The 72,089-nt window shown below is 35.1% G+C and overlaps 1 protein-coding gene, 2 non-coding genes and 2 pseudogenes across 3 annotated transcripts; 4 read left to right on the top strand and 1 right to left on the bottom strand.

Annotated features, from left to right (window-relative positions):
• Positions 1 to 18,395: 18,395 nt before the first annotated feature.
• On the top strand, positions 18,396 to 18,503 carry LOC130949705 (small nucleolar RNA R71). Its single transcript, XR_009073445.1, has one exon. It is a non-coding gene; the product is annotated as a small nucleolar RNA R71 (small nucleolar RNA).
• Positions 18,504 to 45,316: 26,813 nt separating this feature from the next.
• Positions 45,317 to 48,265, top strand: LOC130942691 (glucan endo-1,3-beta-glucosidase 12-like). Its single transcript, XM_057871023.1, has 3 exons — positions 45,317 to 45,519; positions 45,862 to 46,929; positions 47,978 to 48,265. The coding sequence occupies exons 1-3, from the start codon at positions 45,465 to 45,467 to the stop codon at positions 48,007 to 48,009; spliced, it is 1,155 nt and encodes a 384-aa protein (XP_057727006.1). The 5' UTR covers positions 45,317 to 45,464; the 3' UTR covers positions 48,010 to 48,265.
• Positions 48,266 to 49,004: 739 nt separating this feature from the next.
• On the bottom strand, positions 49,005 to 49,076 carry TRNAM-CAU (transfer RNA methionine (anticodon CAU)). Its single transcript has one exon. It is a non-coding gene; the product is annotated as a tRNA-Met (tRNA).
• A 9,427-nt stretch (positions 49,077 to 58,503) lies between these two features.
• LOC130982734 (chloride conductance regulatory protein ICln-like) lies at positions 58,504 to 61,450 on the top strand (annotated as a pseudogene).
• Positions 61,451 to 65,971: 4,521 nt separating this feature from the next.
• LOC130976426 (chloride conductance regulatory protein ICln-like) lies at positions 65,972 to 68,932 on the top strand (annotated as a pseudogene).
• Positions 68,933 to 72,089: the final 3,157 nt, after the last annotated feature.

The following is a 72,089-nucleotide window of genomic DNA, read 5'->3' as shown; positions in this document are numbered from 1 at the left end:
GACCAGGTTCTATTATCATATTCTATAAAGAAATACAATTTCGTCCACCAAGTTTTTGGCGCCGTTGCCGGGGATTATTGAGTTTGGACAATTGAAGGCTTATTTTATTTCTTAGATTAGGAATAATTTATTTTTATTTTTATTTTTTTTATTGTTATAGAGTCATTAAATCTTGATAGGATAGTTTATTTTCAGAAAAAAAAAATTTCTTTTCAAAATTTATTATTTTTCTTTTAATTAATTGCTAATTTTCGTGAGTTTAGTGTCTTGTTCTAAGTTTGGTGTTTTCTTGTTAAGTTTTCTTTAATTTTCGAAAATTTATTAAATTTTTCTAAAAATTTTAAGTTTGGTGTTCTTTCTTTTGTTCTTGGTGTTCTTGTGAATCTTCTAGGTGTTCTTGAGTTTTTCTTGTGTCTTGATCTTAAAATTTTTAAATTTGGTGTTCCTTGGTGTTTTCCCTCCAAAAATTTTCGAAAATAAGGAGCATTAGATCTAAAAATTTTAAATCTTATGTCTTTTGTGTGTTTTTCTCTTTCATCATAAAATTCAAAATTCAAAAAAAAAATTTATTTTCTAACCAATTTTAAAAACTACTTTTTCGAAATTTTTAATATAAAATCCAAATTTTAATTTCAAATTTTTCGGAAAATTTTCACAAAGTATTTTCAAAATATTTTTTTTATATATATATATTCCATTTTATTTATTCCACAATCCTTTATAAACAAATAACTCTATTGTTCAATCCAACATGGAAGCACCTATGAATGAACAATCCAAGAGGACTCTGGGGTCATATGCTAACCCAACTACTGCTTCATATGGGAGTAGTATCTGTATACCCTCCATTGGAGTTAGTAGCTTTGAGCTGAATCCTCAGCTCATTATCATGGTGCAGCAAAACTGTCAGTATTCTGGTCTTCCACATGAAGAACCTACAGAGTTTCTGGCACAATTTCTGCAAATTGCTGATACAGTACATGATAAGGAAGTAGATCAGGATGTCTACAGATTATTACTGTTTCCATTTGCTGTAAAAGATCAAGCTAAGAGGTGGTTAAATAACCAGCCTAAGAACAGCATAAAAACATGGAAACAGCTGTCAGAAAAATTCCTGAATCACTATTTCCCTCCCAAACGGATGACACAGCTAAGGCTAAACATCCAAGGCTTCAAACAAGGAGATAATGAATCCCTTTATGATGCTTGGGAGAGATACAGAGAGATGCTAAGAAAATGCCCCTCTGAAATGTTTTCAGAATGGGTGCAATTAGACATCTTCTACTATGGGCTTACAGAAAAAGCTCAGATTTCTCTAGACCACTCAGCTGGTGGATCTATACACATGAGAAAAACAATTGAAGAAGCTCAAGAGCTTATTGATACAGTTGCCAGAAATCAGCATCTGTACCTAAGCAATGAATCCTCTATGAAAGAAGAAGCTAAAACAGTAACTGCAGAACTCAGTCCAGTGGATCAGGCTAATGAATTCAATCAGCAATTAGATTTTCTAACTCAGCAACTAGCCGAATTCAAGGAAATATTACAGGAAACAAGAATGGCTAACAGGAACATGGAAGTGCAATTAAAGCAGACAGAAAAGCAACTGTCAAAACAAATAACAGAAGAATGCCAAGCAGTTCAATTAAGAAGTGGGAAAACATTAAATACCTCACTTCAAAGCAGCAGGAAACCAAGAAATGAACAAGAGGATACTCAAAATCCCTCTGAGGACAATCAGAGCCCAGAGAGGAACAAAGCTGGCGCTGAACGCCCAGACCATGCTAATTCCCGGCGTTCAATGCCAGAAACAAGCATGAATCCGGCGTTGAACGCCCAAAGGGAGCATGGTTCTGGCGTTCAAACGCTAGCAACAAGGGGGGAGATAGCGTCTAACGCCACCCCAGCTCCCACCTCTGGCATTCAAATGCCAGTGGGGGATCAGTCACCTACGAGTGCTGATGATAACCCTTCTAAAAAGGCTTCCCAACTCACTTCTGTAGGTAATAAACCTGCAGCAACTAAGGTTGAGGAATACAAAGCCAAAATGCCTTATCCTCAAAAACTCCGCCAAGCGGAACAGGATAAGCAATTTGCTCGCTTTGTAGACTATCTCAGGACTCTTGAAATAAAGATTCCGTTTGCAGAAGCACTTAAGCAAATACCCTCTTATGCTAAGTTCATGAAAGAAATCTTAAGTCATAAGAAGGATTGGAGGGAAACTGAAAAGGTCTACCTCACTGAAGAATGCAGTGCAGTCATTCTGAAAAGCTTACCTGAGAAGCTTAAAGACCCTGGGAGCTTTATGATACCATGCACATTAGAGGGTAATTGTACCAAGCAAGCTTTATGTGATCTTGGGGCAAGTATCAACTTAATACCTGCATCTACTATCAGAAAGCTTGGTTTAACTGAAGAAATTAAACCAACCAGGATATGTCTTCAACTTGCTGATGGCTCCATTAAGTACCCATCAGGCGTGATTGAAGACATGATTGTCAAGGTTGGGCCATTTGCCTTTCCTACTGACTTTGTGGTGCTGGAAATGGAGGAGCACAAGAGTGCAACTCTCATTCTAGGAAGACCTTTCCTAGCAACTGGCCGAACCCTCATTGATGTCCAAAAAGGGGAAGTAACCTTGAGAGTCAATGAGGAGGAGTTCAAGTTAAATGTTGTCAAAGCAATGCAACATCCAGACACCCCAAATGACTGCATGAGTGTTGATATTATTGACTCTCTGGTAAGAGAGGTCAATATGGCTGAGAATTTGGAATCAGAGCTAGAGGACATTTTTAAAGATGTTCCGCCTGATTTGGAGGAGTCAGAGAAGATAATAGAACCTCTGAAAATCCCTCAAGAAGAGGAGAAACCTCCAAAACCCGAACTCAAACCATTACCACCATCCCTGAAATATGCATTTCTGGGAGAAGGTGATACCTCTCCTATAATTATAAGCTCTACCTTAGAGCCACAGGAAGAGGAAGCACTAATTCAAGTGCTAAGGACGCACAAGACAGCTCTTGGGTGGTCCATTAGTGATCTTAAGGGCATTAGCCCAGCCAGATGCATGCACAAAATCTTGCTGGAAGATGACGCCAAGCCAGTGGTTCAACCACAAAGGCGGCTGAATCCAGCTATGAAAGAAGTGGTGCAGAAAGAGGTCACTAAATTACTAGAGGCTGGGATTATTTATCCTATTTCTGACAGCCCCTGGGTGAGCCCTGTCCAAGTTGTCCCCAAGAAAGGAGGCATGACAGTGGTTCATAATGAAAAAAATGAACTGGTTCCTACAAGAACAGTTACAGGGTGGCGTATGTGCATTGATTATAAAAGGCTCAATACAGCCACCAGAAAGGATCATTTTCCTTTACCATTCATAGACTAGATGCTAGAAAGACTAGCAGGTCATGAATACTACTGCTTCCTGGATGGATATTCAGGTTATAATCAAATTGCAGTAGATCCCCAGGATCAGGAGAAAACAGCGTTCACATGCCCATCTGGAGTATTTGCATACAGAAGGATGCCATTTGGCCTGTGCAATGCACCTGCAACTTTTCAGAGGTGCATGCTCTCAATTTTCTCTGATATGGTGGAAAAATTTCTGGAAGTCTTCATGGATGACTTTTCAGTGTTTGGAGACTCATTCAGCTCCTGCCTTAACCATTTAGCACTTGTTCTAAAGAGATGCCAAGAAACCAACCTGGTTTTAAACTGGGAAAAGTGTCACTTTATGGTGACTGAAGGAATTGTCCTTGGGCACAAAATCTCGAACAAGGGAATAGAGGTGGATCAAGCTAAAGTTGAAGTAATTGAAAAATTACCACCACCCACCAATGTTAAGGCAATCAGAAGCTTTCTGGGGCATGCAGGATTCTATAGGAGGTTTATAAAGGATTTCTCAAAAATCGCCAAACCTCTGAGCAACCTGCTAGCTGCTGACACGCCATTTATCTTTGATAAAGAGTGTCTGCAGGCATTTGAGACTCTGAAAGCTAAATTGGTTACAGCACCAATCATCTCTGCACCAGACTGGACTTTACCATTTGAGTTGATGTGTGATGCCAGTGACCATGCCATTGGTGCAGTGTTGGGACAAAGGCATGACAAGCTTCTGCACGTCATTTATTATGCTAGCCGTGTTCTAAATGACGCACAGAAGAACTACACAACCACAGAAAAAGAGCTACTTGCAGTGGTTTACGCCATTGACAAATTCAGATCCTATTTAGTAGGATCAAAAGTGATTGTGTACACTGATCATGCTGCTCTTAAATATCTACTCACAAAGCAGGATTCAAAACCCAGACTCATCAGATGGGTGTTGCTTCTGCAAGAGTTTGATATAGAGATAAGAGACAGAAAAGGGACAGAGAATCAAGTGGCAGATCACCTGTCCCGAATAGAACCAGTGGAAGGGGCGTCCCTCCCTCTCACTGAGATCTCTGAAACCTTTCCGGATGAGCAACTGTTTGCCATCCAGGAAGTGCCATGGTTTGCAGACATTGCAAACTACAAGGCAGTGAGATTCATACCCAAAGAGTACAGTAGGGTGCAATCAAAGAAATTAATCACAGATGCAAAGTACTATCTTTGGGATGAACCATATCTCTTCAAGAGATGTGCAGACGGAGTAATCCGTAGATGTGTGCCTAAAGAAGAAGCACAGAAGATCCTTTGGCACTGCCATGGATCACAGTATGGAGGACATTTTGGAAGTGAGCGAACAGCCACAAGGGTCCTCCAAAGTGGCTTCTACTGGCCCACTCTCTATAAAGATTCCCGAGCATTTGTGCTTAATTGTGACAGTTGCCAAAGATCAGGCAACTTACCTCACAGTTATGCCATGCCTCAACAAGGAATCTTGGAGATTGAGTTGTTTGATGTATGGGGCATTGACTTCATGGGACCTTTCCCACCATCATACTCAAACACTTATATTCTGGTGGCAGTGGATTATGTATCCAAATGGGTGGAGGCTATTGCAACACCCACAAATGACACTAAAACAGTGTTAAAATTCCTCCAGAAACACATCTTCAGCAGATTTGGTATCCCTAGAGTGTTAATCAGTGATGGGGGCACTCATTTCTGCAATAAACAGCTTTATGCTGCTCTGGTTCGTTATGGAGTTAGTCACCGGGTAGCTACTCCATATCACCCACAGACTAATGGGCAAGCTGAAGTCTCAAATAGAGAACTCAAAAGAATCCTGGAACGAACTGTACTTAACCGTAGAAAGGATTGGGCAAGAAGCTTTGATGATGCTCTGTGGGCATACAGAACAGCATTTAAGACCCCTATAGGGACCTCTCCATACCAGCTTGTGTATGGAAAGGCGTGTCACTTGCCAGTGGAACTGGAACACAAGGCCTACTGGGCAACCAGATTCCTGAACCTTGATGCCAAGTTAGCTGGAGAAAGACGATTGCTTCAGTTAAATGAGCTAGAGGAATTTAGACTCAATGCTTTCGAGAATGCAAAAATTTACAAAGAGAAAGCAAAAAGATGGCATGATAAGAAATTGTCATCCAGAGTCTTTGAGCCAGGGCAGAAAGTTCTGCTATTTAATTCCAGGCTCAAAATATTCCCCGGGAAATTAAAATCCCGGTGGAGAGGTCCATATGTGATTACAAGCGTATCACCATATGGATACGTAGAGCTTCAGGATAATGAATCCAACAAAAAGTTCATTGTTAATGGACAGAGAATTAAACATTATCTTGAAAGTAACTTCGAGCAAGAATGCTCGAAACTGAGACTTGATTAGAACTCAGTGATAGTCCAGCTAATGACATTAAAGAAGCGCTTGCTGGGAGGCAACCCAGCCATTTACAAAGTATATTTACTAATTATATAAATTGTCCTTTTTTTTACAGGTACAGGTCCAAATCTCTTCAAGGTAAAATAGCAATTGGTTGAAGTCACAGAGTTACAGGGAAATTTGGAAGCTCACTGGCGTAAAAGAGCCAGTAAGAAATACTTTGGGCGTTAAACGCCCAAAAGAAGCTCCCACTGGGCGTTTAACGCCAGTAAGGGTAGCCATCTGGGCGTTAAACGCCAGAAAGGAGCATCTTCTGGGCGTTAAACGCCAGAAAGATGCACCTTCTGGGCGTTTAACGCCAGTCTGCTAGCATCCTGGGCGTTCAGAAAAACGCCCAGTGACGAAGGACTTTCTGGCGTTCAACGCCAGAAAGAAGCACCAAATGGGCGTTGAACGCCCAGGAGAAGCAACATGTGGGCGTTGAACGCCCAAAACATGCACCATGTGGGCGTTCAACGCCAGGATGATGGGAGGAGGTAAAATTCGTTTTTCTTTACAAATTTTCTTAATTTTTAAGTTTCAATTCATGATTTCTTGCATAAACATGTTTCAAAATGTCATCCTTCAAAATCAAATTGGTTTTCTAAGAATCCTAATTTCTAAAATCCCTTTTTCAAAAATATCAAATGTATCTTAATTCCTAAACACAAATCTTTTTCCAATCCAATTCTTTTTCAAATATTTTTAATTTCTTCTCATATCTTTTTCAACTCATCTTATCTTTATTTGAAAATGCCTTTCCTTCTACTCCTCTCCTTTCCTTTCTTTTGCTTGAGGACAAGCAAACCTCTAAGTTTGGTGTGATTTGCCATGATCACTGAGCTAAAACTCATTAAGATCATGGCACCTAAGAGAACAGGAAGAGCAAGGATGTGAACTTAAGGGAGCTGAAGCGTCAGATTCTTGAAGGCACCCCACAGACTAGAGGAACATCCACTTCCCAAAATACAGGTTGTTAAGTTCTAATTCCAGCTTTAACTCTGTGATAGTATTATTATAGGATTTTACCTTAGATGTTATATAGTAGTAGTAGTAATTAGTATGTCTATTTTGATTTTATTTCCAATTAAGCTATAATTTATTTTTCTCATCATCATCAGGCATGAATAAAGTAGTAGAATTTTTTAGAATAAAGAAGTAATCTATATTTATGAGTTCTTAGTAATAAAGACTATAATTAATTATATGTGGTGGCAATACTTTTTGTTCTCTGAATGAATGCTTGAACAGTGCATAAATTGTACTTTGAATTTGATGAATATTGGCTCCTGAAAGAATGAGGAACACGAAAAATATTATTGATGATCTGAAAAATCATGAAATTGATTCTTGAAGCAAGAAAAAGCAGTTCAAAAAAAAAAAAAAAAAAAAAAAAAAAAAACAAGCCATGAGCACTAGCCAAGAGTAAAAAAGGGATCCAAGGCTTTGAGCATCAATGGATAGGAGGGCCCAAGGAAATAAAATCCAGGCCTAAGCGGCTAAACCAAGCTGTCCCTAACCATATGCTTGTGGCATGCAGGTCCAAGTCACAAGCTTGAGACTGAGTGGTTAAAGTCGTGATCCAAAGCAAAAGAGTGTGCTTAAGAGCTCTGGACACCACTAACTGGGGACTTTAGCAAAGCTAAGTCACAATCTGAAAAGGTTCACCCAGTTATGTGTCTGTGGCATTTATGTATCTGGTGGTAATACGGGAAAACAAAGTGCTTAGGGCCACAGCCAAGACTCATAAAATAACTGTGTTCAAGAATCAACATACTACACTAGGAGAGTCAATAATACTATCTGAATTCTGAGTTCTTAAGGATGCCAATCAGTCTGAAAATTTAAAGATACAGGGGGATGCCAAAACTGTTCAGAAATAAAAAAGCTACAAGCCCCGCTCATCTAATAAGAATATGAGCTTCATTTAAAACTCTAAAATATTATTACTTCTTAATTTCTGCTAAAGCCTATTTTATTCATCTAGTTGCTTGAGGACAAGCAACAGTTTAAGTTTGGTGTTGTGATGAGCGGATATTTTATACGCTTTTTGGGGGTAATTTCATGTAGATTTTAGCATGTTTTAATTAGTTTTTAGTTAAATATTATTAGTTTTTAGGCAAAAATCATATTTCTGGACTTTACTATGAGTGTGTGTATTTTTCTGTAATTTCAGATATTTTCTGGCTGAAATTGAGGGAGCTGAGAAAAAATCTGACTTAGGCTGAAAAAGGACTGCTGATGCTGTTGGATCCTGACCTCCCTGCACTCGAAATGGATTTTCTGGAGCTACAGAAGTTCAATTGGCGCGCTCTCAGCGGCGTTGGAAAGTAGACATCCAGGGCTTTCCAGCAATATATAATAGTCCATACTTTGCGCAAGGATAGACGACGTAACTTGGCGTTGAACGCCAAGTTCATGCTGCTGTCTGGAGTTAAACGCCAGAAAAACGTCATGATCCGGAGTTGAACGCCCAAAACACGTCATAACCTGGAGTTTAACGCCAAGAAAGGCCTCTACTCGTGGATAGCTTTAGTCTCAGCCCCAGCACACACCAAGTGGGCCCCAGAAGTGGATTTCTGCACCAATTATCTTAGTTTATTCATTTTCTGTAAACCTAGGTTACTAGTTTACTATTTAAACAACTTTTACAGACATTTCTTGTACCTCATGACATTTTCAGATCTGAATTACATACTTTGTGACGGTATGAGTCTCTAAACTCCATTGTTGGGGGTGAGGAGCTCTGCAGCGTCTCGATGATTTAATAATATTCCTTTGTTTTCCATTCAAACACGCTTGTTCTTATCTAAGATGTTTATTCGCGCTTAATTGTGAAGAAGGTGATGATCCGTGACACTCATCATCTTCCTCAATCCATGAACGTGTGCCTGACAACCACCTCCGTTCTACATTAGACTGAATGAATATCTCTTAGATTCCTTAATCAGAATCTTCGTGGTATAAGCTAGATTGATGGCGACTTCATGAGAATCCGGAAAGTCTAAACCTTGTCTGTGGTATTCCGAGTAGGATTCTGGGATTGAATGATTGTGACGTGCTTCAAACTCCTGAGGGCTGGGCGTTAGTGACAAACGCAAAAGAATCAATGGATTCTATTCCAACCTGATTGAGAACCGACAGATGATTAGCCGTGCTGTGACAGAGCATAGGAACGTTTTCACTGAGAGGATGGGAAGTAGCCACTGACAACGGTGACACCCTACATAGAGCTTGCCATGGAAGGAATCTGCGTGTGAGAAGAGGATTTCAAGGAAGAGTTGAAGTCAAAGGACAAAGCATCTCCAAAACTCCAACATGTTCTCCATTACTGCACAACAAGTAACGCTAGTATTCTTTATTATTCCAACTTACAATTTTAAGTAGTTTGGCTTTTTACAAGTAAAATCCAATTAACCTTATTGGCATCCTGACTAAGACAAATAAAATAAGTATTGATTGCTTCAAGCCAATAATCTCCGTGGGATCGACCCTTACTCACGTAAGGTATTACTTGGACGACCCAGTGCACTTGCTGGTTAGTTGAACGAAGTTGATCTTGGACCAGGTTCTATTATCATATTCTATAAAGAAATACAATTTCGTCCACCAATGTTGCAAAGAATATGCAAAAATGAACAAGGAACATAAGTGAACAAATGAACCACGAATGCAATCCTCATTAAAGGCAACAATTCTTATTCAAAAGGCAATAATATCATCGTAGTGTAAAAGAATTGTTAAAGAAGGTTAAAGATGAGTGGAAGGTAAATGGTTAAAGAAATTAGTACGTTAGAAAAGTAGGTTAGTGATATGATGATATTTATGCGCAATTAAAAGAGAAGTTGTGGTTCATGTTCACAGTGAATGCTGCAAATCCGGGAAGTCAGAAGAAAACAGAAATTTGCCCAAACTTGAAATAAAGACCAAAGTTGACTAATATTCTTGAAAATTGGGGAGCATTCTGGCTTAGATTTGAACGTTCCCGGATAGCAAAATAACACAATTAGCATAGAAAACAACACCAATTAGGCACAGCAGCCGTGGTATAGCATTCAGGCAACAAGAGGTGCATAAAAATAGTCCAAAATCAGCATACAACATCCAAATAAGCAGACAGCAAATTATGCATGAACGGAGTACTTATCAGGCCTAGAATCCTCTATCCAGCCCCTAGCTACCTAACAGCAAGTACATCTATCTAACCTAACATACAAAATTTAAATTCAAACTAAGTAACATGCAATTACAGTAACTAACATAAATGAACAGTAAAAAAAAGAAAAACAGAAATGGAGCAGGAACCTGAGAGCAAAGAAGAAAGAGAGGTGGGGCTAAAAGTAGGCAGGGAGGATCGCCGCCGCGGAAGGTGGCGAGCACGGCGGAGTAGCGGCGGAAGGCGACGGGAAAGATGAGGGGCTGAGTGAGAGAAGCTAGCAGTGGTGATAGAAGGAAAGTGATGGGGGGTGTGAAATGGAGGAAGAGAGTGTCGCCGGTGGTGCAGATGGAACGGCGGCGGCGCAGAGGCGGCTGCGACGCTGCTGTCGCGACTCTTATGTGGGAAGAAGGGCGGAGAGCAGGGTGAGTGGGCGAAAGAGGGAGAGCGAGAAGGGTTGATGGGGAGAGCAGGGGCGGCCGCGGTGATGGTGGCTGCCGGCGGTTATGGCAGAAGAGACGAAGAAGATGAAAGTGGGGGTTTGAGGGTGCGCGACTGCGTAGTGTGCGTCGCGTGCTAGGGTTATCCCACTTTTGAATCGATGCGCGCGCGCACCTTGCGCGTCTGCGTGTATTGGGGAAATTGGAGATCCACGCGTGCGCGTACAGCGCGCTTAAGCGTGGATGAGTCGAACTGGGCAAGGACGCGTGCGCGTACCATGCGCGCACGCGTACGTGGAGTTGGGCTAAGGACTTAGAGTTGGCCCAAGTCAGGCCTAACTCTCTGGAAAATGGCCTGGAGGTTGTGCTACCAGACCTACGCGCACGCGGCATGTACGCATCCGCGTGTATTGATGAAAACGGAGAGTTATGCGTGAGCGTGCGGTACGCTCTAGCGTGGGTTGGCAGATTAGGCAAAGGCGCGTGCGCGTACAAGGCGCGTACGCGTACACGAGATTGGGCCTGAGGCTTAGAGTGGGCTTGAGGCACGCCCAACTCTCGGGTCAGAAGCCTAGAGTGGTGGCAGCACGCAAGGACGCGCGCGCGGCAAGTGCGCGTCCGCGTGAATTGATGAGTTGCTAGTGGGCGCGCTAGCGCGACGTGTGCGCTCGCGTCTTGTCCACTATTGACATATAGGCGCGCACGCGGCAGGTGCGCGTCCGCGCGAGTTGAGTTGGGCCAGGGGCTTAAGGATGGCCCAGAGCTGGCTCAACTCTCTGGGGCTTGGCTCAAAACTTGCAGCAGTAGATCGACGCGGACGCGGCAGGTGCGCGTCGGCGCGAACTTCCATGTTCGCATAATTGGCGCACACGCACGCAGTGCGCGTCAGCGTGGGTTAAGTTGGGCTCAAGGCACAATTTTCGCCCAAGAGAGGCCCCACTCTCGGGTATGTGGGCGATGTTGCATTCGCACAGGGATGCGTGCGCGTACTTTGTGCGCGCGCGTCCACCCCTCTTCTTTTTTTTTTTTTTAGCAAAATTTTGCTCCCCATACTGTTCACAACTCCTTATTCAATCAACTATCATACCATTCACAAAAATGTAATTTGATATTATTCATCTACTACTAAACACAACATACATGTGACTAAGCTAACAATTAAGTTGTACAAGCAAAATTGTATGAAACATCTACCTACAATGGCAACTCAAGTCACTTATTAAGCAAATTCAAAAGAGAGTGGAAAGAGTTTACCATGGTGGGGTGTCTCCCACCTAGCACTTTTAGTTTAAGTCCTTAAGTTGAACATTTTGAGATGCTTGTTGTCATGGTGGCTTATGTTTGTACTCATCCTTGAATCTCCAAGGATCTTTGCTCCTCAATTGGTTGACAGAATTTCCAACCGTCTTCATCGAGCTTGGGCAAAGTTCTACCCAAGATATGCGTCCCCATATTTGGTCTTCACATAGCGAACCGGGATCCCATATCTTATCTTCACACCCGTCTTCAATTTGATCTTCATACTTTTTCTTTCCGGGTGGTTGATATATGGAATTCTCTTTAGCATGCCAAGCCTTCCTTCGATACCCTCGTAAAGTGGCCTTCTTCCAATCATCGCTCCTATACCTTAAAGCTTTTACCTTGATGAGCCTAATTCCTAACTTGCAACCACTACACAACTCATTCTTGTTTTTAGTTCCACAAAGAGCTCTAAGTTGACCATCATTTTCAATCAAACCATATTCGAGTGAGAAATTAAAGCTTAGAGATAGAGATTTTACCCATTTAAATGTTGTATTGGATGGTAACTTGAGAAGAGAGGTTTCCCCACACTTAGACAATGCAAGGTCCACCTCCTTGTGCTCTTCTTTAGTTGTTTCCACCTCTTCACAAGCTTCTTCAATTTCAACCTCATCCCCTTTGTTACGTGGCTTGGTGTTGTCTTCAAGAACCTCATCTTGTCTAATGGGAGGTGATTCAATTTTTGATAGAAATTCATTGATGAATGAGTTCATCTCTTGATCAACCTCTTCATATTCTTCAATTTCAATATACACCATGCCATTTTCATTTTCCTTGGGAGGTTGTGCACACTCTTTTATAATTTCAACTTCGTGTCCAATGGGCGAGGATTCCATCATAGAGAGAAATTCATCCATGATTGAATCCATCTCTTGATAAGCTTCTTCCAAATCTCTAACGATGTGCCTTGGAGGTTGCGCACCCTCCTCAACATCAATATCAAGCTTCTTGGAAGAGTTCTCCATGATGTTACATTCCCATGGACTTTCAACATCTCCTAAATCTTCAACCACTTCTTCCTTTTCTTCAATGATCATAGGCTCCTCCAATTGTTCCAACACAAAATTTGATTCCTCCTTCCCCACCGGATTTTCCACTTTCTCCTTCATGCTTTGTTCTTCTTTTGACTTTTCACATGGGGCTACGGAAGCACCTTGAGTGTTCAAGCATTGGTAGGCTAAGGTAGACACTACCTTGGTCAAGTTGGTCACAAACTCAAGTGTATCCCGCTTCATGGCTTCTTGTCCTTGAAGTAACAAAGTGAGAGAGTCATCTAATGGGGCTTGTGGTGAGTAGGAGGGTTCATTATTTTGGAGAGAGGGTTCATAATAGGAAGGTGGTTCTTCTTGGTAAGGTTGTGGAGATTGTGTGTATTGAGGTGGTTCTTGGTGGTAATCTTGATAGGGTTGTGGTGGTTCTAAGGGTTCTTGCTCATAATGGTCATAAAAATATGGTATGGATGATTGGTCATATGATGAATATGGATCATAGGAAGGTGCTTGGTATGGGAAGGCTTGTGACAGTAGTTGAGAGTTATGTTGTAGGTATGGTTCATAGGCATATGGTGGTGGTGCTTGGAAGTCACAAGGTGATTCAACATAGCCATTGGATTGATATGCATCATAGAATGGCTCTTCTTCATAATGCATTGGTGGAGGTTGTTGCCATGAAGATTGATCATATGCATATGGCTCCTTCCACCTTTGATTGTCCCATCCTTGATACACTTCCTCATTGAAGTTCTCATCACCTACAACATAATTAAAACCAAGCTCATAGCCAAGGTGAGAATTCATGATAGCAAGAGGGGGCAAAAACAAAAAATAGTAACAAATAAAGAGAACAAACTAAAAACTAACAAAGAAGCAAAAAGCAAACATATTCACGATATTCACATATATACAATAACCAATAACACAACACCATTGCAATTCCCCGGCAACGGCGCCATTTTGATGATTGGATTTTTGACGGTTTAGAATTCACAAATGAATTCTCGTTGTAAAGTATAGTTTCTAAACCAAACAATAATCCTTTCATACAAAAAGTTGTTTGTCACAAGTACAAACCCCTAAAATTTATAAACCGAAGTATTTAGACCTCAGGTCGTTCTCCCTAGGAATTGTAATGAAGTGTCTTGTTATTGGTTATGAGTTATTTTGGGGTTTTGGATAAGAGGCATAAAAGTAAATGGTAATGGAAATAAACTAACAACTAACAAAGCTCTTGGCAAGATGTGAGAACTAGAAATCCTATCCTAGTTATCTTTCTCAATTGTGATGAGAATTGTTCATTGCTACCACTTAGTTAACCTCTACCTATGGAGGGAAGTCAAGTGGATGAATCAATTTGATTCCTCAAGCCCTAATCACCTCCTAAAGGAATGACTAGCTTTAGAGATATTCAAATCAATTAGCAACTTCTAATTATCAATCAACAAAGAAATTAGATAACTCAAGAGTCACTACTTACTCTACCTAGGCCAAGAGGAACAAAACCTACACTAAAATCCAACCAAGCATTTCATCAAACACTTGGTAGGCATAAAAGGAAAACATAGTAAATCAACAACAAGAACAAAATCAAACAACAATTATTGAAAGGGATTAACAACACAAATCAAAAGGAACACAACTATTATGATTTACCTTTATTGAATTGAAAGAGAAAGGAAGGAACAAAAGTGGATCTACAACAAAGTCTAAGAACAACATAAAGGAAATTACAACAAAAGAATAAAGGAAGATGAATGTAACAACAAGGAATTAAGAGGATAGAAGTAGAAGAAGATGAATAAAATCTAGATCTAAGAACTAAACCTAATCCTAATTCTAGAGAGAAGTGAGAGCTTCTCTCTCTAAAACTCTAAAACTAATCCTAAGCTAATGAGTGTGTGTCCTTGATTAATTCATGCCTTCCCCTTAATCCTTCATCCTTTTATTCCTTTCCCTTGGTCATTGGCGCCAAAAATGGGTTCAGAAACCCTCTCAAATCGCCAGGCACGTGTTGCATTAGTGAGGTCATGTGCCAGCATCGATGCGTGCGCGCACGGTACGCATGCGCGTCCCTGGCTTGTTTTGCAATGTGCGCGCGAGCGTCTTGTGCGCGCGAGCGCCTTGTGCGCGTGCGCGTGCATGGCCTAGATCAATCCTTTGGCTTTTTGTGCTTCTCTCCACTTGCATGCTTCCTTCCTTGCCTCCTTTGATCCATGCCTAGCCTATTCCAATCCTGGAATTACTAGCAAACACATCAAGGCATCTTATGGAATCAAAGAGAAACTAGAATTCATCAAAATAAAGCTTAAAAAGCATGTTTTTACACTTAGGTACAAATATGGGAGAGATTACAAAACCATGCCAATTCATAGGATAAAAGTGACAAAAGGTTATCAAAATACCCTAAATTCAATACAAGATAAACCCTAGAAATGGGGTTTATCAGATATAACCTCATGAACTTCTACTTCCTCTCCAATCATGATGCTATGAATCATGATAGCCCGGTCTATAGTAACTTCGGACCGGTTGCTAGTGGGAATTATTGAGCGTTGGATAAACTCCAACCATCCCCTAGCCACGGGCTTGAGGTCATGCCTTCTCAGTTGAACCGGCTTCCCTCTTGAATCTCTCTTCCATTGAGCGCCCTCTTCACAAATGTCTATGAGGACTTGGTCCAACCTTTGATCAAAGTTGACCCTTCTAGTGTAAGGGTGTTTATCTCCTTGCATCATGGGCAAGTTGAATGCCAACCTTACATTTTCCGGACTAAAATCTAAGTATTTTCCCTGAACCATTGTAAGCCAATTCTTTGGATCCGGGTTCACACTTTGATCATGGTTTTTGGTGATCCATGCATTGGCATAGAACTCTTGAACCATTAAGATTCCGACTTGTTGAATGGGGTTGGTAAGAACTTCCCAACCTCTTCTTTGAATCTCATGTCGGATCTCCGGATATTCACTCTTTTTGAGTTTGAAAGGGACCTCGGGGATCACCTTCTTCATGGCCACAACTTCATAGAAGTGGTCTTGATGCATCCTTGAGATGAATCTCTCCATCTCCCATGACTCGGAGGTGGAAGCTTTTGCCTCCCCTTTCCTCTTTCTAGAGGTTTCTCTGGCCTTAGGTGTCATAAATGGTTATGAAAAAATAAAAAGCAATGCTTTTACCACACCAAACTTAGAAGGTTTGCTCGTCCTCAAGCAAAAGAAGAAAGAAGAGAGTAGAAGAAGAAGAAATAGAGGAGATGGAGGGGGCTTTGTGGTTCGGCCAAGTGGGAGAAGTAGTGTTTAGGTTGTGTGAAAATGAGGAGGTGAATATGGGTTTATATAGGGGGGAGAGAGGGGTATGGTTCGGTCATGTATGGGTAGGTTTGGGAGGAAAAGTGGTTTGAATTTGAATGGTGAGGTAGGTGGGGTTTTATGAAGGATGGATGTGAGTGGTGAAGAGAATGGTGGGATTGGATAGGTGAGGGTTTTTTTTGGGGAAGAGGTGTTGAGGTGATTGGTGAATGGGTGAAGAAGAGAGAGAGTGGTGGGGTAGGTGGGGATCCTGTGGGGTCCACAGATCCTGAGGTGTCAAGGATAATTCATCCCTGCACCAAGTGGCGAGCAAAAATGCTCCTTTTGCCAATCCTGGCGTTAAACGCCGGGATGGTGCCCATTTCTGGCGTTTAACGCCAGCTTGATGCCCATTCCTGGCGTTAAACGCCAGTCTGGTGCCCCTTTCTGGCGTTAAACGCCCAGAATGGTGCCATACTGGGCGTTAAACGCCCATTTGCTGTCTTCACTGGCGTTTAAACGCCAGCAAGTTTTCCTCCAGGGTGTGCTATTTTTCTTTCTGTTTTTTATTCAGTTTTTGCTTTTTCAATTGATTTTGTGACTTCCCATGATCATCAACCTATAGAAAACATAAAATAACAAAGAAAAATAGATAAATATAACATTGGGTTGCCTCCCAACAAGCGCTTCTTTAATGTCAGTAGCTTGACAGTGGGCTCTCATGGAGCCTCACAGATACTCAGAGCAATGTTGGAACCTCCCAACACCAAACTTAGAGTTTGAATGTGGGGGTTCAACACCAAACTTAGAAGTTGGTTGTGGCCTCCCAACACCAAACTTAGAGTTTGACTGTGGGGGCTATGTTTGACTCTGTTTTGAGAGAAGCTCTTCATGCTTCCTCTCCATGGTAATAGAGGGATATCCTTGAGCCTTAAACACAAAGGATTTTTCATTCACTTGAATGATCGATTCTCCTCTGTCAACATCAATCACAGCCTTTGATGTGGTTAGGAAGGGTCTGCCAAGGATGATGGATTCATCCATGCACTTCCCAGTCTCTAGGACTATGAAATCAGCAGGGATGTAACAGTCTTCAACCTTTAGCAGAACATCCTCTACAAGTCCATAAGCTTGTTTTCTTGAATTGTCTGCCATCTCTAGTGAGATTCTTGTAGCTTGTACCTCAAAGATCCCTAGCTTCTCCATTACAGAGAGAGGCATGAGGTTTATACTTGACCCTAAGTCACACAGAGCCTTATTAAAGGTCATGGTGCCTATGGTACAAGGTATTGAAAACTTCCCAGGATCCTGTCACTTTTGAGGAAATCTCTGCCTAGTCAAGTCATCCAGTTCTTTGGTGAGCAAAGGGGGTTCATCCTCCCAAGTCTCATTACCAAATAACTTGTCATTTAGCTTCATGATTGCTCCAAGGTACTTAGCAACTTGCTCTTCAGTAACATCTTCATCCTCTTTAGAGGAAGAATAATCATCAGAGCTCATGAATGGCAGAAGTAAATCCAATGAAATCTCTATGGTCTCATTATGAGCCTCAGATTCCCCTGGTTCCTCATTAGGGAACTCATTGGAGGCCAGTGGACGTCCATTGAGGTCTTCCTCAGTGGCGATCACTGCCTCTTCCTTCTCTCCAATTTCGGCCATGTGGGTCATGTTAATGGCCTTGCATTCTCCTTTTGTATTGCTTGGAAGAGTACTAGGAGGGAGTTCAGTAACTTTCTTACTCAGCTGACCCACTTGTGCCTCCAGGTTTCTAATGGAGGACCTTGTTTCAGTCATGAAACTTTGAGTGGTTTTGATTAGATCAGAGACCATGGTTGCTAAGTCAGAGTGGCTCTGCTTAGAATTCTCTGTCTGTTGCTGAGAAGATGATGGAAAAGGCTTGCCATTGCTAAACCTGTTTCTTCCACCATTATTGTTGTTGAAACCTTGTTGAGGTCTCTGTTGATCCTTCCATGAGAGATTTGGATGATTTCTCCATGAAGGATTATAGGTGTTTCCATAGGGTTCTCCCATGTAATTCACCTCTTCCATTGAAGGGTTCTCAGGATCATAAGCTTCTTCTTCAGATGAAGCGTCCTTAGTACTGCCTAGTGCAGCTTGCATTCTAGACAAACTTTGAAAAATCATATTGACTTGCTGAGTCAATATTTTGTTCTGAGCCAATATGGCATTCAGAGTATCAATCTCAAGAACTCCTTTCTTCTGATTCGTCCCATTGTTCACAGGATTCCTTTCAGAAGTGTACATGAATTGGTTATTTGTAACCATTTCAATGAGTTCTTGAGCTTCTGCAGGCGTCTTCTTCAGATGAAGAGATCCTCCAGCAGAGCTGTCCAATGACATCTTGGACAGTTCAGACAGACCATCATAGAAGATACATATGATGCTCCATTCAGAAAGCATGTTAGAAGGACACTTTCTGATCAGTTATTTGTATCTTTCCCAAGCTTCATAGAGGGATTCACCTTCCTTCTGTCTAAAGGTTTGGACTTCCACTCTAAGCTTACTCAATTTTTGAGGTGGAAAGAACTTTGCCAAGAAGGCATTAACTAGCTTTTTCCAAGAGTTCAGGCTTTCTTTAGGTTGTGAGTCCAACCATATCCTAGCTCTATCTCTTACAGCAAAAGGGAATAGCATAAGTCTGTAGACCTCAGGGTCAACCCCATTGGTCTTGACAGTGTCACAGATTTGCAAAAATTCAGCTAAAAACTGATGAGGATCTTCCAATGGAAGTCCATGGAACTTGCAATTCTGTTGCATTAGAGAAACTAATTGAGGCTTAAGCTCAAAGTTGTTTGCTCCAATGGCAGGGATAGAGATGCTTCTCCCGTAGAAGTCGAGAGTAGGTGCAGTAAAGTCACCCAGCACCTTCCTTGCATTGTTGGCATTGTTGTTGTTTTCGGCTGCCATGTCTTCTTCTTGTTTGAAGATTTCTGTTAGGTCCTCTACAGAGAGTTGTACTTTAGCTTCTCTTAGCTTTCGCTTCAAGGTCCTTTCAGGTTCAGGGTCAGCCTCAACAAGAATGATTTTGTCTTTGTTCCTGCTCATATGAAAGAGAAGAGAACAAGAAGGTATGGAATCCTCTATGTCACAGTATAGAGATTCCTTAAGGTGTTAGAGGAAAAGAAAAATAGAAGGAAGAGGTAGAAGAATTCGAACTTATCAAGAAAGATAGATTTCAAATTGTGCATTGAGGAGGAGTGTTAGTCCATAAATAGAAGGATGTGAGAAGAAGGGAAGAAATTTTCGAAAATAAATTAAAAGATTTTGAAAAAATATTTTGAAAAATTGAAGAATGATTTTCGAAATTAAAGTTGCAAAAGAAATAAAGTGATTTTTGAAAAAGATTTTTGAAAGTAGAAATCAAAAAGATATGATTGAAAACTATTTTGAAAAAGATGTGATTAAAAAGATATGATTGAAAAGTTATGGTTTTAAAAAGATATGATTGAGAAGATATGATTGAAAAATAATTTAAAAAGATTTGATTTTGAAAATTAATGACTTGGCTAACAAGAAATTTAAAAGATATGATTCAGACATTAAACCTTTCTCAACAGAAAAGGCAACATAATTGAAATGTTGAATCAAATCATTAATTGTTAGCAAGTATTTTTGAAAATGGAAAGAAATTCATTTTGAAAATATATGATTGAAAAAAGATATGATTTGAAAAAGATTTATTTTGAAAAATTATGAAAACTTGAAAAAAATTTGAATTAAAAACAAAATCTTCCCTCTTGTGCCATCCTGGCATTAAACGCCCAGAATGGTATACATTCTGGCGTTTAATGCCCAAAACTCACCCCTTTTGGGCGTTAAACGCCCAGCCAGGCACCCTGGCTGGCGTTTAAACGCCAGTTTTCCTTCCTCACTGGGCGTTTTGAACGCCCAGCTTTTTCTGTGTAATTCCTCTGTTGTATGTTCTGAATCTTCAATTCTCTGTATTATTGACTTGAAAAGACACAAATTGAAATTTTTTTTGAAATTTTAATGATGAGGAATAATCAAAATACAACTAAAATCAAATAAACAATGCATGCAAGACACCAAACTTAGAAGTTTGTATACTATTGACACTAACAAAATGAGAATGCATATGAGAAACAACAAAACACTCAAGACAAGAGAATTTAAAGATCAGAACAAGGAAATCATCAAGAACAACTTGAAGATCAATTAAGACACATGAATGAATTCGGAAAAAAATGCAAGAAGAATAGAAACATGCAATTGACACCAAACTTAAAATGAGACACTAGACTCAACAAGAAACAAAAATATTTTTGGTTTTAAGATTTTATAAATTTTTTTTTTATTTTTTTGAAAATTGAGTGAAAAAGAAAATAAGGATATCAAAATTCTTAATGAGAATTCCAGAAATCATGCAATGTTAGTCTAAAGCTTTAGTCTAAAGAAATTAGACATGGCTAGCTAAGCTTCAGCAGGACATTACATTCAAGAGCTAAATTGATGAGAATCAATCAGCTTTGGTGATGATAAGAACATCACCTTGAAACACTAGAATTCATTCTTAAGAACTCTGAAGAAAAAAAATACCTAAGCTAAGCAACAAGATGAACCGTCAGTTGTTCAAACTCAAACAATCCCCGGCAACGACGCCAAAAACTTAGTGCACAAAATTGTGATCATCAATGGCGCCATCAACATGGTACGCTCAATTGCAATCTCAACTCTTTATCACAACTTCGCACAACTAACCAGCAAGTGCACTAGGTCGTCCAAGTAATAAACCTTATGCGAGTAAGGGTCGATCCCACGGAGATTGTTGGTATGAAGCAAGCTATGGTCGTCTTGTAAATCTCAGTCAGGAAGATTCAAATGGTTATGGATGATTTATGAATAAAGCATAAAATAAAGATAGAGATACTTATGTAATTCATTGGTGAGAATTTCAGATAAGCATATGGAGATGCTTTGTCCCTTCCGTCTCTCTGCTTTCCTATTGTCTTCATCCAATCCTTCTTACTCCTTTCCATGGCAAGCTGTATGTTGGGCATCACCGTTGTCAATGGCTACAGTCCCGTCCTCTCAGTGAAAATGTTCAACGCGCTCTGTCACAGCACGGCTATTCATCTGTCGGTTCTCGATCATGTCGGAATAGAATCCAGTGATTCTTTTGCGTCTGTCACTAACGCCCCACAATCGCAAGTTTGAAGCTCGTCATAGTCATTCAATCCTTGAATCCTACTCAGAATACCACAGACAAGGTTTAGACCTTCCGGATTCTCTTGAATGCCGCCATCAATTCTAGCTTATACCACAAAGATTCTGATTAAGGAATCCAAGAGATATTCACTCAATCTAAGGTAGAACGGAGGTGGTTGTCAGGCACACGTTCATAGGTGAGAATGATGATGAGTGTCACGGATCATCACATTCATCAAGTTGAGGAACAAGTGATATCTTAGAACAAGAATAAGCTGAATTGAATAGAAGAACAATAGTAATTGCATTAATACTCGAGGTACAGCAGAGCTCCACACCTTAATCTATGGTGTGTAGAAACTCCACCGTTGAAAATACATAAGAACAAGGTCTAGGCATGGCCGAGAGGCCAGCCTCTTAATGATCTAAGAACTAGACGTCCAAAGATGATCCTAAGATCTAAAATGATCAAAAGATGTAAATACAATAGCAAAAGGTCCTATTTGTAGAGAACTAGTAGCTTAGTGTTTACAAAGATGAGTAAATGACATAAAAATCCACTTCCGGGCCCACTTGGTGTGTGCTTGGGCTGAGCATTGAAGCTTTCATGTGTAGAGACTTTTCTTGGAGTTAAACGCCAGCTTTTGTGCCAGTTTGGGCGTTTAACTCCCATTCTTGTGCCAGTTCTGGCATTAAACGCCAGAATTCTTGAGCTGACTTGGAACGCCTGTTTGGACCATCAAATCTCAGGCAAAGTATGGACTATCATACATTGCTGAAAAGCCCAGGATGTCTACTTTCCAACGCAATTCAGAACGCGCCAATTGGGCTTTTGTAGCTCCATAAAATCTACTTCGAGTGCAGGAAGGTCAGAATGCAACAGCATCTGCAGTCCTTTTCAGCCTCTGAATCAGATTTTTGCTCAGGTCCTTCAATTTCAGCCAGTAAATACCTGAAATCACAGAAAAACACACAAACTCATAGTAAAGTCCAGAAAAGTGAATTTTAACTAAAAACTAATAAAAATATAGTAAAAACTAACTAAAACATACTAAAAACATACTAAAAACAATGCCAAAAAGCGTATAAATTATCCGCTCATCATGGATCAATTTCACGCAACCCTTCATCAATTGAATCAAGCGATAAATCAATTAGCTTCCCGACGTTTGGACACTCAAGGAACCCCCATGGCTTCATGTGGACAATTTAATGAAGAACGTAGCATGAAGGAGACATCAGAAACTCCGGTGGACAGTAAGGAGCATGAATTTGTACTGGAACAAGTGGAGGAAGCCGGAATTATTGAAGAGGAAGAGGAAGCAGTGGTTGAAGACTTAGGAGATGCTGAACCTCCATGGGAAAGCCAAGTTATACAGCCTCCTTCAAAGATGTTTGAAACTGATGTTGAGGAGGGTGTACAACCTCCAAGGCATCTCATGATTGAAGACTTTGAAAGGGATGGTCAAGATATGGATTCGATCATTGATGAATTCTTATCTACATTTGTGTCTTCTCCCATTGGACTTGACATGGAGATGAAAGAAGAAGAAGCACAACCTCCCATGCCCTTGGTGAACAATGAAGAAGAGATTGAATTGGAAGATATCCACCAAGAGGAAAAGGTTGATATTGAAGAAGATTGCAAAGAGGTGGAAGATGTCGAAGAAGAGCACAAGGGAGTGGAACTTGCACGTTCATTAGAAACACCTCCCCCTAAGTTGCCATCATCCTTCACAACATTCGAGTGGGTAAAATTTATATCCCTTGGCCTTCTAACTCCACTTGAATACAGGCTACTGGAGACGGATGGTCAACTCAGAGCTATTTGTGGCATCAAGAGTAAGAGGAAGATGGTCAGTGGTAAGAATTGTCCTGTAAGGTTCATTATGGTTGGAAGCTCAAAGTTTAAACGCAAAGGTTGGCATAGAGCTCAACTGAATGGGTCTAGGAAATTGTCTGGCTGCTTTAGTGAGAATTCAGACTGCTTGCCACCCGGATGGAACAATATTGCTCAACAAGAAGACGGGTGCAAAAGCAAGATTTGGGACCCCGGAATTCAATCTAGAAATCAATACTCTTGGGGCCTTGTCACTTGCTTTAGCTTGCTTGAAGGCTTTCTGTGCCTAGTTTGGGATCCCGGAGGCTGTGGGAATTCTAAACACTGGTGGAGATTCTTGGATGAATACAAGCACAAGCCACCATAACAAGGAGCTCACCAGAATGTCCAACTTAAGGACTTTAACTAAAAGTGCTAGGTGGGAGACAACCCACCATGGTATGATCGTTCCTCTTCCAGTTTTAATTCTAGTCTGTTTTTGAGTTTTGATTGAACCTGGAATCATGCATACTTGCATAGCATTCATATTAAGCATTGCATTCTGCATACTGCATTATAAAAAAAATTGCACGCGACGTGACAGCGTCACTGACGCGTCCGCGTCGCAGGTGCATTAGGGAAAAAAGAAAAGTGAACAGAGAGTCACGTGAGAGCGTGGCTGGAGGCGTGCCTTTGGCACAAATTTGAACCACGCAACCGCGTCGCTGACGCGTCCGTGTCATGTGGGAAAAATGCCTCCCACGCGTCCGTGTCACCCACGCGAACCGTGCCCTGTAAATCGACATAAAAAGGGTGTATGGCCGAAAGTTGAGCTGGATCGTGGCTGGACTCGTGCTAGAAGCACAAGCCTTATGACGCGGACGCATGGCTAACGCGTCCGCGTCAGACCCCTATAATGGCCACTCGCGCGATCGCGTTGACCACGCGACCGCGTCACCCTGGAATTTGGCAATAATGAATTTTGAACAGAGAGTTGTGCGAACGCAAGGCTGCCCTCGCGCCAGTAGCATAAAATGCGTCACGCGTCCACGTGACCGACGTGACCGCGTCGATTAATTTAAGCGCAAGTCGCGCGACCGCGTCCGCGTCGCTTGCGCCGCACAACTTATCCAGAGTAGCCAAATATCTTATCTTTTCTTCCCTATATTTAAATCTTTTCTTCCTTTCTTATTTCTTTTCTTCTTTCTTCTTCCTTCTCTTACTTTCTTCTTCTCATCCCTCTTCACTTCTATTTAATTTATTTGCATAGTTTCATTCATTGCATTATTTTCATTGGTGTTAGAAATTTATTTATTTTGCTTGTGGATTATTCAAAGAATTGTTTGACAATTATATAACTTTTTAAAAGGTTTCTTGCATGTTCAATTTAATACTTTCAATGACTTATTTACCATGCTTGCCATGTGTTTGTGAAAAAGCCCGTATGGCATCATGCACTACTTTTATGTTATCCTACTACTCTAATGCCTATTTTTCACAAAACCCTTTCCACATTTTATTTTTAATTATAATTGTCAATACAAACGTGATTGTCGATTTGTTACGAGTAATAATACATTTTTAATTTTGATGCTTGATCTATGCTACTCATGCCCTTGCCAGCATGCTAATAAACATCTTGCATCCAATACTCCCCATGCCTTGCTATATTTCCATTGATGAACTGATCACATGGAATCGCGACCATGTCTTTCATTCACTATTTTCCTTACTTGACATGATTATCACTCGTACCGCCCTCCTCTTTGCTCTATCCCTTTGACTTCATGTCTTTTTCTCTTCTCCCTTTTTCAGGCTGGCCACCAGAACGGGTAAAGAGAACGCCTCTACAACGAGCAACAGCTGAAAAACCACATCCCCCGCCACCTGCACATCTTTGCATGCACCGAGGATGGTGCAATCTTTAAGTGTGGGGAGGTCGATACCGATCTCCACGGGTTAGTTAGTCCCTTCTCAACACCAATTTTTGTTTTTCATTGTTGCATTTGCATGTTTGATTGCATGTCTGTTTTATTTTGTGCATATTTTACCACTTGGTTGAAGTAATATTTTCTTTTTCAAGAAAATTTTTATAGTATTTCACTAATTTGAATAAAACTTTTTGAAAAACTTGTATGAAGAAATATTATTTTGGAACATAGTTTAGAGTTCGAACACACATAACCAGTGAGATTTTGAGCCTATTTGATTGGTTGCATTCTATCAACCAATATTTTATTTTTGGTGTGTGTTTTTCTCTCTAAAATTGTGATCTTTGTCTTGCTTAATTCTATATTTCTATTATTTGATGTATGCATGCACTTATATGATTGAGGCCTTGTTTCACTAAGCTTACATACCGATATGGCCTTACCCTTCCATTATCCTTTGCAAACCAATTTGAGCCTATTTTACCCATTTGTTCTTTATTTTAGCTCATTACTAACTCTAAGCGGAAAACAATAATATCCTTAATTTGAATCCTTAGTTAGCTTAGACTAGTAAAAGTGCTCACAATTTAAGTGTGGTGAAGTTGGATTTAAAAATATTTGGTTTGAGTAATTGGGTGTTGTATATTTTAGTAAAAATGTGCAAAATAATAGTTGAGCACATATTATTGCATTCAATACTTTAATCATATGCATTGAGAAGAATAAAAGAAAAATAATAATAAAAAAAGTGAAAAAGAAAAGAAAAAAAAAGCAAATAATAAAAGGGGACAAAAATGTCCCAAAGTAAGTGTTGGTATCAATGCATATGTACTGTACTCGAATTTAGGATGCATGAATATGTGGAAAACACAGTTAATGGGAAGTTACATCTTGTATTGTGATTATATGGATTGTCTTAAGTTAGGTGGAAAAAGTTTATGTTAATTAAGGATTCAAATTTTAGTCCACTTGGCCAAATACAATCCTACCTTGACCCTAACCCCATTACAACCCTTAAAAGACCTCTTGATTTGTGTATTGGTGCATTAAATTTTTGTTGATTGTTAGATGAAGAGCAAGCTATAGAAAGTGAGATTAGTAGAGAATTGAGAGAATTAACCCTAGACACTTGAGAATTAGAATGATATACACTACCAAGTAAGGGTTCAGCGCTTAATTCTATGTTCCCTGCTTTTATGAGCTATTTTCTTCTTGCAAGTTATTTGTATTGTATTTTGTGATTTGAATTAGTGAAATCCAGTTCATATTTATTCTTGAAAGATTTATTTACTTTTTCACCAAGTAGGTAGAATCATTTTAGCATGTAGTTGCATTCACATTCATAGGTTGCATTGCATGAGTCTTGCCTTTCCCTACTCATTTATTTAGTCTCCTTGAGTTTAGCATGAGGACATGCTAATGTTTAAGTGTGGGGAGGTTGATAAACCACTATTTTATGATTTATATTGTGTTTTATATAGTGGTTTTATCAAGCTTTTCACCCACTTATTCATATGATTTGCATGTATTTACAATTCCTTCCTAAAAATATCCTATGATTAATAATTTGCTTCCTAAGGACCTTTTTGTTGTATATTTTTATCTTCCTTCGTACCATTCGATGCCGTGGTCTGTATGTTAAGTGTTTCAGGCTTCATAGGGCAGGAATGGCGTAAGGAATGAAGAGGAAGCATGCAAAAATAGAAGGAACAGAAGGAATTAAGAAGATGACCAGCGAGAAGTCACGTGGTCGCATGGCTCACGCAACCGCGCAAAATAGAAGGAATTACCGTGATGCGCTCGCGTGCCTGACGCGACCGCGCGGATTGGAAGCTGCACGAACGACGCGAAAGCGTGGACGACGCGAAAGCGTGGACGACGCGCATGCGTGGTACGAGAAACGCTGAGTAACGCAAACGCGTGGACGACGCGGACGCGTGACGAGTGCGATCTGCAGAATTACAAAAGTCACTGGCACAGATTTCGGGCCGCATTTCAACCTAGTTTTCAGCCCAGAAACACAGATTAAAGTCCGAGAACATGCAGAGACTCAGGACATCAATTCATATCAAATCATAATTCAATTTTAGGTTTTAGATGTAGTTTTTAGAGAGAGAGGTTCTCTCCTCTCTCTTAGGATTAGGATTTAGGATTTCTTTTAGTCATTAGGATTGTTTCTTCATACCAGGTTCAATAATTTATGTTTATCTTCTACTCTCATTTACTCTGATGCTTTCATTTGTATCTGATTTATGTTGCCCAATTGGCTTATGAACTTTTCATGTTAGGATTGATTTTCTTATTTAATATAAATTATTGAGATGTTTTCAGATATATGATTTTAATTTAGATTTTCTTCCCTTTTGGCTTTGGTTGATTAATTGGTAACTCTTGAGTTATCAAACTCATTGTTGACTGAAAATTGGAATTCTTCAAGAATTAATTCGAGTTCCAATAACTCTAGCCTTTCCCAAGGAAAGACTAGGACCTGAGGAATAAAAATTAATTCATTCACTTGACTTACCTTCATAGTTATAAGTTGACTTAGTGGGAGAAAAATCCAATTCTCATCACAATTGATAAGGATAACTGGGATAGGACCTCCAGTTCTCATACCTTGCCAAAAGCTTTATTAGTTATTATTTTAACTACTTCTTATTTTACATTACTTGTTCAACCCTTTTCAAAACCCCAAAATATACTTTTCCATAACCAATAATAAATCATACTTCCCTGCAATTCCTTGAGAAGACGACCCGAGGTTTAAATACTCGGTTATCAATTTTAAAGGGGTTTGTTACTTGTGACAACCAAAACGTTTGTAAGAAAGGACTTTTGTTGGTTTAGAAGCTATACTTGCAACGGAAATTTATTCTGAATTCTAGACCACGCAAAAATCTTCTCTTCACACACACATGATATCGACCATATGGATTTTTATAGAATATTCGATAAATTTCTAAGGAATTTTTGTATAGTTTAAATTGCACTATATAATTATACAACTTAATCCCCAATTAATCGGATCCTTCGTATATAGCAATGTAACTAATAATAATAATAATAATAATAATAATAATAATAATAATAATAATAATAATGATAAAACTTATAAACCTCATGAGAATGTTAAAGATGCTTCTATTGCTATTAATTAGAGAGTGACTAGCTATTATCAATGATTTTCGGTTAGATGAAAATGTATGAGGAAAATAAATTTGGAACACATTTGCACAAGTTGATTATGTTACCGTCCTAACTTTGAAATTTTGAATGTTTATGTGGTTTTAATTTTTTTTTGAGAGATTATTTCATTGTTTCCTAGCTATGGGGATGCTATTTTTTTTGTGATGCAACTCTCCGTTAGTAGGTGGATTTCTTTGGTTTTCTATTTTATTTGTTTTAGTCTGGTAAATTAGAGAAGGATAGTGCATGTTGGGTTTCTTGTAGTTGACTTCTGTGAATTTTGTTGTCGAGAATTGTTGATGTCATAAAGTATGTCTTTAGATAATACATAAGTCTGTTTGAGGTGATTAATTATTATATGTTGTCTTTTGATCTAAACTACTTGTAGCGAGTCTTCCACTATGAAGACGATAAAAGAGGGTGGATAAAGTGGGGAATTGTACAAAAAATAGGAAGCTGCAGGAGGAATTTAAGAAATCATTTGTTCTATAAGGTTTATGACGAAGAACTAACTTTTGAGCAAAATATCAAGCGTAAGCCAGCAGGAATAGAGGCAAATCACTGGAAAAAGTTTCTTCAATATCGGTTGGACGAGGACACGAAGGTAACAAATATGTAGTTGAAATTTCATTGTATGCGATTTTAAATGGTAATGAATTACTACTAAATATGCTGAATTTATTGTGATAGTGGAAAAACTACTACCCAAAAATTCATCACCTTATCATTTTTTGTTTCCTGAAGTTATACGCTCAAGGCTGATTTATAAAATCATTAACAGTATAGTAATTTATCTCGATAGCATTTATTTTTCTTTGTTTTGTGTGTAAGAGAAGTGTAGAAAAAATTTTATTAATCGTTTAAAGCAACAATGCACACATACCGGAGGTTCTAAAACGATGACAAGAAAGAGACACGAAGAAGTAATTAATTTAAATTCAGTTCAAGAATATTGACGTGTTTCTGGTAATACAGTGTTGTCTTTAATACAAATGTGTGTTGATGATTGTTATAGGAGCAACGACAGGGAAGGCCTATTGGGAGAGGAGAGGGATGGAACATGAGTAAAAAAAAAGAATGGAAAGTATATGAATGAAGAAGCGCGTTTGGTTGGGGTAAATCATGTTCATTACTTTTTCAAATTTCCCTTTGCAATTACTATCATTGAATTTAGATTAATGTAAATCCAGACCTCACATGTTTGCAGGAAGCAATTGAACTTATTGAGAGCCAAGACCCCTCTAGCAAGGAATTTTCACAGAATGATTCCCTTGCACAAGTGCTTGGAAAGGAACACCCAGGAAGAGTTCGTGGATTCGGTATTGGTACATGTCCGAGTTGGTGTTTTTGTAACATTCCAGAGCAGTCAGACTACGGTGTACAGATTGAGGAGTATCAGATGGAGATTGCGAAAACCAAGGCGGAGGCAGCAAAACTTAAGGCGGAGGCGGCAGAACTCAAGGCAACAGCAGCAGAGGAAAAGGCAAAGAGACAGAGAATGGAGACAGAGGCAGCTGAAGGGAAGGCAAAAATACTGACAATGAGAAATTTGTTGACATACATAATCAAGGAGGTAATTTGCCAACTAAAATAGCTGCGGATTTGGATTCTTTGAGAAGTGCACCAACCTTATCCCATGCAAGATGATGTGTGGGCACTAATGATTTGACTTATCAGTGTTGGAATCGGAATACTCTTTTATTGTTTATTTTCATAATGACTTTTGAGATATTTATTTGTAGTTTTTTATTTTGTTGACATTATTTGTAGTTTACAGTAATGGATGCACTGGATGCAAATTATCATTATAATGATTCACCTTTCCAAAATTAATTATGTTTCGTTTCGTGTGTTGTTTTTAGATTGGCTGTTGGTTACCTTAATAAATTAACGCAATTGAGTGGATGAACATATAAAGAATAAAAGAGTTGTCATATTTTATTATAAATTCTGGTTTTTTTTTAAAGTGTTACTCGACATTTGGCAGCGATTTTAACTCCGCTGCTATATTCATAACAGGATTACTAAACATATGGCATTTTGCAGCGGTTGACAACCGCTGCAATCTCCCTTAAATCATATTTTCACGATTTAGTAGTGGATGAAACCGTTGCAAAATAATGCTGCTGCAAAATTCCATTTAGCAGCGGTTACTAATAACCGCTGCTAAGGGTTTAGCCGCACACTATCTTTCAGCATATTTATCAACTGCTGCTATTTGTTTGGGAGCGGTTAAAAATCGCTGCTAATCTTATACATAACTGCTGCTATTTGCCGGATGTGGTATAGTGAAAGAAGAAGCAATCGGTATGCAAATTCATAGTAAAGCAATATTACTAACCGTTTATGGATGACTTAAACGGTTAAGCCAAATGAAAAAAAGGTACACTTGGTTGTTATGAACGTTGTTCTTGAAAGAACGAGTGAATTTCATAGTAAAATATTCACCTATTTTTACTCCATTTGCCCCCAGTACCTATTATAAATGTCAAGTGTTTCATTGAAGTTATATAGGATGCACATTTTTATAGATAAATATCATTTATAATTTTACACATCAAAACCAAACATGTCCTAAGTGCTGGATGTTTTCGTTAATCTGAATAATTGTGATCAGCTTACAAGTTACAACCTTTTAGCTCATGCATCAGCAAGTTGTAAATACTAAGAAGTAAAATGTCATTATAGCATTTGAGATATCATATTACCAGTTCATACGATTTCATACAAAAAAATATAACATTTATTTTGTTTCTTTTACCAAAATCATTAGTAAATTTGCATCTAAAATTTATCATTGTAGTTATTGTAGTTCATCTCTTGACAACAATAATTACATCTATATATTTTTCTACAACCAGATACACATCCAAAAAATACAATTTTAGAATACACTTTTGGATATTTTGCTGCAAATCCTTGAGGCTACTACTCTTGCTAGACTTGCTTCTTCTATAGCTCTTTGAAGGTGTCAAATAGAACCTTAACAAGCTATTGTGAATATTATTTGGTGATGGCAAGTATCGAACACTACGGTTCGTCGGTTCCTCTAAACCATGAAATCTTGTCTTCATTCAACACATTTATGTTCTCTTTGCTAGCCATGCTACATTGGTTCTACCGCTAACACTATAATTTCGAGTAAGCTTGTGGCTAACACTCTCACTACCTTGCACATTAAGTTTCACCTTATCTTCTTTCCTCCTCTGCACGATTGAGCCGAACTACTTGTGGTCCTTCTTGGAACTCTTATGACTGCCAGTGCCAGCCCCATTGACATCATTATAAAGGTCATCATCCTTGGAAGTGTGATGACGGTTGGCGGAGAAGGACTTTGTGCGGTGGAGGTAAGGCGGAGATGGGAATGGGGGGAAGGGGAGGAGGGGGGATTGGATTCCTTTGAGGCATTTGTGGACACGAGAATGGTAGGGTGACGGTGACAAGAGGAAAGAAGGTGAGGTTTGGAAGTCGTTTTTAGTGTCAACATGTTATGTTAGAGTTGAATCCTGAAAGGGTATGACTATGGCAGTGAGTGACTGAGACTGAGAGTGAGGGTAAGAGTGAGAGTGAGCACTTATTAGTGTGTGAATTGAGAGATGGAATGAGTGAGTTCCAAGTAGTAGTAGTAGACACTTGATAGTAGTACTAGCTAGCTACTTCAGACACACGGTAGCACCACGTGTGGGGAACAGGAATGTTGGTGCCCCTTTTTCGCTTTTTGTTTTTTATTTTCTTTTTCTCTTCTTCGATACTATTCTTGAATTTTATTTAAAAATTAAAATAAAAAATAAAAACTTTAAAAATATTACGAGTTTATTCATTTTTTTAAATATTAGACTGCAATTGATGTTTGATATAGAAATGACTCATTTAGTGTGTAATTTAGATTTATGAAAAAAAAGTGCAGGACCAAAATTACCGGCTCCAACCAATTAGCCCAAATAGTAAAGACAACCAAGTTGGGGGCAGCATTAGAATTTACTTGAGTTTGAGGAAGGGCAGTTTCATCAACTCGCTAAGAACATGCCAGGCACGCCTTGTTAGGCACAGGGATGAATTCTTTACCTTTTGCCACTTGTCAAACATGCATTGCACTTGGTGTAGGTGGGATTGATTTTAAGTATGGACTCTCTTCTCTTTTTTCTTATACTCACTCAAACGAAACACTCTCCTTCTCTCTTCAGTAATTTTCATCTTCACTTTTACTATGGCTTTTAATTTAACATACAGGGGATAAAAGTTTTAGAGTAAAGTATCGTTTTTTTCCCCAACGTTTGGGGTAAGTCCTATTTGTGTTTCTAACGTTTAAATCGTCCTATTTGTATCCCTAACGTTGATAAAAGTGATTCAATGTTATCCTACTATCAATTATACTAACAAATCAGATTATATTTTTCAATTATTCTCACTTGGATATATTCATTCTCAATTATGTCTCACTTGGATGTGTTCGATTTTAATATTATACCCACTATTTGTGTTTAGATTCAATTATGTCCCTAGAAAAGTTAATTATGTAAATATTGTAAGAATTAGTTTCAACTTTTGATGAGCTATTTTTCGGAGTGGATCATCGATTCTATCCCAGACATTTGTATTCTAACTTCAAGAAGAGATTTTAAAACTCAAACTAAAGCGTTCATGATGTGTAATTGACGGCAGGATAACATTGAATCACTTTTATAAACGTTAGGGATACAAATAGGACGATTTAAATGTTAGGGATACAAATAGGATTTACCCCAAATATTGGGGACAAAAACGATAGTTTACTCAAAGTTTTACACTTTTACGGTTTTACCTTTATCATAAAAGTTTGAGAGAGTTGAAAGAGTGGAAGTAAAAATGGTAATCTCATTAAACTTGAAAAACATATTATTAAATTTTTAAACCATTTTTATATGTAAGTTAATTTTTTCAATATTAGTTTTGATTAGTATTAATTATATACTATTATTAATTAATGTTGTTTAGAGACATATTTATTATATTAGTATTAGTGTAGTTTAGAAACTTATTTTAGTTAAAATGTTAGTTATAAATGCTGCAATTTTTTAATATATTTAAGTATAATACAAAAAATCTATGTGATTAGTTAACATGTTAGAGTATGTGGAATAATTTGTTTAGTATATTTGTAGTTTATATAAAATTCATGTGATTAGTTAAAATTTAGATTATTTGTTATAATTTTTTAAAAAAATATATTTAGGATTAATAAAAAATATTTTATTAGTAAGACTATAAATTAAAGTATAATTGTTAGACAAAAGGGAGAAGAAATTTACGTCCGAATCTAAGAAGCATTGTTGTGGGATTAATGTCGGTTAGGAATTTTCACAAAAAAATAATTCCGTTAATAGTATAGTTTCAAACCGAACAAACAATCCTCAATCAAAATTTAATTTGTTTGTCACAAGTACAAATCCTAATAAAAATAAACCAAAGTATTCAAACCTCGGGTTGTCTCTCAAGAAATTGCAGGGAAGTGCGCATATTATTGGTTATAAGGTCTATTTTTGGGGTTTTGAAATGATGAATAAGAAAGTAAATTACAAGAAAGTAAAGAAAACTCAAATGGTAAAAAGGTCTTGATAAGGGTTGATGGTTAAGGATCATTATCCTTGTTACCAACCACAATATGATAATTGCAAGGATCAATCTCATTTATTCATCCTCTAACAATTGAAAGAAAGTCAAATGAGCTTTATTAATCCCAATCCATAAGTCCTAGCCACTCACTTTCTAATCGTTGGTGATTCCATTCTATTCAGCAAAGCCTCAAAAGATAGTTGTGCCTCTATTATAGAATTATTGGAATCTTATGAGAGTTTCAGTAGACAAAGTGTTAATCTTACTAAATCGGCCCTATTTTTCAGTAATAACACTCTAAGGCTGATTAGAACCTTCCTAGTAGCTCATCTGAATATTTCTCACATAGATGCACAGGATAAATTTTTGGACCTACCTTCCCTTGCCAGCCACTCTAAGAAAGCCACCTTCAATTCCTAACAGTTGGTGAAGCCATATCAATCTATACCTTGCCATGTTTTAATCTTTCAAATAGCTTGCTAAATAAAATTCATAGTATTCTAACCCAGTTTTGGTGGGGAAAAAAAGGTTCTGAAAGACGAATAGTGTGAATTAGTTGGGATAAGACAACTAGACCTAAGAAAGAAGGCAGGATTGGTTTCAAAGATCTCAGAGCTTAAAACCTAGATTTTTTGAGTAAACAGTGCTGGAGAACCATGACTCAATCTAACTCTCTTTTTTTAGAATTCTTAAAGGTAAATATTATAAATTTAATTCTATCCTTACAGTAGAAGTAGCAACCTTACCTTCTTGGGGTTGGCAAAGTATTCTTGAAGGAGGCGAGTTATAGAGAAAGGTATCAGTTGAAAAGTAAATTCTAGATATCCAAATCTTTAGTGAACCATGACTCTCTCCTCCTTACCCCTTCACTGTTCCACCATCTACAACACTACTATCAGATAGTTACCATCTGTTATGGGTAAAAGACATGTTTGCTTATCAAATAAATAAGGGAACCAAGTATTAATCTTAGATCGTTTTTCTCCAGAAATTGTTCAGCGAATCCTCTCCATAACCTTAGGAGAAGGTGAACACACAATTCAATGAGTGATGAATAGAGCAAAAACATATAATTTTAAATCATGGTAAAAGACTGCTTACTAATTTTACTATGCTTCCATTGAATATGTCTAAACTTCATACAACAGAGGCCAATTTGAAACCATTTATGGAAGCTGAAAATCCCTCACAATACTCTGCTCTTTGCGTTAAAAATCTTACATGGTAAGCTTTCTGTTCTTCTTCTCATCCACCAGCGATTTTCATCCACTCCGACAACTTGTCTAATTTGCAATTCAACACCAGAATCACTCATGCACTGACTCTTTTTTTTTTTGTGAAAAAGCTAATCTAGTGTGAAAGAAGAGTCATTTGAGTTACCTCATCTCAGACCTTAGATGTTCTTTGTTCTTCAATTGGTGGAGAGATTTGGTATTATAAGCAGGACTTCAGAGAACAAGCTCTCATAGAGCTCGACTGGTTTTGATTATAGCTTGGAATATCAGGATGAAGAGGTGTTGGTGAGTCTTTGAGCATGTCTAGGAGCTTCTGGAGAAGTGCTATCAACATTGCTTAAGTTGAACCAGGAGCTATCTAATTTACCTTATGCATAATGTCCTAAGATATCTTTTTCTATTTGCTTCTCTATGTTATTTTCTTTTTACAATTTTACCTATTCATGAATATCTAGCAATCTTCTTTTTTCTGTTTCTCTTGTCTTGACTTTGGACATTGTATTTGTTTCTCTATTGAATGAAATACTATTATTGTCTTTGAAAAAAAATTGTTAGACAATTCAAGTTAACGTAACTAAAAATTTCATTTTTCGTAGCATAAAAGATTGTAAAAAGTTATATCTAAGAAATATTAATTATAACTACGTATGACAATGACTTTTTTACAAATAGAAAAGATCGGGCATGCTTTTGGTCTTGTAAAATTTTAAGTGCCTATTTCAAATTAATATATATATGTGTGTGTGTGTTATGATGATAATAACTAATTTGATTTTTTAAAATATTCTAATTAATATCTTGATAGATGCAGTATAAAGTTATAATTAATATTTTTTTAAAAGATTGTTTCTAATGTTATTAATATGTTAATAATAATTAGTATGATTTATATATTTTCATATTGAATTGTAGTAATATATGTATGAATAATTTTTTAATGTATATATTATTATCTTAATAATAAATTTTGTGTAGGAAGCATTACCTTACCGAAAAGTAAAAAGTTAGTAATGTGTATAATTAATTAAGTGTAATTGTTAGGATAATTTTTTGATATTGTACAGAATAAAATTATTTGATTTTAAAATTGTTAGGGTAATTTATTAAAATGTTAGTTTTTATTTAGTAGTTGGGCACATGGTTATTTATTATATGATATGCTGAAAATTTATTTATTAGTTAGTTTTTTGTTTGGATTTTAGGATTCAAGATTACTGAAATCCAGACATCTAAACGTGCCAAAAACCTGTGATCTAATTGCTATTAAACTTCTATACGAATATAAGGATATTCGGCAATATTGATACCCTTAGTTGAAAGATGGTATTTCGATTTACATACTTCCGTTTTTCGACTGGTGAATGCACCATAACTTTGGAGGATGCAGTAATTATTTTTGGCATTTGAATTGATAGCATGCCAGTTTCGTGGTTAATGATTAGTTATAACCTCCTAATAGATGAGTGCACAGATCAATTTGGGAGTGCACCCACTGCGAGTGATTGTCAGAAAAATTTTATTAAGTTAACGTGGCATAGGAGGTATAAAAGTGGTGTAAATTTGACTGATAGTGTAGCCATACAAAGATATATCAAAGTTCACATTATGTTGCTATTTGGTACGACCTTGTTTTGTGATAAATCTGGCACCGGAGTCTATTGAAAATTCCTACCATTGTTTCGTAACTTCAATCGGATATGTGAATTTAGTTAGGGTTCGGTATGTCTTGTCCATCTATATCGATCATTGTGTCAGAAAATAAGTTTTGATTGTAATGACATATATGGTCTGCTGCTTCTCCTCCAAATATGGGTTTGGGAGTAGATGCCTTTACTAGTTCCAGTTCTCTGATCCCCAAAATTCCACTAGCTTACCAGTATTGTTACTTGTATAATGTAATGCATTTGTGTCTTAAATTTATACTTTTTATTCATTTTATAAATTTCACATAATAACTTAGTTACTTGAGTAATAAAATTTATATTGACAGGTGGATTGATTGGATATCTCTATCAAATTATAGTAATAGGATGGATAATAGTGACAATGATGATGATCATGATGACAACACTGATAAGGATGATGAAGATGATCATGATGGGGATGTGGAAGATGCATATACACCTGCAATAGGTATTCTAACTTATTTTTACTTTAATTGAATACCACTAAAAAGTAATGATTGTTGTTTATATTGCTTGAATTTTGGATGTAATGCATAAATACTTCATGGTTATGTTTGAATAGGACTTAACTTTACTTTATGTAAGTACAACTTTATAGTGATGTTATTTTTGTTGTTTCATTATGTAGGTACTACATGTGCTCGTGATAAGGATTACGATTTAAGGATTGATCCTTCACAGCGAAGCTATAACCAATTTACCCCAGCAACAATTAATAAGAATGTTAGAAAAAAATGAAGAGTATGACAAAAGTTGTGAAGAAAATATTTAAAAAATAGATATCCTTTTTTAGTTTGTTATTGTTAGGATTAGGTTATTTTTTCTATGTTTTTATTCATGGATTATGTTAAACTTTATTCCTCTTGTAGTTTGTCACTTTTAGGACTATATTGTGGTAAATTGAATTATGCTAAATTTGATATATTAGACATTATTTTACTTGATTTATAGTTAAAGTGATTCTTCACATACTGATTTAAACTATACAAACATTGTTTGCGCATATCTCTGTGTTGTATAATTTTGTGATTGAGTGTGTACTATATGATTGATTGACTTTTGTGTTCTTTTATTTATTATGTTTGTATGTGTCCTGTTATTAGTTGCTGTTGGCTATCTATTGAAGATTATATGTATTATGTTGGGGAATTGCTATTTAACAAAGAATAAAATGAACATAATTATCTATCCCGACCCTACTAAGAATTCTCCAATTTTTATCTCTTATTTTCATCCCTTTCAGCTATAGGTGCAAAGGCTTATTGTGAAACTGCAAGAGCATAGAAGAATATGTTTGCAAGTTGAGTTGTTAGAATTTAATTCTTTTCCATCGTCTTATTAGTTGAAGTTTTATTCAGAGGGGTAGGTTTTGTAATTGGTTTTGTATGTATTTCTATAATGTATTATTAATATTAAGTATGTGAATATGTGTTATTTGCTTTTGACAGAAAGTTTTAACTTTTTAGTAAAACTATCAACAGATTAACGCGTAAAGGCTCAATAATAAATAGATAATAAAAGAATTAGGTTGGTAACGCCTTACTTTTGTTACTATCATGACGTACTGGAAGTTTGATGTTACATGAGAACGCACCGAAATCTTAAGCTCGCGATAGACATCTCCACCGCCATTTCCGTTGCGCATCCACCGCCATTGCCACCATAGCCGCCCCCTAGAGTTCACCTCCTTTCTGCTTCTGCCATAAAGCTACTGAGATCGAGTCAAGGCGCCTCCTTCATCAATGCGTTTTCAGATCTAATCTCAACGCCCAAGCCTCTGAGATTGAGAGAAAGCACCTCTTTAGTCAACTCTACTCCACCAATGACTCTCGTGTTTTCCATCGCATTCTATCCCTTCTGTACGTTCTTCTTTCCACTCATTATCAGTTTTTAGTTCTCTTGTTTTTCTTTTTTATTCGTTTTCTTTGTTTTTCATTCTCAGATTTTAAATGCTTTGATATATGATATACCATTTGATAAGTTTTATTATCTCTTAGTTGATAACATTATTTCAAATTCTCAAGCACTCCAAGTGTTTGATGAATTGTTTATTCTCTTAATTGTTTTATTAATTCTTGTTTGGTGAATGACATATTGCACCTTACTTGCTCCTTGTAAATTAAATATGATCATATCGTAGATTACTAATTGAATTAAGCAATTATATGCAAGGAATTAGTGATTTTTGCTCATTTTTTATTTTTGATTTCATAACACTCTTTTACTTTGATACTAGTGTATATATTTGAAATCCTGATAAATTAATTTTATTTAGAAACAGTTATGTTGCATGAGGTGTTTGTTAAATTTTAAATTGGCTACATCTATAATCATATAAACTACACTTTCTTTGCTAAATGAAGATGTTTATCACATGATGCTTAGGTTTTTCTTTTTTCTTTTCTTCTTCCTCTAAATAATCTTGCATTCTATGTTACTTACATTGCTTATTCTATATTTTTTTTCATATAGAATAAGGGAATAAGTGGATAACCGAAGTGGCTAAAAAAATTGCATAGGAGCATCGAGCACACTGGTGCAGAACATAACCATTTCAATAATCATTTATTGTTTCTAGATTATTCTATCACAGTTTAATTTACTCATCATGGAGGTGCATGTTGTTATTTAAATACTTCATATTTGGCCATTTCACTAAAATAATTTGTACTATTTAGATATTATTATTATTATTATTATTATTATTATTATTATTATTATTATTTATTATTATTATTATTATTATTATTATTATCATCTCCCAATATGTTCATACATTCATCTCCAATATTCTTTCTGATGCTATAAGCATCTTTTGTTCATCACTCGTCAAAGAATTTAATTTTTTTTTTACTTGAGAAAGTTATGTTTCTCATTTTCATTAATTTGGCAAGTGATTTGACAGGTACTTAATTTTCTTGGAGCTGTTGTGGAGTTTAATAAAGCAAGTTGATCTAAAGCTGCTAATTGTTGAAATTTTCATGATTTCATGTAAGCTAATCTTAGGTCATTTTGATTGATGTAATATAATAATATTCTAAAGTTTTATAAAGCATGTATTCTTTAATGAGTTATAGCATTCTTTTTCTTTTCTTTTATTTTTTTATCCAATTAATTCTTGCATTCTTATAATACTCGATTTGCAAGAAGGAAGTTATACATCGCAGGTGACTTATGCAATAGAGAAGTTGGAAGCTCTTATGAGCTTTGTGAATTAGGTAATAGACCACTTTTTTTGGTAACCAATTAGCCATTACTTTCAATTTGATAAAAATTTCTCTTTTTACTATGCTGTTTATTAAAACATTCTTTCTGCAGGATTAATTTTTTGCGCATGATTGTATTTACATGTGCAGGATTAATTTTTTGCGCATCATTTGATTTTGTCCTTACTTAGCTTGATTATTAGACGAAGGCATTGAAGATGCCCCATTCCTTGGTTGCTATATTTTTTCTATACTTGTATTATTTTCTTTATACCCCATTTTTTTGTTGCTATATTTTCTCTTACATGTAATGTTCATTTGTCTTTTTATTTTAGATTTTTTTCACTATATAGACAAAATGGTATTTATGACCACTCAAAATATTATACATGCTTTTGAACTGACATATTTGTGCTTAATGTGCTTTGACATTATAAGATTTTATGTTTTCTATTTATACAATTAGTATTGTGATTGTTTCAAACTCTGTCATCATGGGCTACTTCAAGTGTTGAAGAGGTTGCTTCAACCAGACCTGAAATTCAGTTTTTTCAGCTCTATGTATGGGATGCTGAAGAATTGGTTGAAGTAGAATGAAGCAGAATTGGTTTGTGCACAACTTGGGATATTTTTAGGTAATTTAAGTTCAATTAAATCTTATAAATCCATTTTCATTCACATTTTTTTATCAGACATATTTTTTTATTTCAGATATAAGATAAGAGCTTGGACCATGTTTTGTCTCACTACAATATGAGTTTTATATTAATGTGCTTGTCTTTATTTTAAATTGGCCCTTGTTCTCAAATTTTACATTGTTACTTATTGATTTGGTTGAAAAATAGCTCAAAATTTCTACAGTAAACAAGCCAATTGAACTATATTATCTTATCATGTGGCCATAAGCTTGTTTTTTCAACTCAAGATATGAAATTCATTTCTTATTTTTCGCCACAAATTCATTTCTTTGTTAAGTTTGGCATTTTGTTCAATATCTTTTAGAGAATAAGGAAGTTGCTTTATTCAGTCTTTTTTATTTTGAGTGAATTATATTTGGTCTTTACTACAACTTAATGTTTGTTCACTAAATTTTTTTTATTCTCATTGTTTAAAAATTTACTTTTAGCCTTGTGATTTTGGATTGCATTTAAGTATTTAACTAACCAGTTTGCTTATATTTAGTGAAGTTCAAGTAGAGGGATTAGAGACACTAGATTATCTTGACAACTTGCAGAAAAAAAAAATGCTTTACTGAACAGGGAAATGCTTTAACATTTGAATCAGAAGTGAGACTGCTTTATGACATTCATTTAGCCAATTCGGGTGTACGGTTATTTCTCATGCATTCATGAGTTTCAAAATAATACATCTCTTTTCCTTTATATGATAGGTTGATAAGATGTATCTCAACAGTCCTACAAAAATTGTTATTATTGATCGCAAGAAGAAGTGAACATATGTGTTACGTAAAGATGGGCTTCCTGATGCGGGTGGTTATTATCATTTCATATATTTTTAAGTTTGCGCTATTTTTTATCTTCTCAAAGTCTATAAACATCATGATCTGAGAATGTTTGAAAGGCAAAGGATAAGAAAAATTGAGTGGAAGGATTATCAATTGTTTAAGAATGGAGTTTACGATTCACAATGAAGTATGAAAGACCTTTTTATGTGTTGAAATGTAGAGAAAGAGGTTGGAAGGGAGAGCCAGGCTCCAGGTCCCAAATTGTCTCTTCTATTCCTTTTTGTTATTAATTTTTCTACACCTTTTTTATGGGCTGGGTATTTGCATAACCCAGTATATATATTTGCTTTTATATGTTCTGAAATGTTGAGGTGGCAAAAATTTATTGATGAAAAGATAATTTTTATTTTATGACAACTCATTTACATGTCAAAAAAATCTTTAATTGATATGAATTTGTTATGGTAATAGTTAGGACCATATGTTTGGAACATACAAGGAAGTTTATTATGATCAAGTTCTGCATATTGGTTCTGCTTTAGGAGCATGTGGTGCTGAACCTGTAAGTTTGTTTAATCATTTCTTTTGAATGAAATCATATCAATATTTATTGTGGTAATTTTGTTTCTGTCGTACATAGGACTTCTAAATTGGAGTTTATGGATATGATTGTCCTCAATGGATTGCGAAAATGGAGGTTTTGGACTACTTCTGCACTTTGCTATTAGAGATCATGAAAAAATAGATTTTGCCTTTGTCCAAGACAAGAAGGTTAGAAAAATAAAAATCATTCGAGTTATATATTAAGATAGATCACATATATATCCAAGAATTTAGAGATGAGTTCTAATTAGTGCACATGCGTTGTTGAAGCTTTTGAATCCTAAATGTAAATAAAGTAGATTGTTTAAAGTTAAATAATCTTTAGCTTGGTTGATGTAGTTTGTTCAATCAATAATAATGATTTATAGCTTTTAGATCGGTTTAGTTTCAATTTTAAATAGCTTGTAACTATTCGGTTTGCTGTAATTTTTTTATTTAAAAATTTAGTTTTTGTGAAGGTTTTAAATTGCCACAAAAATTTGTCAAAAAATTCAACTCAAAACTCTCATAAAGGAGACAAAAAAACCGTCACCAAATTATATCATGGAGGTTTCGTAAAACTGCTATAAATAAGATCATGACACTTCAAATTTTTTAAGTTTGGAAAACTCCCACAAACCTTTCAAACCGCCACAAATAAAATAAAAAATTATAAATCAGAAAAAAAAAAACCTGCCACAAATCAACTTGAATCTTGTAGTGTTTAAAAAACTAACTTGAGTCACATATGTCAAATTTAGGATTAAATTGAGTAAATTATAATCTGGACCAAATCTAAATATTAGCTCAATATTATTTGATAATTTTAATTAATCAAGAAACATAAAAATAGTGCTAAACAAAATTAATTATATATTTATTTCAATTTTCATCTATATCTCTATTAGAGTTAATTTTTAAGTGAATCACAAATAATTAGAAAATTTTAGTTTTAAAAGTATTTCATCTATTGAAAAGTGTTTCACTTGATCACGTTCATATGTAATTATTGTATATTTTTTCTACAAAAAATTAATTTTATATTAAATTAATTAGCACAAATGTAGAATAACCTATAATTTTTTATTTATTATTTAACTTATAATTAATCTGATATTGATACTGTATTATTTTCAAAAAATAAAATAAAAATTATATTGTCATACTCCCTTTCAAAATTGTGATGTATATTTTAAAATTTTCATGTCGAATCTTTCGTATTTCATTGTTAATCAATTTTTTATTATCAAAAAATATGTTTTATATTACTAAAAATATTTAATATTTAGGGATAAGTATTGTTTTGGTCCCTAAGATTTAGAGTCAAAACCAAATTCATTTTTAACGTTATTTTTTATTTAAAACCATCCTAAATATTTTATTTAGTATTAAAATCGTTATTTTTAATAAAATTTTTTATTTTGTTACTAAATAATCCCAACCCTAATAAAAAATTATAAAATTAAAAAAAAAAAAGAAATAATGCGGGGGGAGGAGGGGAGGAGAAAGGAAAATGAGAAAGAATGCGAGAGGGAGAAATTAAAGGAAAAGGGGAAGGGAAAAGGGAGGGGAGGAAAAGATGAGGGGAAAGAAGAAGAGGGGAAAGGGGGGACGGCATCAGCGAAGCTTAGATCCAGCGTCGCCGTCGGGAATCAAAACCAGAGGAGAGAGAGCTCGCAAGGGAGAGAGTAGACACGAGCCAGGGAGTCGCGCTCTGCCACTGCCGTCGCTTCTACCGACTTCGCCGCCACTTTGCGTCCTCGTCGCTGCACCTTGCCGATTCAGCTTTTGCTTCTGCTTCGGATTCTACTTCTACATCTGCATCTACATCTACTTCTTCTTCTACTTTTATGTTTGTGTCTGCTTTTGCTTCTGCTTTGTTTCTGCTTTGCTTCTGCTTCTATTTCTTCTGCCTCTACTTCTGATTTTTATTAGTTATTTTTCTAATTTTATTGTTGTTGTGTGTTGATTTTGTTGTTGAATTTAATGTTGTAAGTTTCTGGATTTGAATAATGTATTATTGTTGGTATTTTTGAATCTGATTATTAGTATTTGGTCGGAGTAAGGGAGGTGGTGGTGGTGGTAAAGATGGTGGTGATAAAGGATATTTTTTGTTTGTAAAAAGTCAAAAGGATGATTTTGATACCAAATAAAATGTTGGAGACGATTTTAAATCCAAAATAACATTGGAAACAAATTTGATTTTGACCCTAAACTTTAGGAACCTAAACAATACTTACTCCTAATATTTATTAATACATTGATCGCAAATAAAAATATAAAATATTATAATATTTTCATAATTTAATGATGATGAAAAAACTCAATCAAGATGTAACATTGTATATAAAAATCTTAAATTTTCTCAACGATTAACTGCACTTTCAATTATATGTTTAAATAAGTTATAGATAGAAAAAAAAAAGTGATCAATATAATTATTATGATTATAAGAGTCTGTCCACGTCACTCAGAAATACTTATAATATATCTGAGAAAATAAAGTTGTATGAAAATTAAAGGTCGGGTTAGAAAATAATAAATAGAGAATAAATTTATTCAAATTAAATAAATAAATCAATAAAAATATGCAATTGTCTTAATTTTACAGATATTCACGTTACATAAAATCTTTTTAAGGTGATATTAACATATAATCAATCTTAATTTCTAGGCAATAATTTGATATTTTCATTTTTAATTTTATTATAGACTTTTTAAGTGATAATCAATAAGCATCTATTCTGTTTATCAAAAACAAAGACTTGAGTATTAATTTTGAACTTATGGAAAATTCGAAAAAAAAAACCAATGTATAAATTAAAATAAAAAAAAAGAACAAATAAAGTATTAAAGGAAAGAAATAGAAATAGAAAATAAACACAATATAATTATTAGAAGAAGAAAAAGTAACAATTTAATGTATTTTTTGTATATAAACAAGAGAAATAAAAATAGTATATATAACATAGACAACAAATAATAATAATAATAATAATAATAATAATAATAATAATAATAATAATAATAATAATATTATTATTATTATTATTATTATTATTATTATTATTATTATTATTATTTCATCATAATGAACATTTAAATTAACAGACAACAAAAAATAAAAATTGATATGATAATAACGATATAATAATAATTTTTATCATAATCTTAATAATTTAATATAATTAATTGTAATAAAAATATATTAAATACAACTACGTCTAATCATATAACCAAATAGTAAAGTTATACAATTTTATATATATAACAAAATGCCATATTATATAAAAGTAATAATTTATCAAATCAAAGCATATACATAGCTTCTTCGGAAAAAAGTGTGATTAATCTCCTGATTCTCTTTTTGTTCATGAAGCAAGAAACTTTAGGGAGTAGGAATAGATGAAATAGTGAACTACGAATAAACCTTTGCCACCTCACATAGATTACTTCCTTAATTTCACAGCAACCTTAGCTTCAAAAAGATCTCCTCAAAAGGGCTTCGGATGGAGAAGAGAAGCATTAATAGAAGCAAGCAATAACAATAACGAACTAGCAGCACACCAGCTTGCAGGAATTGTACGGTGAAGAATATGGGGTGGCCGTGGCTCTTTCATCTTTTCCTTCTTTCTTTGATTTGTCTTTCTGGTAAGAAAAACTTGGAGCCTTGTTAGCTTCTCTCATCTCTTAATAAAGTGCACCAACTTCAATTACATGTCAATATTGCTTCATTCATATAATGCCATATGCTGATTCATTTTTGTTTTCATCATTTCTTGATTTTAATTTTAATTTTAAAGTTGTGAAAATAAATATAATAAAAAAATACGATCTCAATTCACTTTTTTTAAAGTTCACGATTTCAATTTGTTTAAATTATCTTATATATAGTTTTTATATTTTCAAGTGAGTAATGCTAAGAAATTAACATTATATATATGCCCGATTTGTTTCAATAAATTTTTCCTTTTTTTCAATTCTGGTTTTCAGTTTCTAGTGAAGAATCCATTGAGCTACTAAACCTATGTGAAACAAGAGAAGATGTTTTACAAGCATCATCTCAAGATTCAGACCTATCCTTAGCTATTTCCATAAGTTATGGAGACATCAATGGCGTCTCAAGCAACATCTTAATGGCAGAAACTTGGCTCAAAACCAACGTTCTTGCACACTACCCTGCTGTGAGGATCACCACCATAGTCATAAACTTGGATCTTTGTAACCTCGGTGTCAAAAACAACAACTACAATCATGAGAGAAAGTTGAATTTGGTTCTTCCTTCTTTGAAGAACATTTATCACTCTCTAAAGAGATGGGGTTTGGAAAATGACATCAAAGTTTCAATTTCTTTCTCTTTGGATTGTTTCCCAATCCACTCTCTTCGCCATTTGAAAATGGCGAAATATAATCTCAAGCCACTGTTAGAGTTCCTTCAAAGTGTGAATTCCACCTACTCTTTAATTCCTCATTCCGGATTCTCTCATTTCTCGCAGCAGAGTTTGAGTCTGGTGTCTTCTCATTTAGATTTCATGAAAAACCTAGGGTTTTTTAATCTTAAAAAGGTTAATGTTTTAGGCATTGCTTCAAAAATTAGAAAGCTTTCAGAAATTTCTGAACCACCAATAATGGAAGCAGACTATCCCTTTCTTGGTGGCTACGCAATAAAAAACCCTAATTTTCCTCCAACTGGTGCTCCATCAAAATCACCTTTGCCTTCGCCTTCACCTTCGCCTTCGCCGAATTCTTTCAATACTCTTCCTCCCTGTAAGCCAATAGGGCATCATGGGTCGCCGGAGGCGGAACTAGAGCAGGCGCAGAAGTCGTGGTGCGTGGCGAAGCCGAGTGTTCCGGCGCAGAAGCTGCAGCAGGCATTGGAGTATGCTTGTGGAGAGGGTGGGGGTGATTGTGAGGAGATTCTTCCAACAGGGAAGTGTTACAACCCTGATAGTGTGGTTGCTCATGCTTCTTATGCTTTCAACAGTTACTGGCAAAAGAATAAGAGGAATGGGGGAACATGCTACTTTGGTGGAACAGCTATGTTGGTTAATTCTGACCCAAGTAAGTCCATCTTATCATTTTTGAGTAATGTTAGAGAATTAATTTTTTTTTATAAATTGTTAGTTTTAGAATTATTTTATGTCCTTTAAATTTTATATCTTATATTATAAATTTTTATTATTAAATCTTAAATTATAAATTTAAATTTTAAAATTATTAGTTAATATTCACTCATTAAAAATTAGTTATATAGAGGAGTGTTAGGAGGCCATCAACTTTTGTGATTTGTAGCCATCAAATAGCGATCAATGATCATTTTAATGATGTGAGATTGGTGTGAGATTTCATTCAATAACTCATTTTTCTTTATTGATTACATGCTGGCCAAAATTTAAAAAAATTGCTAGCCTTCTAGACTTTTCCTTTTTTAATTTCTCACTATATTTTTTTTGGGAAAAAATTGAAAAATTACTTTGGAATTTTTATTATTTTTATTTTCATTTATTATTTATCATAAATAATAAAAAAGTTTAATTGTTTTTATAAGATATTTAATTATTCTAATAACAAATTGCTTTGTTAGAAAATATAAAACAACATATATAAATATGCATGATGACAGATGCCTATTTTTATGGTTACAGAACATTTTTATGTCGGTTAAATTAATTGACAAATACATTCAGACAATCCATTACTGGTTGTGGTGTGAGATTTATATCAAATGATGAGTAGTCTTACATATTATTTAATGATAAATTAGTTTGTTAAATTAATATTAAAACAAAATAAGTTCACACAATATTTTTTATTTTAATGAAAATATTATCTATATTATTCATACTTTTTTGTGTTAGATAATGTCACATGTTTTATTGCTTTCGAATTTGTCAGTAGAAATCATCAATTGTGTTTGGTTATCACGTTGATTCAATGCCAGTGGGTCATGAAATCAGGATTTTTCCATTGTATAGTGCTTTCCATATATGTTAAGAATTTTCTCTGTATTCTTTTAGCAAATTGACATTAGTCATTTCTAATTGTTAAGTTTAAAATGAGTCATATTTTGGGGCTTGCTATTTTTAACATAGAATGATGATGGTTGCAGGTTTCCTTCACTGCCGGTTTATTCTCATCTAAATACAGTGCAGCAAATGAAAGAAGTATGGCTTTTAATTAATTTCTTTGTTAATATTATGAAGTTTTGTGTTGCAAACTGGTAGCTCAATAATATTATAGAAACATGGATCAACTTAGTGTGAAATGTGATAATAAGGGATTGATTTTATAATAAGCTTGTCATCCATGGAAATTTTTTTTTTTTTTTTTGAGTTGTAATAAGTTGATTTCACATGTTACCAGATCATGTAAAAGTATTAAATAAGAGGATGATTCCCAAAAATATTTGAATAAATAAAGGTGTTATCACTTTTAGAATATCTATATTAAAGTATTAAAGTATTAATATTTATCATCTTAACTAGTCTCATATTTATTATTGTTAGACATATTTGATTTATAAAAAAATTGAATTAATAATACACAATATATATATATAACACATCAAATAATATTAAAGTATTGTTAATAAAAATTATTTTTGACCAAAATATTAATACTCAGATATCAGTTTTTTAAACAATTTTTTTTCAGAAAAATGCTACACATTTAAATCTTTTTATGAATCAAATTCAACTAAGTTAAATAATAAGACTGGAAATAACATTAGTCATAACGGATTTTATTATATTAGACTAAATTTATTAGACTTGATTAACAAAAAAGACTTAGATATATAGCATTAATTTTTTTTTTTTTTTTGGTTCATACTTAGCTAGTATTAATATTTAATAAGCATTACTGGCTAAGGGCAGCTCAAAAAAGGAAGCATAACTTCATTTTTGTACTGATATTTGTCTTTCAACTTTCAAATGTCGAAGGATTTGGGACTGAGACTTTTGGCCAATTTATATTGGATAAGAAAACAAAACAGTAGATCATGGGTTTGTTGGTTATATACTTCTCTTGTATATGGGTCCGTCTTCATCGCAGTTTCAAGTACAAGTTTGTTTCGTAGTGGTTACCAAACGCAAGAAGAGACCTTAAAAAAATTGAATCAGATTGGAAGCCACTCATATCAGAGCCAGGTTTCGATCCTGGGACCTGTGGGTTATGGGCCCACCACGCTTCCGCTGCGCCACTCTGATTTGTTGTTACAGAATTGAATACAAATTATATCTATTAAATACAGTATTATTATTCTTCCTTCAATTCAACCAAGCCCATAAAATTAGTCCAGAACTCAACATTAAATTTGGACCAAACTAAAAAACTAATATGGGCCCTTACACAGGCCTATGTATGTTCTCTTTTCAGTTTTCACTAAAAAAACAAATATATATTATTGAGGAGAACATGCCCCCCTTTAAGAAAAGTTGTGGGGTGGGAGGGTTTTGGAAGAGACAAAACGGACAGAAAATAAAAAGCATGAAAAAGAGGTACGAGTTACTGGCTTACTGGTAAATCATCATCATAATAATACCTAAAAAGAGTGTGTTATGATCAAAAGTTTGATGCTTACTTGAATGGATAGCATTTCGTCTTCCAGCATGTCATTTGATTCTATTTTTTTATTTTATAGATATATTAATTGCATTGGTAGCTATATATAGCTAGTTGACGTTTTCATTATTCTGTCTGCTTAACTTCTTGGTAAATCCTCTTTTAGCTTTCTCATTTGATCCAGCAGTTTCAATATATATAATAAATGGATAATATTTTACGAATAAACTCAATTTCAGCCAGGTGCCACACTGAGCTATTTGGGGCTGCTCACAGCTCACCACTAAAACAAGCAATCTTTTCATCGAAATTTAGCAAATTTTTAGGAAAAAGAAAAAAAACTAATTTATAATCGACTAACTACTTTAAAATAAGTTTTAAAGAAATAAGTGATTTTTTTGAATGAGTTTAGCAAATTTTGAAAAAAAAAAAAAGAGAAAAACTAATTTATATTTTGTTCTGGACAAGAATCAACATCATTATTAACATTTAACAAAAAATACTGTACTACGAGCTAACGACTATATTACGAGAAAAAAAACACCAAAACCGTTTTAAGTCGCCACATTATGGGATTAAAAGACGAATATTGAAGAGGAAAAAACAATCATTTGTACCCATGAACTTTACAAACGTTGACAAAAGTATCCATTAAAGAAGGAAACTAACGTTGTATCCATCAAAGATGGATTCCATACGACAAAAGTACCCAAATCCTAAATTTATGTTGACTTTTTAATAAAATTTCAGAATTACCTCCACCATTATCTTCAACCCTTTCTCTCTTCTTTCCCAAATCTCAAATACCTCCATTGCCTAAAAACCCTAATCTCAATACCTAAAAATCCCAAATTATGATGATCGGCGAAGGAGTGTCCACCGAAGAAGTTCTCGAGCTTGGGTTGTTGGTGATGGTGGTGGTGGTTGTTGTCACATTGTTATTGTTGTTGCATGAAATTTTCAATAGCAGGTTTTGGTTGATGTAGTTATTCTCCTTCTAATCTATGACGATAAAGAAAAATTAAAAAAAGAGTAATTTGTAATAATAATAGAGAAATTAAAAGAGAAAAGAAATTATTAAACCTTGATGAGTAGAAAGGTGATGATGATTGTTGAAGGGTTCTTGATAGATGGAAAAAGGAGGGAGGTTGAGAGTAGTAGCGGCATGAGTGGAAGGAGTGAGATCGAAGCAGTTTCCATCATCAGCAACAGTTACATCATCTTGTGCAGTGGGATTGAATAGCCCAAAACGAGTTTGATGATGATGAGTTGTAGTAATGTGTTGTTCTTGAGGAGAGAGAGAGAAACCCAACAAGTTCATTGAAGCCATAGAAGAAGAAGAAGAAGAAGAAGAAGAAGAAGAAGAAGAAGAAGAAGAAGAAGAAGAAGAAGAAGAAGAAGAAGAAGAAGAAGAAGAAGAAGAAGAAGAAGAAAGGTTAAATTGTTGAATAAAGAGAGAGTTGAAATTTGTTGAGAGGGGTATTGAGATTAGGGTTAGAAAAATGATAATTTGGGATTTTTAGGTATTGAGATTAGAGTTTTTAGGCAATGGGGGTGTTTGAGATTTGGAAAAGAATAGAGGAGGGGTTGAACATAATGGTGGGGGTAATTCTGAAATTTTATTAAAAAGTCAATATAAATTTAGGATTTGGGTACTTTTGTCGTACAGAATCCATCTTTGATGGATACAACATTAGTTTCCTTCTTTAATGGGTACTTTTGTCAGCGTTCGTAAAGTTCATGGGTACAAATGGTTATTTTTCCATTGAAGAGAGTAAAGGTCTAATAATGTCATATGAAAAAAACGGTATAAAGGGAAAGGAAAACTTAGAAGGTAGGCATCTATTCATTTTAGAGCCCGTTTGGGAAGTAGCAAAAGCTACTTTTTTTTTGTTGGATTATAAAAAGTCACAATTTGTGTGTTTGGCACAATTTAAAACAAACTTTTAACTTTTCGAAAAGTTAATTTACAGCTTTTTGAAAAAGTAAAAATATATGACTTCTCTACTTCTGGATAAGTCATTCTACCACTTCTTTAAAAAAAATTAATTTCAAAACAAAAAAAATCTACTTTCCTTATTGACTCTGGAAAAAATACTGACTCTTCACCACCATTTTCAGGCAAGGTCTGCTAGAAGCACTGGCCTTCCACCACCATCATTCTCACGTAATGTTCCAAACCTCACCATTTTCACGTAATAATTCATCTGATGGAAGTATTGATCCTCCACCACCATTTCCATTTTCAAACAATATTGCATCTGAATAACCTACTGCATATATTTCTTCTAAGTATTTTTTTATCATTTTATCACTCTATTTTTTATTATTAAATTTGTATTTAACTGTGGTATGAAATTTCAGTTTTAATTATATTTTTTTCACATGTGATTTTATAGCTTGATATTATTTTCATAGTTAATTATATCAAGTTCTTGACCTCAATAAAGGAAAAGGGAGTAAAAACAGCAACAAAATATACATTGACACACATTTTATATTTATTTTTTATTTTCACCTATCATATCATACACAATATTAGTGATTAGGTTATATAAAATCAACATTCAATATTGGAAAGTATTTGTTATCATTTTCTTCTGTAAAAAAAATTATTTTTTGATTTATTTATCCAAACGCTACAACTATAAAATAAGTACTTTTATAACTAAGAATCCAAATACAAAATAACTTATTTATAAGCTACTAATAATAAAAGTCTTTATGCTTTAAGCTCTTTTTCCAAAAGAACTTATTTAAGTTATTTACCCAAACTGGGCCTTAGCATCTAAAAAAACACTACTAACTTAACCGTCGGAGTGTCATCGTAGGTAGGCCTCCCGACCTAGATACAATATTATGCAAAATAGGATATCTAAAACTCATAAGCTTGTAACCTTAACTCAAGTACGAATATTTGGCCCTGTTTATGGGGATCCTACATAGTTATTTTCATGGCTGACCCTAAGTTGCAATCAGTTATCAACCCCAACATTCCTCACAAGGAGAAGCTCCATGAAAATGAGTATGAAACTGATCCCAACACTATAGAAGAACAACAAGTTACTCCTAGATTTGAACATCAACCAATCCAAGATGTTGAAGAGCGACATTTGGTAGGATTAGCAGAAAATTATCTGCATGCGATGTAAGAAATGTAACATCGCATGCAGGAGCTGGAGCATCGATTGGTGGAACGATCAATGTCGTGGCAATCTCGAACCCACGTCATACGAGAGATCAACGAGATAATCGTGGCAGAAGGTCGTTAGATTGTGACAATAGAAGCCATCAGGGGAGGTATCGATATCAATATCCTTCGCCCCAATAGGAGTATCCTCGACATAAAGAGGAACATTGTGGCCTTGGAAAAAGGGATAAAGTCGATTCTCGTTCCCCCAAGTCTAGAAGGAGGTGGACTTCACAAAGGAGTCAAAGTCTTAAAAGTCATAGGGATACTGAGGAGCACATTATTATGGGATAGACCCTATTCGCTTCACATATCCTTCAAGTCTAGTTACCAAAACACTTTGATAAACTGATATACTTGAAGTATGAAAGAAAGTTGGATCCTCAAGAGCATATAGATACGTTTGAAGCAAGGATAAATTTGGAAGGGGTTGGAGATGCTATTAGATGTAAGGCTTTTCCTGTTATACTATCTTGACCAGTCATGGCATGGTTCAACACTCTTTCTTCTGGCTCTATATCATCGTTTGGGATGTAAAGACAAAGTTCCTAGCACACTTTATGACTAGGAGAACTCAAGCTAAACTCCCAATCTCGTTACTCGGTGTAGAACAGTGAATGGGCGAAAGCGTACGACATTACTTGGATCAATTTAATAAGGCTCTATTAGAAGTCAACACATGAACTCCAGAGATTGTATGTTTGTGCCTTGTTGTTGGCTTACTAGAAGTGGATTTTTGGAGACACTTGACTTCCTGAGACGAGAAATTTATAGAAAAAATCCATTAGATTGCCTTGGAATATATGAAGGATAAAGACCTCTCAAAGGTGGTTGCGACCAAAAGGAAAAATCCTGCTCCATTACCTAACAAGGTTGGGACTCCGGGACAAGCTGCAACCTCAAAGCCGTCAACCTTGTGAGTAGAAAAGTTTTTAACATATACACTGTTAGTGGCCTCACTAACGAAAGTATATCAGCAGGTGTCTCACAGGGGTATCCTCCCTAAAGCAAGACAAATTCGACCAAGGGCCTCTTTGAATAAGTCACAATATTGTGACTATCATAAGTCCTATAGTCATTGAACTGAAGATTGCATCAATTTAAAGGATGCATTGGAACAAAAAGTTTAAGATCGGAAGCTCCTTAAGTTTTTGTGAGTATAAAACCTACTCATTTTTTGTGAGTATCAGTTTTTTTATATCCATCAAAGACTTTGCTTTGAACAAAAAAAAGAATGAAATATAAAATGAAATTAAAACGCTTGAAATAACACAAAGGTAAATGTTGAAAATATAGAAAAGTAAACAATTGCTTTCAACGAAGTCGAAAGACTTTGAAATTAAAATAACAATTCGAAATTTAAAGAAGAAAGGAAATAACTTTGCAAAAGAAAGATAAATAAACTGCAGGAAGAAAAATGACAGTAATTTGAAAAGAAATATAAAGACATGGAAGGAATCCTACTGAAAATAAACTCGTGGCAGACTAAAAAATTTGCTGAGATGTAAGTGTGCGAGAGTATTTTTTAAAAACGAATTCCAAATTTTTGTTTCTGCTAAGTCTCGTTAATTTATAAGCCAATCCAACCAGTCTTGTGCTGCCAAATGTCAATTTTGAAGTATATAAAAAATAACTATTCCTACTAAAGACAAAACTAAATAACTGTCCTTGTGCATTGCGCCATCAATTTTAACATGTTGTTTGTCAACTTTACTCTTCCACAAGCTATAGCAGACAAAAATTCCTCTATCAATACCTTCTTTTTAAGTTGACATATTTTATAATTCGACCAATAACATTTTGATTTATAAATTTTTTGACTATCAAATTCTTCAACTAACATAATTTTATTATTTCATGAACTATATTATATTTCTATTAATTTTGGATCAATTTTAATTGATTTTGGAAAAAAATTAATTTTTGAAAACAACTATTTTATATTTGGATAAGTTTATTTTTAAAAATTTAAATATTAAAAATATTTTTAATTTTATTTGAATAAAAATAAATTTTTAATTAAATTACATGAAAAGACATGTAAAAGTAGTCCTCGGTTCTAATTAATATTTTGTCTTCGTTTTGCTTATTTTTCACTTGCTTTTATGAGTTTGTAAAATATTACTCATATTCTTTGTTATGAGAAATGTAATAAATATGTAAAAAAGTATATAATAGTTTTTATTCCAAATAAAAAAAATTTAAAAAACATAATTCACATTATATATTAAGTCTATTATCCATAACTTAAATAAAATTTGCATCATTTCAATTCTTAAAAAAAAATTAAATTATATTTATAAATTTACAAAGACATTATATTTTTATTGCAATTATACATAATTAAAAAAAAATACTTATCATTACAATTGTGAATGAAATAGAAAAAAAAATAGAATTAAAAGTAAAAATTGAGCACTACAACTAACCAAGTAAAATATTTAACCAAGTTCAACTAAATTGTTATATTTATTTTCTACATTACGCGCACTCTTCTTCTTCCAACTCCTCCCACCCGTGATGCTTTTATCTTACTCCTTCTTTTTTCTCATATTTCTCTTTCATTATCGTCGTCATCATTACAAGCAAACTTAGTTCAAAAACAAACATACAAATTAGATTCAATAATCCACAAAAATATATGCATGTAAATTTTAAATCCAGAAAAGTCATCAATATGACTTAAATGACACCAGAAGTACTATAATTATGTTACATGAACTAATTATACCAAATCCAAGTAAATGAGACCAAGTGCACCTTATTTAAATCCATAATGCATCGAAATTACTTAATGTTGATGACACACAAACAAACTCAGTTCAAAACAAGTACAGATCAAATGCATCTTATTTAAATCCAAAATGCACTGAAATTACTTAATAATGACGATACACAAATAAACTTAGTTCAAAATAAGCACACAAACAACACTCAATCAATCACAAAAACACATGCATATAAGTTTTAAATCCAAAAAAGTAATCAATATGTTGCTCATAATTCTTGTTTTACCCTATTAACAAGAATTTGTATCACGGTTAAAAAATTTCGGGCTTAAAATTGAAAATTTTCTGTGTAACAGTTAAAAAAATTTGGTGTTATTTCCTGATAAATTTTGAATATCTCAAAACTCCTCCTCCTCCTCCTCCTTCTTCTTCGTCATTATCATCTTTTTCTTCTTTTTTTTTGTTTATCTTCTCGTTCTTGTTATATCTTCTTATACTTTTTTTTTGTTTTACTCTCTTAACAAAAATAAAAATAAAAAAAGAAATACATAATACTGCAAAATTACTAGAAAAAAGAGAAAAAAAAGAAAAGTGTAGCAATAACAAAACGACGATGGCGAAGAAATTGGCAAAGAAGAAGGAGGAGACGAAGAAGGAACGTAGGATACGAATGTTCATGTGTTAGTGAGAATAGTTGGAACGTATATTCACCATGGTTCTGAAAAGTGAAAACCGGATTGGACTGGCTGGTCGAACCAATCCAACTGTAAACCGACAGTTTAACGGTTTGGTTTATTGTCTAAAACCGATCAACTAAAAATCGGATGTGAGCCGTTGAACCGGCCAGGAACTGGTCGGTCGAACCGAAACCAGAACCGTTCGGTTTCGGTAACACGACGCCGTTTCATTAAAAAATAGAGAGAGATGCCAACCCCCAGCCTTGTGCCCCCCAACCCCAACCCCTTCCTTCAGAAATCAGATTTCACTTTCAGAGAGCAACAACAACGAACTGCTGCCCGCAACCCTAGCCTCCACCGCCGCCTTGTGTCTCTATTGCCGCCACGACGTCCGTCGCACCGACCCCTATTCACTCTCAGACTCACCAGTCGCAGGCACGCTGTTTCTTCCTCGAGTGTCCGTCGTCTTCGTCTTCTCATTGTCATGCTAGCCGTCGTCTTCGTCTGCTGACTCTGCTCGCCATCGTGCTCGCCGTCTCAGACCAAAGGTCAGTGCTCACTGTCACATGATCTTCATTCTTTTTAATGCTCTGTTCGGAAATCAAATCACAGTGATTGATTATTGAATGTTTTGTGATTTTATTGAAGAAAAACCCTTTCCCATTTCAATCTCCTTCCTTCGAGTTCAGAGAGCAGAAGCTCAACGAAGAAAAAAACCCTTCTCCATTCCAATCTTGTCGTCGTCTGTCGGAGTGAGAGACTGCTGTTGCCGCCTCCATTGCACTCAAGAACTTCCGTCTTCGTGCTATCAGTGTTCACTACTTCGCTCCATTCCAATCTAGTGCTTGCTTGTTATTCGTGTTTCTTTTATTGTCTGTTCAGAAATCAAACCCTCTTCGTGCTTGTTCTTCGATGGTCAGTGATAGTCTTTTTTTAATGCTCACTGCTGGTGTTTTGTGCTTTCATTGATTGATGATTATTGATTAAGTAATGTGTTACTATTTTTTTTACTCTGTGCTTCAGTTAATTGGATGCTCTGTCAGTGCTTAATGCTTGTTCTTGGTTGATTGACTTTGCTCACTACTCTAGCTTGTTCTGGCCTGTTCTTGACTGATTAATCATGTTACTAGCTTATTGATTGATGATAAATTAATACTAATAAATTGATTACTGGCTTGTTCTTGCTGGTTCTTACTTTTTTTTCTGTTGTTAAATTTTGTTAAATTTTCTTGATTTTGTTGTTAATTATTGTGCTGAGCTTGTTAAAATTTGGTTGAAAATTTTGTTAATTTTTGTTATTTGTGTTAACATTGTGAAAACTATATTAAAAATTTGATGGTGCATCTTTTAGGTATCTTTTACCATTATCTAAAAACACATTTGATTGGATGCTTGGAAAACATTTAATACTATCAATTTATTAACTATTAAACAAACATGTTTTATAATTCTATAGACTATAATATAGCAATAAACATGTTCTATAATTTTCATTGTGTTGATGATTTATTGATTGTTTTTTATTGTGTTGATGAGAGTTATTCTATAATTTATTTATTATTTTATTTTAAAATGATTTTTTTGGTTGGATCACAGTTAGACTGATTGAACCAATAAACCAGTGAATAGAGCAATTTGATGATCGGTCCGGTTTTCAGAACCTTGATATTCACGTTTTTACTAACAAAATTGATTTTTAATGAGTTTGGACTAATTTAATTAGACTTGGTTACCAAAAAATTTAAATGTATAACAAAACTACTAAAGTAAAACTCATAATTGACCATAATTCCGTTTGGAAGGAGAATCATCTAATTCTAAAACTAGAATTCAATCATTCAACTGGTTAAGAACCAGTCGGTTGAACCAAATAAAACCTTATCGGTTATGCCAAAACGCAAAAAACAACATCGTTTTAGGGTTTAGATTAAAAGTAAAAAAAAAAAACTAAAACCCTAAATCCCGAGGATTCCTGTTCTGTGAATCTCCAGTTCTCCACATCTCCTCCATCCTCCTCCAGCGACACCTGCCCGCCGTTCCGCTCTTCTTCAGCCCCAACCGTCACCATTCTTCCGGACCCCTCAGCTTGAAGGTTTGATTCAACTCCAGTCTGCTGAGCTTTGCCGTTGCTGTCGCCTTCACATGGTGCTCGCCAGCCGTCACCTCCTCTCTTCTTTTCTGCTGCTCCTCTCTGTTCTCCGCTGCTCTCCCCTTGCCTCCCACTCTGCTTCGCTGCCTATCCTATTCTTGCTTTAAGTATGCCCTTTTTTTAATTATAAATTTACTTCTTTTGTATAAATTTATATTTCTGTGTTTGTGTGTGTGTGTGTGTGTGTGTGTGTGTGTGATTCCTGAAATTGTATTCTGATTCTGTTAACCAAAGGTGAGCTTGAGCTGACATAACCATGTGCAACCGTAATAGCTAAGCTGAAGTTCGTTGTAAAAGTCAATAGATATTCGTAGAATCGGTGATAAAATGGGTTTAAGGTTGAGAAACTTCACTGAGAGAAATAATAATGGACAACCTGTCCTGGACACTGAGAATGGGGAGGAACTCATGCACATGCAGCATGGTGTGGACCTTGTGCTTGCCAACCTCCCTCCCATCTCCTCTGGCACACTCTATATTACTACCAAGTAACTAAATCACTTGTTATTTTCCATAGCTCTTTCCTTCCTTTTACAGTTACATACTCAATTTTACTAAACATCACAATCTGGTGACTCTGTTTATTGCGGGCAAGTGATATGGCTCAGCGATGTAGACAACACCAAGGGATATGCTGTTAATTTTTTGTCTATTTCCCTCCATGCCATCTCAAGAGACCCAGATGCCTACCCCCATCCTTGTTTATACACCCAGGTATCACCTATCATTTCTTAATTAATGTGTTACAGTTTAGTCGTTTTGTTATTTTCAAATCTCTGACTAGTAGGGCGCTTCCTGAAGATTGACAATAATGCTGAAGAGGATGGTTCTGAAAACTCCGACTCTTAATCCAGTGACATACAGGATTTATCCAGAATCACAGAGATGAGACTTATTCCCTCTGATCCTACTCAACGTATGTTGCCAATTTACACTTTGGTACTTTTCTTGTTGATAGATTATTAGTTTGTTACTCCGGGGTTTGCTTATATGTATTTTTTGCAGTGGATACTTTGTTTCAAGTATTCTGTGAGTGTGTAGAGCTTAATCCAGAACCAAATGATGGTTATCGCTAACCTTCCATACTGTTATTAATACTCTATTTTTACTTTTTACTCCTTTCTAAGTTGTTTGTGCTGATATTGTTCTTTTAGAGGAAGGAGAAGAGCATGATTGGGTTTTCAGTGCTGATCAGATGGAAGGGAAAGAGGAAGGTATAATGCGGGGCTTTTTACCTTGTTTGTTAAAATTTGGAAAGGTTTGATCCCGTAGATTGTTCTAGTTGTTACGTTGCTAAAGATCTTCATTTTTTCCCAGAGGAAGAAGGTTATATCTCTCATAATCCAGCGAACTGTCTTGGTCAGTCAAATGGACATCATGATCTAGCTCGTACAGTACTTGAGGTTGGTTGCTCTTCCTCGTAGTTCCCTATCCACTTTTGTTTGTGTAGTCTCATATTCTGACATATAATCCTGCAACTTCTCGTGTGATTAAGTTTTTGCAAATTCAGTTATGGATACTTTAAATCACTATTTTATGTCTAACCTTCAAAGTTTCTGTAAATTCAGTTATGGATACTTTAGGTTATTTGTTAATTGTGCTTTCCCTTTCATTTTGGTGGTTGTTTTTATTTTTCTTTTTATATGGTGTTATGCTTGAGTCTTGATCTACCGAGTCTCTTGAATCAAATAATTATCATTTGCTTTCTGTTTTAACACATTCAAACTAGAATTTCATTCTTTTCTTACCTAAAATCCTTTAGAGTGTTGTTTGGATAGAGTATTTCAAAATTTTTGAAGAATTTAAAATATTGTGCAACTAAATTGATGTAATTCTAGAATGTCTTATTTGTGCAACAACAAAAGATGACATATATGTATCAAGTTTGGGAACAAATTTGTTGTCAATCAAGTTTTAAAGGAAGAGATAATGGAAGAATTTTGAGAATTTCCTCTCATATGGGGTATTTTAATTTCTTTATTTAAACTAAACAAAATTACTCTATAAGATACTTTTGTAAGTTGTAAAATTCTTTCTATTAATATCCAAACAGCATTTTCAATGAAAGGATTTAAAAGCCTCTTAGAAAATACATTTCGTCCTCCAAATACTTTATTCGAAGACACTCTTAGTTCAGCATTGTGGGTTATTGAATGGTCTGTGATATAGGGAGAGGCTAGGTCAGGAGGGAAGACGTCAGATGTGTTTAAATTGTGTAAATGCTTGTTGCTATTGCAAACATCATGAACCTTGTTTTGTTTTGTTTTCTTACTTTTTTTAGTATTTAGAACAAATTAGGTTACTATATACTATTTGGATCAAGTACCATTTTCTGAATTCTGATTAAAGGAGAACCTTAGGCATGACCCTGAATATTAATGTAAAATACATTGCATTTTATGATAATCTATTAAATATTAAGGACTTTGGCAAAATTTTTTTGTTTTTTTCTCCTCTACTTTATTTTTTTGGTAGGCTTGAGAGACTAAGCTAGATATGGATGTGAAAAAATTGTTGACAGTTGTTATAAGAACAAGATAGCCACTCATTTCATTTGGTCTTTATTCTACTTGTTTAAGGGGCTGGCTATTTATTGTGTAGTACCTTCACTGCATCTAGTGTATAAAGTTTTCCAACTGATTTTACTTCCCATTCTCTAAAGAATTTTTTACTAATAACTGGCTTGTGCTTCGAAGGGGTAGACGATCAATCTTTGTTGCAAAAATTTTGATAAGTACAATTTTCTGATATTTAAATGATGAATGCTATTTTATGGAATTTCATTCTATTGACACTTTCAAGTTCATGGTAACCTAATTTCTATATTCAAATATTGGAATATAGAATTTTGTTATTATTTTGAAAATTTGAAGCAAAAATGATTACACTGAGACAATTTATTAACTGGTTGAGGGCATATTTTTTTATTGTGTATTGATGTGAATAAACATAATGCTGGTTTGTAATGTGTTTCTCTGTACCGGAATCCTTATCTATTCTCATGACTTGTGAGGCTTTAATGCTTCATATTGATGATTTTGTATTTGCTTATCTCCGAAGTAACTGGTAGAGGGGCCGGGGAGGAAAGAGGGGTGGTTATGGCGAATTGTCGATCTGTAATATAAGAAACCCATGTTCAGTATGAGATTTTAAATTGGTTTCAAAATTATCTCTTATTTATATTAAGTTTGATTGATTGCAGCTTCATATCAACGATCAGCATTTTGAGGATGCAGAAGAGATGGAGCATGATGAGGATGGCACCCATAATTGAGTGGCTGTGTTTAGCCGAACATAGCATATGAATTGTTGGTTATGTTATGTAAATTAGTATGAAAATCTGATTAGGGGGTTATATACTGTTGATAATTGATGGACAGGACAATTATGCGCGACTATTGAATTTTGTTTCATGTTTAGAATGATGAAAGTGCTTTGAAAGTGTTAGTAGGTAACAATATTAAGCCCCCTAGTTTTATTTTAAACCACTAAAGAATAGGTGAGTCGTGAGTAGATTTGTGCTAAGTCGTGACTGATGATTAGTTTAATATAAATGATTTCCTTAAAGCTTTAAAGTTTAAATTTATAGATTTACGCCAGTATTTTGTCCATAATGATATTCGAAATTATGTTTTTTTAAAATAAATTATATGTTAATATTTAATATTTATTATGAAATAAAAATTTTTAATAATATTTAATGTTTTAATAATAAATATTAAATATTTTATCAAATTAGAAGAGGATCAAGACCAAAAATTTACCGAAAACTCTTACAAACACGGAACTTTTAAAATTTTATTAAAAAAATTAAAATTTAATCTTAATAAAAACTCATTTTTTCTAAAATTTAATCTTCTTCCTTTATATTGGCTTCCTCGAGGAGAAATTGAATAGCTATCATAATCTCTTCCAAAATCGTATTTCTTCTTATTTTTTTTTTGGACTATATCCCCTATCCCCTATGATACATATTAATTCCTTCCTAAACCCATGACTTATCGAATATAGGCATCAAAATAAATATTTTATAAGAAATGAAAGAAAGTTGATAATTTTATTATGGGTTTATGTATCTTGTATCCTTAAGGCATGTTAAAATTTATAAATTAAGAAAGTTTTCATCGAAAATATAAAAAAATTTAGTTTTTAATGTATTTATTTTGTATTCATTAAATAAAAACATTTAAAAATTTGGCTCAAAAATTTTAATATGAGAAGGAGAGTGGTGATTTGGCCAAAAATAAAAAAATATTGTGTTTTACTCAATGGTGGACGTCTGGGGTGCATGATCAATACGCAGGGAGCATGTTGACCGCTACAAGTGGGGGCGAGATGACGTGGCACAGCTTGAGTGGTACACGAGGTATCACATGGCGGAACTTGAGTGTTACACGAAAGCATCACGCGGGGACGTGCTGACGCAGCACGTGGGAGAGTGATGATGACGTGACGGAGCTTGATTGGTACACGGTGGCATCACGTGGGGGCATGATGACGTGGCAGCAGCACGTGGGGGCGTGCTGAGTCAGCACGCAGGGGCGTCCTAACACGTGGCAACGCGTGATTGGCCTGAGGCAATCAAAACGTGGGGCGTGGTGAATGCTACTCTTTATAGAAGGCAGTGCTCGGATCCATTTTTATTCTGAGGAAGTGTGAGTGTTCTTTGAGTATGTTTCTGGTGTAATGGAGGGTACCGCAAACTTGGTAGTGTATCGCGATGGTGAGATAATACGTAATACTCATGAGGGAGTGAGGTTTGTGTGCCAGAATCCATTTTCGTTTGTGGTTCCATGCACCATGACGTTTATGGAATTTTAGAACGGTCTCTGTCAAAACACGGAGAACAGTACGTTAATGAGAGTGAGCAGAATTCTGTACCAAAATTATGTTGTAGTTTTTGGTGGTCTAATACAGTTTGATACCATGCTAATCACTGACGAAGTGACTATGCATAATATGTTTCAAATTCACCGGCAGACTCAGAGGCTCTCCATCAATGGGTAAGCCGAATATATGTGCGACATCTTCCAATGTCACTGTAACCTCACCCACCGGCAACACAAAAGTGTGAGTCTTCGGCCTCCACCTTTCAACCAGAGCAGCTAACAACGGGTGAAATCCTCTTATCATCCCAATAATAGATACGTGGTAGAATCCCGTGACGCGTAAGTAGTTTTCGACCCTCGGGTTTCAACTCTCTGGCGGATCCAGTTTACGCACCAACAAATTTTTGTTAGGCTGCATCAACAAAATATATTTGTTATATTAGTTATAAATATTCATTTATTAATAAACAAATATTAACATATCTATTTGTACGTGATCACTTTATTTAATAATATTATTTACATATTTATTTATTTTAATATTTTATGTGTTAAAATAATTAACGTGCAGTGCATTACCAGTACCATAGTTAATAATTTTTTAATTATTTTTTTTCGTGCATCAAAAGCATATATTTCTCTAATATTATTAATAACAACGTATATATTTTTCTAATATTTATTTATTACTTTAACATTTATATATTAAAATTTTGAATATGTTCAACATACATATTTATTTATTTTACAGAATATATATTTTGTTTTACTATAGTATTATTTTTATATTTTTATCGTAAAAAATATATTTTTTTTTTAAATTTTTAGTATATTGTATAGTATAATGTATATTTTATTTTAGTATTTTTATAACATAAAATTAATTTAAAATTAACAAAAAAATTATATTTTAACATGTTAAATAACAAAAAATAACAGAAATTTAAATACACAATAAAAATATCATTTAACAACTTACATAAATTGGATGATCCAAATAATTTATAATATGTTCCTCCAAAGCATTATACTTACGAACCATTTTTTAAAATAAATACAAAATAATATTTTTTTTCTGCCTATTTTCCCACCCTTTTTCCTTGTGGAGCAGCAACACCCTTCCCCTCTTAGTTGAATCGCAACCCCCTTCCTCTCTGTTTCTGGTGTAATGCACTAATGCTTTTCTTCTCTCTCACTAACACACTTTGTATACATTACAGTTTGGGGGAGGCTCTTTATATAGAGCAACTTAGGCCACGCTTGCTATTTACCGAGGTGAGACCTGTCCCTTGCATGGCAGCAACTGCAACACGCCTCCCTGTGGTGCAGGCACATCGGAACTCCGCGACGCTAGCTCCACCACGCCCTTGCGTGGTGTCAGATCCTTGCATGCGCGCCGCATCACCACGCTCCCGGTGTGCTGCTGGGGTGCTGACACGCAGCTGAGGAGCAGGAGCACCACGCCTCCTGCGTGTTGACTGGAAGCTCCACCGTTCGGTAAATCACCCCATCCTCCAATATCCACCTAAAACACCAACTTCTTTCTCATAACAAAAATAATTTCTAAAAAAATTTTCATTAATAATAAGCTTATTATGTGTTCTTAGAACACATGTGACACATATTAGCTAAACCCTTTTATTATTATTGAGCACAATCTCACAAATATGATTTTAAAAGTGTTTGCTTGAAACAACAAATCAAAGATATAATTGAAGAAATAATAGATGTTAGAAATAAGAACAAAATGCAAAAAAAAAAAAAGAGTAGTTGGAGAACAGATGAACTAATTGAGGAACAAATTTAAAGAAATTGCAAGAGAAACTGAAAATAAAGTGCATATGTCTAAAAATAACAGATACAATATATACAAAAATCGATTCAATTCACACCAACACTTACAGATACAATGTATACAACAATCGATATCTCAAGAGAAAAAATAAGGTGTTTGTTATAGTGCTAAAAAATTAATACCTAATAATTAAAAATTGTTAAATAATTAATATTTATTTAAAAATATAAAAATTAATAAATTTTAAATATTTAAAATATATTATAAAAAATAAATTAGACATGAATTAGACACTAAATAAAAAACACTATATATAAAATTGGTCAAAAAACAATAGAATTTTAGTTCCATTACCTTTATTGATCTTCGTAGCTTAAGTTTATTATAAAATAGAAAAGAACTTGGTTACCAAAAAATTGATTTTTAATGAGTTTGGACTAATTTAATTAGACTTGGTTACCAAAAAATTTAAATTTATAACAAAACTACTAAAGTAAAACTCATAATTGACCATAATTCAGTTTGGAAGGAGAATCATCTAATTCTAAAACTAGAATTCAATCATTCAACTGGCTAAGAACCAGTCGGTTGAACAAAATAAAACCTTATCGGTTTTGCCAAAACGCAAAAAACAACATCGTTTTAGGGTTTAGATTAAAAGTAAAAAAAAAAACTAAAACCCTAAATCCCGAGGATTCCTGTTCTGTGAATCTCCAGTTCTCCACATCTCCTCCATCCTCCTCCAGCGACACCTGCCCGCCGTTTCGCTCTTCTTCAGCCCCAACCGTCACCATTCTTCCGGACCCCTCAGCGTGAAGGTTTGATTCAACTCCAGTCTGCTGAGCTTTGCCGTTGTTGTCGCCTTCACATGGTGCTCGCCAGCCGTCACCTCCTCTCTTCTTTTCTGCTGCTCCTCTCTGTTCTCCGTTGCTCTCCCCTTACCTCCCACTCTGCTTCGTTGCCTCTCCTGTTCTTGCTTTAAGTATGCCCTTTTTTTAATTATAAATTTACTTCTTTTGTATAAATTTATATTTCTGTGTGTGTGTGTGATTCCTGAAATTGTATTCTGATTCTGTTAACCAAAGGTGAGCTTGAGCTGACATAACCATGTACAACCGTAATAGCTAAGCTGAAGTTCGTTGTAAGAGTCAATAGATATTCGTAGAATCGGTGATAAAATGGGTTTAGGGTTGAGAAACTTCACTGAGAGAAACAATAATGGACAACCTGTCCTGGACACTGAGAATGGGGAGGAACTCATGCACATGCAGCGTGGTGTGGACCTTGTGCTTGCCAACCTCCCTCCCATCTCCTCCGGCACACTCTATATTACTACCAAGTAACTAAATCACATGTTATTTTCCATAGCTCTTTCCTTCCTTTTACAGTTACATACTCAATTTTACTAAACATCACAATCTGGTGACTCTGTTTATTGCGGGCAAGTGATATGGCTCAGCGATGTAGACAACACCAAGGGATATGCTGTTGATTTTTTGTCTATTTCCCTCCATGCCGTCTCAAGAGACCCAGATGCCTACCCCCATCCTTGTTTATACACCCAGGTATCACCTATCATTTCTTAATTAATGTGTTACAGTTTAGTCGTTTTATTATTTTCAAATCTCTGACTAGTAGGGCGCTTCCTGAAGATTGACAATAATGCTGAAGAGGATGGTTCTGAAAACTCCGACTCTTAATCCAGTGACATACAGGATTTATCCAGAATCACAGAGATGAGACTTATTCCCTCTGATCCTACTCAACGTATGTTGCCAATTTACACTTTGGTACTTTTCTTGTTGATAGATTATTAGTTTGTTACTCCGGGGTTTGCTTATATGTATTTTTTGCAGTGGATACTTTGTTTCAAGTATTCTGTGAGTGTGTAGAGCTTAATCCAGAACCAAATGATGGTTATCGCTAACCTTCCATACTGTTATTAATACTCTATTTTTACTTTTTACTCCTTTCTGAGTTGTTTTTGCTGATATTGTTCTTTTAGAGGAAGGAGAAGAGCATGATTGGGTTTTCAGTGCTGATCAGATGGAAGGGAAAGAGGAAGGTATAATGCGGGGCTTTTTACCTTGTTTGTTAAAATTTGGAAAGGTTTGATCCCGTAGATTGTTCTAGTTGTTACGTTGCTAAAGATCTTCATTTTTTCCCAGAGGAAGAAGGTTATATCTCTCATAATCCAGCGAACTGTCTTGGTCAGTCAAATGGACATCATGATCTAGCTCGTACAGTACTTGAGGTTGGTTGCTCTTCCTCGTAGTTCCCTATCCACTTTTGTTTGTGTAGTCTCATATTCTGACATATAATCCTGCAACTTCTCGTGTGATTAAGTTTCTGCAAATTCAGTTATGGATACTTTAAAGTTGTTTATCACTATTTTATGTCTAACCTTCAAAGTTTCTGTAAATTCAGTTATGGATACTTTAGGTTATTTGTTAATTGTGCTTTCCCTTTCATTTTGGTGGTTGTTTTTATTTTTCTTTTTATATGGTGTTATGCTTGAGTCTTGATCTACCGAGTCTCTTGAATCAAATAATTATCATTTGCTTTCTGTTTTAACACATTCAAACTAGAATTTCATTCTTTTCTTACCTAAAATCCTTTAGAGTGTTGTTTGGATAGAGTATTTCAAAATTTTTGAAGAATTTAAAATATTGTGCAACTAAATTGATGTAATTCTAGAATGTCTTATTTGTGCAACAACAAAAGATGATATATATGTATCAAGTTTGGGAACAAATTTGTTGTCAATCAAGTTTTAAAGGAAGAGATAATGGAAGAATTTTGAGAATTTTCTCTCTTATGGGGTATTTTAATTTCTTTATTTAAACTAAACAAAATTACTCTATAAGATACTTTTGTAAGTTGTAAAATTCTTTCTATTAATATCCAAACAGCATTTCCAATGAAAGGATTTAAAAGCCTCTTAGAAAATACATTTCGTCCTCCAAATGCTTTATTCGAAGACACTCTTAGTTCAGCATTGTGGGTTATTGAATGGTCTGTGATATAGGGAGAGGCTAGGTCAGGAGGGAAGACGTCAGATGTTTTTAAATTGTGTAAATACTTGTTGCTATTGCAAACATCATGAACCTTGTTTTGTTTTGTTTTCTTACTTTTTTTAGTATCTAGAACAAATTAGGTTACTATATACTATTTGGATCAAGTACCATTTTCTGAATTCTGATTAAAGGAGAACCTTAGGCATGACCCTGAATATTAATGTAAAATACATTGCATTTTATGATAATCTATTAAATATTAAGGACTTTGGCAAAATTTTTTTGTTTTTTTCTCCTCTACTTTGTTTTTTTGGTAGGCTTGAGAGACTAAGCTAGATATGGATGTGAAAAAATTGTTGGCAGTTGTTATAAGAACAAGATAGCCACTCATTTCATTTGGTCTTTATTCTACTTGTTTAAGGGGCTGGCTATTTATTGTGTAGTACCTTTACTGTATCTAGTGTATAAAGTTTTCCAACTGATTTTACTTCCCATTCTCTAAAGAATTTTTTACTAATAACTGGCTTGTGCTTCGGAGGGGTAGACGATCAATCTTTGTTGCAAAAATTTTGATAAGTACAATTTTCTGATATTTAAATGATGAATGCTATTTTATGGAATTTCATTCTATTGACACTTTCAAGTTCATGGTAACCTAATTTCTAAATTCAAATATTGGAATATAGAATTTTGTTATTATTTTGAAAATTTGAAGCAAAAATGATTACACTGAGACAATTTATTAACTGGTTGAGGGCATATTTTTTATTGTGTATTGATGTGAATAAACATAATGCTGGTTTGTAATGTGTTTCTCTGTACCGGAATCCTTATCTATTCTCATGACTTGTGAGGCTTTAATGCTTCATATTGATGATTTTGTATTTTCTTATCTCCGAAGTAACTGGTAGAGGGGCCGGGGAGGAAAGAGGAGTGGTTATGGCGAATTGTCGATCTGTTATATAAGAAACCCATGTTCAGTATGAGATTTTAAATTGGTTTCAAAATTATCTCCTATTTATATTAAGTTTGATTGATTGCAGCTTCATATCAACGATCAGCATTTTGAGGATGCAGAAGAGATGGAGCATGATGAGGTTGGCACCCATAATTGAGTGGCTGTGTTTAGCCGAACATAGCATATGAACTGTTGGTTATGTTATGTAAATTAGTATAAAAATCTGATTAGGGGGTTATATACTGTTGATAATTGATGGACAGGACAATTATGCGCGACTATTGAATTTTGTTTCATGTTTAGAATGATGAAAGTGCTTTGAAAGTGTTAGCAGGTAACAATATTAAGCCCCCTAGTTTTATTTTAAACCACTAAAGAATAGGTGAGTCGTGAGTAGATTTGTGCTAAGTCGTGACTGATGATTAGTTTAATATAAATAATTTCCTTAAAGCTTTAAAGTTTAAATTTATAGATTTACGCCAGTATTTTATCCATAATAATATTCGAAATTATGTTTTTTTAAAATAAATTATATGTTAATATTTAATATTTATTATGAAATAAAAAATTTTAATAATATTTAATGTTTTTATAATAAATATTAAATATTTTATCAAATTAGAAGAGGATCAAGACCAAAAATTTACCGAAAACTCTTACAAACACGAAACTTTTAAAATTTTATTAAAAAAATTAAAATTTAATCTTAATAAAAGCTCATTTTTTCTAAAATTTAATCTTCTTCCTTTATATTGGCTTCCTCGAGGAGAAATTGAATAGCTATCATAATCTCTTCCAAAATCGTATTTCTTCTTATTTTTTTTTTTTGGACTATATCCCCTATCCCCTATGATACATATTAATTCCTTCCTAAACCCATGACTTATCGAATATAGGCATCAAAATAAATATTTTATAAGAAATGAAAGGAAGTTGATAATTTTATTATGGGTTTATGTATCTTGTATCCTTAAGGCATGTTAAAATTTATAAATTAAGAAAGTTTTCATCGAAAATATAAAAAATTTTAGTTTTTAATGTATTTATTTTGTATTCATTAAATAAAAACATTTAAAAATTTGGCTCAAAAATTTTAATATGAGAAGGAGAGTGGTGATTTGGCTAAAAATAAAAAAATATTGTGTTTTACTCAATGGTGGACGTCTGGGGTGCATGATCAACACGCAGGGAGCATGTTGACTGCTACAAGTGGGGGCGAGATGACATGGCACAGCTTGAGTGGTACACGGGGTATCACATGGCGGAACTTGAGTGTTACACGAAAGCATCACGCGGGGACGTGCTGACGCAGCACGTGGGGGAGTGATGATGACGTGACGGAGCTTGATTGGTACACGGTGGCATCACGTGGGGGCATGATGACGTGGCAGCAGCACGTGGGGGCGTGCTGAGTCAGCACGCAGCGGCGTCCTAACACGTGGCAACGCGTGATTGGCCTGAGGCAATCAGAACGTGGGGCGTGGTGAATGCTACTCTCTATAAAAGGCAGTGCTCGGATCCATTTTTATTCTGAGGAAGTGTGAGTGTTCTTTGAGTATGTTTCTGGTGTAATGGAGGGTACCGCAAACTTGGTAGTGTATCGCGATGGTGAGATAATACGTAATACTCATGAGGGAGTGAGGTTTGTGTGCCAAAATCCATTTTCGTTTGTGGTTCCATGCACCATGACGTTTATGGAATTTTAGAACGGTCTCTGTCAAAACACGGAGAACAGTACGTTAATGAGAGTGAGCAGAATTCTGTACCGAAATTCTGTTGTAGTTTTTGGTGGTCTAATACAGTTTGATACCATGCTAATCACTGACGAAGTGACTATGCATAATATGTTTCAAATTCACCGGCAGACTCAGAGGCTCTCCATCAATGGGTAAGCCGAATATATGTGCGACATCTTCCAATGTCACTGTAACCTCACCCACCGGCAACACAAAAGTGTGAGTCTTCGGCCTCCACCTTTCAACCAGAGCAGCTAACAACGGGTGAAATCCTCTTATCATCCCAATAATAGATACGTGGTAGAATCCCGTGACGCGTAAGTAGTTTTCGACCCTCGGGTTTCAACTCTCTGGCGGATCCAGTTTACGCACCAACAAATTTCTGTTAGGCTGCATCAACAAAATATATTTGTTATATTAGTTATAAATATTCATTTATTAATAAACAAATATTAACATATCTATTTACATATCTATTTGTATGTGATCATTTTATTTAATAATATTATTTACATATTTATTTATTTTAATATTTTATGTGTTAAAATAATTAATGTGTAGTGCATTACCAGTACCATAGTTAATAATTTTTTAATTATTTTTTTTCGTGCATCAAAAGCATATATTTCTCTAATATTATTAATAACAACGTATATATTTTTCTAATATTTATTTATTACTTTAACATTTATATATTAAAATTTTGAATATGTTCAACATACATATTTATTTATTTTACAGAATATATATTTTGTTTTACTATAGTATTATTTTTATATTTTTATCGTAAAAAATATATATTTTTTTAAAATTTTTAGTATATTGTATAGTATAATGTATATTTTATTTTAGTATTTTTATAACATAAAATTAATTTAAAATTAACAAAAATATTATATTTTAACATGTTAAATAACAAAAAATAACAGAAATTTAAATACACAATAAAAATATCATTTAACAACTTACATAAATTGGATGATCCAAATAATTTATAATATGTTCCTCCAGAACATTATACTTACGAACCATTTTTTAAAATAAATACAAAATAATATTTTTTTTCTGCCTATTTTCCCACCCTTTTTCCTTGTGGAGCAGCAACACCCTTCCCCTCTTAGTTGAATCGCAACCCCCTTCCTCTCTGTTTCTGGTGTAATGCACTAATGTTTTTCTTCTCTCTCACTAACACACTTTGTATACATTACAGTTTGGGGGAGGCTCTTTATATAGAGCAACTTAGGCCACGCTTGCTATTTACCGAGGTGAGACTTGTCTCTTGCATGGCAGCAGCTGCAACACGCCTCCCTGTGGTGCAGGCACATCGGAACTCCGCGACGCTAGCTCCACCACGCCCCTGCGTAGTGCCAAATCCTTGCATGCGCGCCGGATCACCACGCTCCCGGTGTGCTGTTGGGGTGCTGACACGCAGCTGAGGAGCAGGAGCACCACGCCTCCTACGTGTTGACTGGAAGCTCCACCGCTCGGTAAATCACCCCATCCTCCAATATCCACCTAAAACACCAACTTCTTTCTCATAACAAAAATAATTTCTAAAAAAATTTTCATTAATAATAA

The sequence above is a fragment of the Arachis stenosperma genome, chromosome 1 (assembly GCF_014773155.1).
Source record: "Arachis stenosperma cultivar V10309 chromosome 1, arast.V10309.gnm1.PFL2, whole genome shotgun sequence".
Lineage (NCBI taxonomy): Eukaryota > Viridiplantae > Streptophyta > Magnoliopsida > Fabales > Fabaceae > Arachis > Arachis stenosperma.
The sequence above is the reverse complement of the archived record's forward strand: the minus strand, read 5'-3'. Positions and strand labels throughout refer to the sequence as shown.

Coding starts and splice junctions, on each gene's coding strand:
- LOC130942691 (XM_057871023.1), top strand. CDS start 45,465: ATGGGGTGGCCGTGGCTCTTTCATCTTTTCCTTCTTTCTTTGATTTGT. Junction 45,520..45,861: donor TTCTTTGATTTGTCTTTCTG/GTAAGAAAAACT, acceptor TCTGGTTTTCAG/TTTCTAGTGAAGAATCCATT. Junction 46,930..47,977: donor GTTGGTTAATTCTGACCCAA/GTAAGTCCATCT, acceptor TGATGGTTGCAG/GTTTCCTTCACTGCCGGTTT.